General features: G+C 37.4%; 4 protein-coding genes and 2 pseudogenes across 9 annotated transcripts; 3 read left to right on the top strand and 3 right to left on the bottom strand.

Moving 5' to 3' along the window:
• Positions 1–10,895: 10,895 nt before the first annotated feature.
• On the top strand, positions 10,896–18,865 carry LOC114272479 (protein YLS7). The gene is made up of 4 exons (XM_028214202.2): positions 10,896–11,364; positions 11,528–12,534; positions 16,184–16,458; positions 17,760–18,865. Exons 2-4 carry the CDS (start codon positions 11,841–11,843, stop codon positions 18,567–18,569), a joined length of 1,779 nt encoding a protein of 592 aa, XP_028070003.2. The 5' UTR covers positions 10,896–11,364; positions 11,528–11,840; the 3' UTR covers positions 18,570–18,865.
• Positions 18,866–25,341: 6,476 nt separating this feature from the next.
• Positions 25,342–27,715, bottom strand: LOC145797675 (uncharacterized). The gene is made up of 3 exons (XM_082885077.1): positions 26,635–27,715; positions 26,304–26,435; positions 25,342–25,853 (listed from the first exon to the last, which is right to left on the bottom strand). The coding sequence occupies exons 1-3, from the start codon at positions 27,713–27,715 to the stop codon at positions 25,342–25,344; spliced, it is 1,725 nt and encodes a 574-aa protein (XP_082741203.1).
• Positions 27,716–42,637: 14,922 nt separating this feature from the next.
• Positions 42,638–48,242, top strand: LOC114272480 (65-kDa microtubule-associated protein 3). Of its 4 annotated transcripts, none has more exons than XM_028214204.2 (14): positions 42,642–42,887; positions 43,122–43,182; positions 43,711–43,797; positions 43,920–44,129; positions 44,436–44,687; positions 44,785–44,997; positions 45,078–45,233; positions 45,366–45,525; positions 45,990–46,141; positions 46,230–46,317; positions 46,466–46,539; positions 46,678–46,752; positions 46,857–47,154; positions 47,561–48,242. In XM_028214204.2, the coding sequence occupies exons 3-14, from the start codon at positions 43,726–43,728 to the stop codon at positions 48,052–48,054; spliced, it is 2,244 nt and encodes a 747-aa protein (XP_028070005.2). In that variant the 5' UTR covers positions 42,642–42,887; positions 43,122–43,182; positions 43,711–43,725; the 3' UTR covers positions 48,055–48,242. The 4 variants fall into 4 exon arrangements, with proteins under 4 accessions (XP_028070006.2, XP_028070005.2, XP_028070004.2 ...); XM_082882420.1 differs by having other exon boundaries at positions 42,707–42,887; positions 47,618–48,242; XM_028214205.2 differs by lacking the exon at positions 43,122–43,182 and having other exon boundaries at positions 42,638–42,887; positions 47,618–48,242.
• Positions 48,243–49,380: 1,138 nt separating this feature from the next.
• On the top strand, positions 49,381–56,654 carry LOC114272481 (AT-hook motif nuclear-localized protein 3). Of its 2 annotated transcripts, XM_028214206.2 has the most exons (6): positions 49,381–49,909; positions 50,003–50,389; positions 52,493–52,560; positions 53,691–53,822; positions 54,981–55,142; positions 55,976–56,654. In XM_028214206.2, exons 2-6 carry the CDS (start codon positions 50,035–50,037, stop codon positions 56,276–56,278), a joined length of 1,020 nt encoding a protein of 339 aa, XP_028070007.2. In that variant the 5' UTR covers positions 49,381–49,909; positions 50,003–50,034; the 3' UTR covers positions 56,279–56,654. The 2 variants fall into 2 exon arrangements, with proteins under 2 accessions (XP_028070007.2, XP_082738547.1); XM_082882421.1 differs by having other exon boundaries at positions 49,385–50,389.
• Positions 56,655–59,626: 2,972 nt separating this feature from the next.
• LOC114272498 (putative rRNA-processing protein EBP2 homolog pseudogene) lies at positions 59,627–61,283 on the bottom strand (annotated as a pseudogene). The gene has a single exon (XR_014337529.1). The product of XR_014337529.1 is annotated as a putative rRNA-processing protein EBP2 homolog pseudogene (transcript).
• On the bottom strand, positions 59,860–60,249 carry LOC145797674 (putative rRNA-processing protein EBP2 homolog pseudogene; annotated as a pseudogene).
• Positions 61,284–71,346: the final 10,063 nt, after the last annotated feature.

The raw sequence follows: 71,346 nt of genomic DNA, 5'->3' as shown, positions 1-71,346 counted from the left end.
TTTTAGGCTTGTATTTGAGTCTGATAAATTTGTATTAACAAAGAGTGGTATGTATGTTGGTAAGGGATACATGAGTGATGGTCTCTTTAAGTTGAATGTAATGACAGTTGTACCGAAAGTTGCTATGAATAAGAATAACACATCTTTTGTTTATATTCTTGAGTCAAATTTATGACATGGTAGATTAGGACATGTGAATTTTGATGCTTTGCGTAGATTAATTGGTTTAGATTATATACCAAATTAATCCTAATCATAAATGTGAAATTTGTGTAGAAGCGAAACTAACTAAGGCTCCATTTAAATCGGTTGAAAGAAAAACCGAACCTCTAGAATTAATTCATACTGATGTATGTGATTTAAAATTTATTCAAACTAGAGGTGGCAAAAAGTATTTCATAACATTTATCGATGATTGCACAAGATATTGTTATGTTTATTTACTTAGAAGTAAAGATGAAGCCTTAGAAATGTTTAAACTCTACAAAACAGAAGTTGAAAATCAACTTGGTAAAACCATTAAAATGGTTAGAAGTGATAGGGGTGGTGAATATGATGCACCATTAAATGAATTTTGTGCACAACATGGCATTATTCACCAAACTACAGCCCCTTATTCTCCACAGCACAATGGAATTGCTGAAAGGAAGAATAGAACCCTAAAAGAAATGATGAATGCCATGTTACTAAGTTCAGGTTTACCACAGAACTTGTGGGGGGAAGCAATATTGTCTGCTAATTATGTTCTTAATAGAATACCCCACAAGAAAACCAAAAGCATTCCTTATGAATTGTGGAAAGGTCGACCACCTTCCTACAAATACTTAAAAGTGTGGGGGTGTTTGGCAAAAGTTGAAGTACCTGTTCCTAAAAAGACTAAAATTGGACCAAAAACAGTAGATTGTGTGTTTATTGGTTATGCTCAGAATAGTAGTGCATATCGGTTTCTGACTTATAAATCAGATATACCTGATATAAATGTGAACACTATTATAGAGTCAAGGAATGCTGTGTTTTTTGAACATGTCTTTCCTTACAAGAAAGGACAGGAATTAAGTTCACAGAAAAGAACTTATGATTGTACACAAAGTCAAGAGACTAATGACAATCAAACACAAGAGACTAGTAATAGTCTCGACCAACAGGATTTAACTAATGATGAACCAAGACGGGGTAAAAGAGCGAGAACATCAAAATCCTTTGGTCCAGATTTTCTGACATACTTGTTAGAAAATGAACCTCAAAGCTTTAAGGCAGCAATGACAGGTCCTGAAGCACCTTTGTGGAAAGAGGCTGTTAATAATGAAATTGAATCCATTATGCAAAATCATACTTGGGAATTGGTGGATCTTCCACCAGGTTCTAAACCTCTTGGATATAAATGGATATTCAAGAGAAAAATGAAAGCAGATGGTTCAATTGACAAGTATAAAGCAAGACTTGTTGTTAAAGGATACAGACAAAAGGAAGGTCTGGACTATTTTGACACATATTCCCCTGTGACAAGAATAACATCCATTCGCATGCTTATTTCTATAGCAGCGTTGTTTAAATTAGAAATACATCAAATGGATGTTAAAACAGCTTTCTTAAACGGTGATCTAAATGAAGAGATCTATATGGAACAACCCGAAGGGTTTGTAGTATCAGGGCAAGAAAAGAAAGTTTGTCGACTTGTAAAATCCCTTTATGGATTAAAACAAGCACCTAAGCAATGGCATGAAAAATTTGATCATGCAATGTTTACTAATGGGTTTAAGATAAACGAATGTGACAAATGCGTCTATGTTAAAAACACTGACCAAGGATATGTCATAGTTTGTCTTTATGTGGATGACATGCTTATCATTGGAAGCAGTCAAAACATGATCAAATCAACTAAGCAGATGCTTAACAAAAGATTTGATATGAAAGATATGGGGGTCGCAGATGTTATATTAGGAATGAAAATTACTAAAACATCTGACGGATATGCATTATCTCAATCTCATTATATTGAGAAAATCCTTGATAAATTTATCAAGGATGATTTGAATTTAGCTAGAACACCTGTAGACATCAGTCTTTATTTATCGAAAAATAAAGGTGATGCAGTGTCTCAGTTAAAATACTCCCAAATCATTGGAAGCCTAATGTACCTAATGAATTGTACTCGTCCTGATATAGCTTATGCTATAAGTAAATTGAGTAGGTACACTAGTAACCCTGGAGAAGACCATTGGAAAGCGATCATTCGAGTTCTTAGATATCTAAGATTTACTCGTGATCATGGTTTGAACTTTACTCGATATCCAGCAGTACTCGACGGTTATTGTGATGCCAATTGGATATCGGATACTAAAGATTCAAAATCCACTAGTGGATATGTCTTTACTCTAGGAGGCGCTGCTGTTTCTTGGAAGTCCACGAAACAAACGTGCATCGCACGATCCACAATGGAATCCGAGTTCATTGTTTTAGACAAAGCAGGTGAAGAAGCAGAATGGCTTCGTCACTTCTTAGAAGACATTCCAATGTGGCCAAAACCTGTGCCAGCTATTTGCATTCATTGTGATAGTCAATCTGCAATAGGCAGGGCACAGAATCATATGTATAATGGTAAGTCACGACATATTCGTCGTCGACATAATACCGTAAGGCAATTGTTGTCAAACGGAATAATCTCAATAGATTATATAAAATCTAAAGAGAATATTGCGGATCCGTTAACCAAAGGTTTGACAAAAAAACTAGTGTATAGTTCATCGAAGGGGATGGGATTAAAGCCTATTACATAAGAGTCGTCATAATGGTAACCCTACTTATATGACTGGAGATCCCAAGAACTAAGTTCAAAGGGACAACTAAGTTATGTATGGCTCACCAGAAATCACCAAGGGATTAAAATTCCTACCCATTCCTATGGTGAGAGTGATATCTGCAACATATGTTGTCTGCAGGGGTATAAGGATAAGCTTTGCTTTTAATGATTGCTTATATCTTGATTAAGGCATAAAATCAAGACGAGTATAAAGAGATACTCACAATAAGAATCACCTATATGAGTGTTGAACTGGGGCCGGTTCTATGAGAATGCAAAGGCTAAATTCTCTAGAAACACTTATGAAAACCAGGCGCGTTCAAGGCCAAAATGAACACAACAGTGAGAACCACGATGTGTTAGAAGATATTTTGTGTGAAATCTATTGTCTTGGCTTACACAAACGGCTGAACAATTCAAGGCATCGCGTCCATTGGTTAGCCAGTAAGTCCGATAGGTTATCACTAGGGAAGGTTCAAAGCCGAAAACTACCTATCCTAATGCAAGATATTTTCGACTTATACTCTTTCGTTAAAGTCTGCATATTGTTGCATTTCCGTTGTCATCAAATTCCATTCATGTGGGGGATTGTTGGAAATGGTTAATTTTTCCTCAAGTTTGGTCTATTTTTTAGGTGGGCCCCGAGTGTCGATTTACTCGGGTCAAAGTGGTAACGCGTTCTGTGCCGCGTTGTGATTCACGTGGTATATTTGGTTGCTCAAAACCATTACCGAGTGAATGGGAAATTGAAGCCAAAGTGTGCTCCATGGAAATGATGTTTTGGTGGAAATTCCTTAAGGTTGTAAATTGGCTTGTCCCACATTGATTTGGTGGGAGGTTTTGAAAGGGTTTATAAGGCTTAGGGTGAGATACTTGGGGTGTGCCCCAAGGGGTACCCAAGTGTTTTAGAAGGAGAGGTTATGGGCAAAATGGGCTAGACCCATTGGACCCAAAAATCACCATACGCGCGCACACGCCGCAGCCGCCGTCCGTCCGGTCGGGCGGGCTGGGCTGGGCTTGGGCGCGGGTGCGTGGTGTGTGGTGTGTGGTTGGGTTGGGCTTCTAATCTTTTTGGGCCAAAAACATTTGAATTTAATTTTATTTTTTATTAAAATAAAATCCATAATTCAAATTAAATTGATTTGAATTTTTTGTTCATCCAAACAGGGCCCTTCCCGGTTTCAAACAGAAATAAACTGTTTTGGAATTAATGCACACCCAAACAGGGCCCTTCCCGTTTTACTATCTGTTTGAATTGATTCAAATCTGTTTGAATTCAAAACCCAACAGGTATGATACCTGTTCAATTCAAAACCAAGAGCTACATACATGTTTAATTCAAATCCAAGAGCCACCTTCACATCTATAAATAGGACCATCCTCATTTGATATTTTGCATTAAGAAATTTCGTATTTCACCTCTGTTATTTCTATTCTTCATCTTGCTGCATTTTATTTCCGAAAGAAAGAGTGTAAACACTTAGTGTGTTCGTAAGGCAAACAATTAGTAGTGCTGCTATTGTTTGTGGTAGATCATTTCATCCTGGGAGATAGACGTCCGAATTCTGAAAGCACCGTGGAGAGGACGAATCTGTCTTAAGGACACAGTGTTAAACACTGGACTTGATCAGAAAAATAATTCGAAGAAATTAAATCAAGTAAGTTATTTAATTACTTTCAGTGTTGTTTTTATTTGTTTATTTATTCAGATTTTAATTTTGTTTTTGTAACAAAACAAAATCTGTTTTTATTTATTTATTTTTATTTCGAGTTTGATTTTTGTAATCAAACATATTCTCTCCTTTTCTCTATTTCTTTTATTCTTGTTGTTGTTTTGTACACAACAGAATTAAATCCTTTTAAATACAGTGAAGATTGTCCTACACCTTTCTCCGAGTGTCCCCTTCCACTGAGATTTACCCTAAGCTTCAAATTGAGTTTTAAATATATTCATTCTGTTTGGTTTATAATTTTTAAAATAGTTTTTTTTTTAATTTTATTTGTAGTAACTTTTTAATATTTTAATTATTATTTTTTTTACTTTTTAAATTCACTTAATTTAGATACACTTAAAAATTATACATTTTGTACCAATTTTTTTTTTAAATTCATTAAATACAATAAAATACGGAAAAAAAAAATTTAAATATTTTTTGTATTCAATGAATTTTGAATTTTTTTTTTTACACAAAGTTTATACTTTCTAAGTATATATAGATTAAGTGAATCTAAAAACTAAAACAATTAATTATTTTTTTTTAAAAAAAATCACTAAAATATATATATATATATATATATATGAATTGAAATTTCAGAAAATTGTTTTTGAAAATTTCAAACCAATATTGTCCTAAGGAAATTAGTTAATCAAACTTAAAATGATTTTATAAAACAACACACACTTTTATATCTAAAAAAATGTACTTGAGGCTAAATACTCTATTTTATTATCATTTTTGTTATTACCATTTATTTATTTTTCATCATTTTAAAAAACTTATAGGGTGATTTTTAATCTACGAAAACTAAAACTAAAATTAGTTATATATGTATATACAGGAATTGGATTGTTTCAACTCTACAAATTATTATGTTATCGGTTGTATAGTATTCGGATTCCTATTGAAAAATGATCAATCCAAACCTACTAAAGGTGTGACTAACTTTGTGTACTATTCTTATCGTGTAAAAAATTGTCCCCCTTATTCCCAATTAATTTGAACATTTTAAGCTAAAATAAAACAGAAAATAAAAATCCAATTCAATTAATCATAGTTCACATGATAAATAATGTTTAAAAATCTTTTTGTTAGATATATAGTTTCATGCAGAAGGTACAATTTTTGTAAATTTGTGGTAATGTGTTTAAAGCACATAATTTTTTTTTGAAAGACGGTGTACATTTTTATTACATGGAGTAATCTCATGTAAGATAAATAATCTTTTTTCAACTTTTTAGATTGCAGATCGCAGATCATTCTCCATCACAAACCAAGATCGCTAATCAAGTCCTCTTCGCAGATGAACGACATTGAAACCCTCTAATGAGTGATGAACCAGGTCGAAATCAAAATTTTAAATTCTCGTCTGAAATCGAAACTAGGTCGAAATCCAAGTATTTTTTTTTTATTTAAAATTCATTTGAAATTGTTTCGTTGCTCTTAAAATTTGTTGGAAATTGTCTGATTACGTTGAAATTGCTTGCTTGCTTGCTTGTTTCTTCTTCTTGTTGTATGAAATTGTTTGTGAATTTTTTTTTGAAGGGTTTGATTTTGAAATTGCTTGATTTTGTTTTAAAGCCTGTTAGCACTATAAATATGTAATTTTATTATTATTTATTTTTTATATAATTGCAGGACATGCGGCATCCTCCTACTCATTTGGAAGTTATGAGAAATTATGAAATGTGAAAAGATGATGGAGAATAAAGTGGAGAACATAGAACATGAATTGGAAGTTAAAAGAAGTTATGAAGACATGGAGGAATATGTGGCATTGTGAGAATGGAGATGGAAGAGTAGATAGTTTTAGGTAATTATTAGGTAGTTATTGCTGAAAGTTTTTTTTCTATAAATATTTGCCTATAAATAGCCATTCATGGCTACATTGTAAAGGATTCAGAATTCAAATCAAAGACAATTGATTTCAATATTTATTGTCATTTTCCTTATCTTAGGAGTAGTTTAACATAAATTTATATTTCGAAACATTTATTTTTAGCATTTTCTTTTCAAAGCATTTTATGCACTTCCTTTTCGAAGCATAGGAGTAGAGGTAAGTAATTATTACTTTGATTGTTCACTCAATCATCTTTCTCTGTCCCTCATTCTTCTTTTAATTTTTCTTTTTTCTACACTTGACAATTTTGAAGTCCTCTTTGTTGAGGCAAAAGAACCGTCAACGCAGTCGCTTAATAATTGGCTTGAATTTAATCTGTAAGAGTTTTTCAATCCTTACTGGCACGCTCGCATTTATGATATTTTCCTTCGTAGAAAAAATAAACCAACAAAGTCATACTGAAATTGTTTGATTCTATTTTTTTTTTTAAATTATGTTTTAATAATTTCTGTTTTTAAAAAAAAAATTAAATGTTGGTGAATCTGGTTTTACAAAAAATTAACTCTGTTTTGCTAGCTGCGAAGGAAGGTGAGAGGGAATGAAGGAAACGATCGATTTTGAGTGAATTAGGAGATTTGACAAATATCAAAGCTTATGTCAAAAGCACAAGCTTTGGTATTTGTCAAATTTGATAGTTGCAATATGGAACTATTAGAGAATCACTTTTTAACCACAGCTGCTATATTATAGCTTTAGCAGCTCCACTAACAAACCATTGGAGATGCTCATGTGCCGTAAGGACACATATCCTTCCCATCTAAAAAAAATAAAAATAAATAAATATTAAGAAGAAGACATATTGTTAGCACACATATTAATAAAATTGATAAATTATAAATACGTTTTTTTTAGATTTATTAGAAATACAAAAAATTTCCCTTCACATTTGCATGGAAAATGTTTGGTAACTCAAAATTTTGTGGCTCAAATGGCTCAAATCTGTTAAAACGACATCGTTTTACACTCATTTACACTCAAAACGACGTCGTTTTGAGTGATTTGAGCCATTTGAGCCACAAAATTTTGAGCTATCTAGCATTGTTGCATTTGCATTTTTGAGGTTTTTGATCACATCACAAATGACATCCTCCTATTAATAGATGTATGAAATAAGTAACCGTTTTCTTTCCCGATAAATACCTATATTAAGGTCTCGTTTGGGAACTTTCATTTTTAGTCTAAAAGTAAAAAAATTATTAAATTAGTCAAAAAGGCAACAACCTATACCAAAAAATCAAAGATTCTCTTTTCTCTCTATTTTTTTCACATCTTTTAGTAAAAAGTCAAAAAATATCCCAAACATACTAATTTTTTTTAGCTCATATTTTAGCCAAATAGTCAAAAAGTTACTAAATTAACATGTTCTCAAACGAGACCTAACTTATTCGATAAAAAATTTAATTTTTTCTTATCTTACCTTCTTTATTCTCTAAGTTGTCCCAATTGGTAACACTACTTTACCTAATTATCACATCGTCATCTGTCACTCTTGATCAATATTACCGCTATTATCTAAACATATTTAGTGTATCAGTAAAGATAGTTAGAGAATATTGTAGTAAGATAGAAAAGTGAATTCGATGTTGGATAGATGAAAAAGTGGAAAAAAATAAATTTTAAAGGTCAAAGTGGGAGAGTGATCCAACGTAAAAGGGCTATAGTGTAATTTATCTTAGATTTTGCGTTGGCTTCTGACCTGGTGGTGGCCAATACTATGTATAAGAAGAGGGAGGAGCATTTGATAACCTTTAAGAGTGGATTAGTTAAGAGCCAAATAGATTATTTCTTAGTGAGAAAAGTAGACTGCCTAAAATGCAATGATTGTAAGGTGATTCCTGGAGAGAGCCTGGTCTCTCAACATAGGATTTTGATACTAGATTTATGTTTTAGAGGGCAATACCAAGCTAGGAAGGATGGTGGGCGTCGTAGGACGAGATGGTGGGACTTAAAAGGGGATAAACTAGAAATATTTAAGAATCGAATGGATAAGGAAGGTACTTGGGATTTAGAAGGTAATGCTAACACTATGTGGAATTCGATGGCCAATTGTATGAGGAGAATCTCAAGGGAAGTGCTTGGAGAGTCGAAAGGAACGGGACCCAGCTCTAGGGAAACTTGGTGGTGGAGGGAAGAGGTCCAAACGGTAGTTAAGGCAAAAAAAGAGTGCTTTAAAAAGTGGCAGAAGGATAGAACTGAGGAAAACCTTAAGAGCTATAGATTGGCTAATAAGGAGGTCAAGAAAGTAGTGAGAGAGATTAAGTTGAAAGTTTATGATGACCTATACACTAGACTAGATAGTAAGGAGGGAGAGAAGAGGGTATACCAACTTGCTAAGATACGGGAGAAGAAAACAAGAGATTTTAATCAAGTAAAGTGCATCAAGAGTGAGGATTCTAAGGTATTGGTGAAGGACGATGAGATTAAGGAAAGATGGAAGAATTATTTTGAGAAACTGTTAAATGAGGAACATGGAAGTACGACAATAAGGGAAGAAATAATCAGTAATACGATAAACCAAAACTATAGGTTCTATCGCAGGATTAGAAATTTTGAAGTGGAGATTGCACTTAAGAAGATGAAATCAAATAAGGCTTTAGGACCTGATGATATCCCTATTGAAGCTTGGAAGTGTTTGGGTAAAAAGGGAGTTGCTTGGTTGACTAGGTTGTTTAGCAAAATTTTGTTGACTAGGAACATGCCAGATGAGTGGAGGAAGAGTATTTTAGTACCAATCTATAAGAATAAAGGTGATGTCCAGAATTGTAACAACTATAGAGGAATTAAGCTAATGTGTCATATAATGAAAGTGTGGGAGAGGGTGATGGAACGTCGATTGCGAGACATAACAGAGGTGTCAGAGAATCAATTTGGGTTTATGCCTGGTAGGTCAACAATGGAAGCGATCTATCTTTTGAGGAGAGTAATAGAAAAGTATAAAGAAAAGAAAAGAGACATTCATATGGTGTTTATCGACCTTGAGAAAGCATATGACAGAGTGCCCCGAGATATAATATGGTGGGCGTTAGAGAAGAAAGGGGTGACAAAAGGCTACATTGACGTGATTAGGGACATGTATGAAGGGGTGGTGACCACTATTAGATCGCCAGCTGGAGAAACAAATGAATTTCCTATCACTGTAGGGTTACACCAAGGATCTACCTTAAGTCCTTATCTTTTTGCTTTAGTTATGGACGAGTTGACGATAAATATTCAGGATGACGTGCCATGGTGTATGCTTTTTGCAGACGATATTGTGTTAGTGGATGAGACTAGAGAAGGAGTTAACACAAAGTTGGAGATCTGGAGAAAAGCTCTTGAATCTAAAGGGTTTCGAATAAGCAGAACTAAGACAGAGTACATGGAGTGTAAATTTAGTAACAGTAACAATGAAAGCAGAGGAGAAGTGAAGATTGAGAACCAAGAACTGCCTAAGAGTGAACATTTTCGTTATTTAGGGTCGATTATCACAACAGCGGGAGAGATTGATGCAGATGTGGCCCATAGGATTAAGGCGGGATGGTGTAAGTGGAGAAGTGCGTCTGGGGTATTGTGCGATAAACGAATACCCACTAGACTAAAAGGTTAGTTTTATAGAACGGCTATTAGACCAGCTATGTTGTATGGGACGGAGTGTTGGGCAACTAAGAAACAACATGTAGATAAGATGAGTGTGGCTGAGATGAGGATGCTAAGGTGGATGTGTGGTAAGACTAGACAGGACAGGATTAAGAATGAGTGTATTCGGGAATGGGTAGGAGTAGCACCGATAGAAGATAAGTTGAGAGAGAATCGTTTGAAATGGTTTGGTCATATTCAACGGAGACCAACAGAGGCAGTAGTGAAGAGATGCGATGCTGTAACGGTAGATGGAAGTGTTAGGGGACGGGGTAGGCCTAGATTAACGTTGACTAGCGTTATAAATAGAGATATGAATCTACTTAATTTGACTAATGAAATGGCCTTTGATAGGGCCGCGTGGAGAAGAAGGATTCATGTAGCCGACCCCATTTGATGGGACTTAAGGCTTCGTTTGGTTTGGTTTGGTTTGGTTTATTAGAGAGGACAAAAAATTTCTGATAATAAAATATTCGTAATTTTCAAAACGCAAGGAGAAATTCATATTTTTTGACGAGGGTAAATTACAAATATATTTGTTGAGATTTGCTTCAAGTACATATTACCTTATATGGTTTGGAAAATTATAAATACATTTTTGTTAGAATTTTTTATTTAATAGAATTAATTAAAAAAATAAAATTCATAATTATTCTCCTATACAATAATAAAATTATATAAATTATTAATTGAAAGATATTTCTAATATCATTAAAAAGAGTTAATTAAATTGATAATTTATCAATAAAAAAAATAATTTATTATAAAATTAGAAATCTCAAAAAATAAGATATAATTTTTAAAATCATAAAAAATATTCGTAAACCCTTTTGACAAATATCACAAAACTGTGTGTAATTTACAATAATAAAATTCATAAACATGATAAATAATAAAAAATGTAATAAATTTACGGATCTGGATTGAACCTGTGCGCGCGGTACACTGTCCGTTTTCACACTTGACTTGCCTTTCGGAGAAAAGATATAAATCTGTGCTAGAGAAAAAAAAGAAGTTTGTGTTTGACAGTGATTAAAAACCCTAATAATTCGGAGACTCGAAAAACATTGGATTGTACATTTTTACAATCATCATCCTCAATTCAATTAAAAATTTTATAAAAGAAAAAGAAAAAAGAATAATTCCTCTCTTCAATAATTTAATCATCAAGTAATTATCTCTGGATCCGAGAGATTTACCTATTTATCAGTGATTGGAGACGAAGAACTTGAGATTTCAGATTCCAAGTGGTTTTCTTTTTCAGACATTGAAGTTTGATGCGAAATTTGAAGGCAATTTGATGCTTATTGAGCTTGGTTTCTTTGTAGAAGGTACTGTTTTTTAGATCTCTCTGTGTTTGAAACTTCTTTGATGTTTTTATGTTGGTGTATAACTCGTGACGTTTTTCTTATTTGTTTCTCATTATTATTTTTGGAAATTTTGTTCGATTTGTGTTCCTATATTGATAACACACTGGATTTGATGCATCTGTAGGAGATTCAGAGGATTTATACAATTTTTTTTGATGATATATGGTGAATTAATCACTGAAATTCAATAATGGGTTCTTGTTAGAAGCGATTATGGAAAATATTGTTTCTTGAAGGTCTCCTTAGCTGTTTTGGGAAAGGAATACAAACAAGTTCATGGAAGGAACTTGAAGATCAAACTTGGGCCAATTAAGCTTTTGAGTTATTTGTGGAAGCATGAACCAAGAATTTAATAAATCATATATTTGAGCGACTTGTGATTTGGAAAAAGATATTTGGAAGTTAAGGTAGTTAATCATTTGGAGGGTTTGTGCTTTATGGCTTGGACAACCCTGACTTCAGGTTCAGCTAAAGGAGCTTCAACAATGGTTGCCTATCCAAGGGCTCTTTTATCGATTGCAGTTTCAGTGTGTGGACTAGCTTTCTTTTTAATCCTTGCTTCATTGCTTCTGGTGACACAACCAATTGGGTCTACTGTTCGTGGGTACTTCTATGGTGTTGATAATTTGCGGCAATTTGATTCAATGTCTTGGAGCAATAAAACAATTCATGATTCTTTCAACGATGGTACCCAAGATTTGAGAAAATGGGTGTCGGGCTTAAATGAAACTGCAAGTAATTCCCGACACAATGATGACAGAATTGATGATGCTTCTACAAAGTCAGACTCATCAATGTCAGGGAACGGTCAATCTCCAACTGTTGTTGGCAGCGGAAGTGCGATGGATAAGAATCGGACTTCGAAGTCTGATGGTACAAATGACGTGTCTAATTTACAACAAGGGTCTTCTGGTCCTTCAATTGTATCAGAAACAGAGAAGTCAGTGGATCAACAAGGGCAAGAGGCCACTGAAAATCCTACCTCTTCCAATGTTGCAAAGGGTGTTGAAAATGCTAAACCTGCTTCCCTGGGTTTAGTAAATAGTTCCAATATTATACAGCCAGGATTGGCTGTGCCATCTTCATCTCCTGCATCTGATGACATAAGTAAGAGTGGTTTGGTTGATTCAGGTACCACAAAATATTCTCTTTCCTTTATGTGATCTTTATTTACTATCATCTTCGTTAGAAATATGCCCTGCTTACCTTCTCAACTATTCATGTTCATTAGTACTTTGATGTGTAATTATGTCTTATTATATAGACACTTTGAATATCCCAGAAACTTCACTTCAATTAGATGTATAACTCTGAATAATAACTTGTTATTGCTATACTTTCTTCTGTATTTGACCATTGATTGTCCTTGCTTCTTTTTTTCCCATTTGGCTACATTTTGTTTGTCTATATTTGTGGTTTTAATATGTTCTTTTCCTTTTCGAACTTGTTGTCTTGTTTAGGGCTGAGCAAGTGATCCGTAAAATCCGTAATCCGATCCAGTCCAGTCCAATCCGATAGGTTTGAATTGGTTTTTTGAATCCGCGGTTCGGTTCCGGATTGAAGAATTAAAAATCCGTAGTTTACGGATTGGTTCCGGATTGAACCCCACGGTTCCGGATTGGAACCGATCCGAACCGTATACAAATAGTCTATATTTTTATTATACATCCTCCCCCATAGTATCTTCTCTTAATTCTATATAAAATCTAAACTCAAACTGAAAACCGTATAATATCTTTTTTTATTACTCTTGTTTGTTGGTTTTTAGTTTTAAGTTGTAATGGTTTAAACACTTATAGTGAAACCAATTTTCTTATGGTTGTTTAAATTTTAGAACAGTATGTCGCTATTATAGAAAAATATGTTGCTATTGTGGAACTAATATAGCGCTATGTTTATATTTTTATAAAATTAAAGTGTTATAAATATATTTTTATTATTTAATTATGTGAATCCGTGGTTCTAAACCGATCCAATCCGTATTTAAATGGATTGGTTCGGATTGGTTCCATGATTTAAACGGATTGGATTGGTTCCAATTTTTTAGGAACCGTAGATAACGGATTGGTCCTGGTTTTATCCCAATCCGATCCAATCCGGACCATGCTCACCCCTAGTCTTGTTTGTTTGTTATTTATTTATTTATTTATTTATTTATCAATACGTGTTTCATTTTGGGAAAATTACAGAAAATTGGTAACAACAAATTATTGCCAAATAGGGGGAATAAAAAATATTTGCACTTGACATGGAAACTTTAAAAAAATTAAAAAACATTGTGCCATTCAATCAATTGCCTTCCAGCCCATTTCCCTCTTCCCTCTCTCTTCCCTTCCATTCCCCACCTCTATAAACCCTAATCCAGAGCCAGCCAACCCTTTCTGGTTTCGATATCCCCTTCTCCTCCTCTCCCCCCCACCACCGCCGACCACTCCCCCACCTTCATCTGCCTCTTTCCAACCACTATTGCTTAATAAAGTTCTTTCTCTTTAAAGCAAACACTGCACTATTTAGATAGAAAAGGTCAGATTCGAGCGTTGGCAGAGTGTTTTTTTTTTTTTTTTTGGGTCTAGAATGGGAACTGTAGTTCTAGTTTGAAATATGAAAGAAGTTTTCAAGAGTCGAGCCAACCAAGAGTGCCCTTACTTTATCTTTTTTAAAAGAGCTCAATATGTATGGTATTTACTTTGCAAAATGCCATGTATGGTATTTTCTTGTCGACCCAAATTGGGAAATGTGATCAATAATGTTTTGGCTGTCTACTGACTTTAATCCCTTAAATGTTTGAATATACGTAGGTTGGATCAGAAACCATATTTCACAATGAGTGGTAGATGAAAGTGTTATTACATATATCTTTGTTATTGTAATAATTGTATGGATGATGAGTAAAATTTGGTTCAACCGCTTCCTTTATCCATGCTAATATGAGAGGTTCTAATCATCTGAATTGTTTAAATTGATTCATTGGCCTGCCACTTTGCACATCAATTGTGAAGTCCCTCATATAATGATGTGACACCATTTTCATAAAATCAGGTTGGATGCTGCTGAGCAAGATTCTTGTGAAAGTTATCTCTTGCATTTTTCATTCATTATCTTCTCAAAACCTTAAAATTTTCATTTGCTTAGCTTGCCTTTGCCTTTGAAGAAAACACTCCTTGTTATTCACATGTTTGTATGAAATTCCCTTTACCTTATGGAAAAAGGTCATTTGTTTCTCACTTGGGCATCCAATGTGATTGGTGACTTCGTTGTTTTAAGTTTTTGCTCAAGTCTTAGATGGCTCCCAAATAATTGAAAGCCTTCAGTGCCACTTTTGCCCAGGGTTTCCATTATCAAGTGTGGGATATTTGGGAACAATTAATTTGAAGATTAACGTGTTTTCTTCCATTCAGGTTATAGTTTTCAGTATATGTTGCAACTTGTAGGGACTAAAGATGATCTAATTTTACATCTAACTACTCAGCAATGTTGCTTTTTTTTTTCGGTAGTCCTAGTGCTTGTCCATCTTAGCAAATTCATCTCTGCACTCATCTTTTGGAGATGTTTTTCTTGATTCCTCAAAACTTTGCATATGATGTGTGCCAAACATAGATATCACAAAGGGAGTACCTCATGTTTGAACTTTAAAGAATCACCTTATGCCACCTGCACTCTTTTGTGGTGGGCTTCGATGGAATTCTTCGATTGTATGTTATTGCATGCCAGAGAATCATCCACATTTTTTTCCAAATGCTGATATTACAACAAATGTTTTCTGAAAGTAACCTTTCATGGTCTCTAGGCACATGTGATTATCTTCTGGTGCTTATGCTATCTGCTTAATAATAGTTGAATGAACAATGCTGTTAGTTCCCTTTAATGAAAATACCTTAACTCATGTCATGTTGGTTTTTAATCTTGTATTGCACTACTGTTATGCGTGGAAAATCATAATGCAGCAGCTCCTCGAATCCTTGGTTTGCTTAACATTCTTTGAGGGAAGAATGGTGGACAATAAGCCACTGTGAAGATTCTAATTGTTCTTCTCTGTGAATACGGAAGCATTTTTACATAACTCTAGCTGATGATGCTAAAATATATTCACAGTGGTTAATACTTCCTACAGTTCCTAGAGAAGAATCTTCCTTCTTATTACGTCTCTGCTTTCCTACTTGTGATGAATTTTATCTTCCTGCTTACTCGCTACAAAAAAATGATGATTTCTTATGTAGATATTTCAGCAATGATGGTGATCGGAAGAAGTTTTGTTGTGAACTAAATGCTGAGTAAATTTTGGGTCTCATGTTTGGCTAGAAGTGGTTTTCCATAAAAATGCATTTGTCCAGAGGTGTGCTTACCAGCACATGTTGATGTCTCAAGGATTTGTGACTTTACCAGCACCAATAAGTATATGGCCATATCATTTTGATGGCAGGCTGAAACACATGTTTACTGATTTTTGTGAATAAATATGGTCACCCTGTCTGCTGAGATGATGAATTTCATGCAAACTTAGCTTCTCTCTCCCTTATGATGTTCTTTTTGGATTTTTTTTGTTGTCATTTTTTGGGCATCTTATTGTGAGTCATTGAAGAGTAAAATTTTCTCACCTGAGCATCTCTCTTTACAAGTCTGATGTATATTACCAGGTCCAGAGCTGAAGACTACTTTTTTTCTTTACGAGTTTGATTCTTTCCATAGGAATAATTTTAAAAAAAAGTATGGTACTTTTTACTTAATATGTATATTTCTTGTTTAAACTCATACATTTGGTTTGTCCTTGGTTTCTATTTAGGCTGTAATCTGTACCATGGAAAATGGGTACATGATTCAATTGGACCATTATACAGAAATGATTCATGCCCAGTGCTGAGCCAGATGCAGAACTGCCAGGGAAATGGGAGGCCTGACAAAGACTATGAAAATTGGCGATGGCAACCTAACAAGTGTGACCTCCCAAGATTTGATGCTAAAAAATTTCTAGAGTTGATGAGAGGGAAGACATTAGCTTTCATCGGTGACTCAGTTGCTCGGAACCAGATGGAATCACTATTGTGCATCCTTTGGCAGGCAAGTATAAAAAACTTTATATAGTGATATGACTGTACGAAAGGAATGCTGCTCCAAACTGGTGTTTGCTAGTATGATGAGGTGGCCAATGGCCCAACCATATCCTGATAGGATTTTTCTCCCTAAATTCCACAAGTTTCCCTATGTGAATTACAAATTTTTCTTTCAGTTTGCTAGCAAGGCTGAAAGAAAATTGGTTATTTGAGAAATTTTGCCTCATATCAGCTACCAACAGTTTGGTTGTGCTTATTTAATTTTTTGATTGGTTACTTTGAAGTAGTCCAATTTTTTATTTGAGTAATTTTTTGTGGTTCCAATTTTGATAAAATTCTCTTAATTAGTCTTGTCATCTTAAGAACACTAAATTTCTATACTCTTCCAATAATCTGGGTAATCTTTTCATTAGATTTCTTGAAGTAGGTGGTTTTTTCATAGGCAAGAGTTTTACATATAGCTTACTCGTTTTGGATTTATAAGTGGGACAATGTTGGAAAAGATTTGCAGGGTTGCTTAGTCCAGGCTTAATTATTGGACTGCAAAAGATCCTCTCAATTTTGAAAATGGGTATCGGCATATGGTTAGGTGGTTCACTAAAATATTAGTTAATATTTAAGTTGTGATGTTAATAAAACATGTGTTGCAGAAATAAGAAAAACTAAAATACATGCAACTACTTACATTGTATATTTTTCTAGGTCATGTCAACATTTAAGGTTGTAAGTTAGGCCTGTCCACCTAGCTTGGTTGAAACATGTGCCAGCGTAGAATCTCTACTGAGGGCTTTCTTGCCAAATTGCATGGCTTGGCTTGTATTTATTCTGCTTGGGCTTATAAATATTTTTTCACTTGCATGTATACATATATATTTGCTTCTGGCTGTCAAATACAAAGAAAGCAAGTTCTATTCCTATGGCAATGAAGTTCACTTATCTGCGTTACCATACCACAGCCTGTTCATGGCATATATGTTGTATGTGATCAAAAGAAGCCGTCTTGTCTTCAGTTTGGCGGTTGGGGGTTGAACTTTCAAGAGAAAAGAATTTCTCTAAAAATAATTTTTTAGTGCTTGACCTGCCAAGATATAAAATATAAATTATGAGGACTCCTTTTCCTCTACCTTTTCTATTGCTTTACTTAGTTGTTGATGTTTAAAAAAAAAATACATACATAATTCACTAGGCTAGGGGCACACTGGATAATTAAATTTATCTCTTATCAAATTTTCCGACTTCTGTGGAATGTTCTTATTGTATTACACTTGCATCTGATTATTTTATTTAATAATTCTGGGATTCTTTCAGGCTGAAGTTCCAAAAAACCGTGGGAACAAAAGAATGCAACGTTACTATTTCAGGTCAACGTCTACAATGATTGTCCGAATATGGTCCTCATGGCTTGTCCATCAAACACCTGAGCCGTTTGATTTTATTCCGAAGGGTGTGGTGAAGCTCCACCTTGATGCTCCTGATGAGGGCTTCATGGAATTTGTCCCAAATTTCGATGTGATTGTTCTTTCATCTGGCCACTGGTTTGCGAAGCAATCGGTCTATATGTCGAACAATGAGATTGTGGGAGGACAGTTATGGTGGCCAGACAAGAAACGCCCAATGAAAGTTAACAACATTGAGGCTTTTGGAATATCTGTTGAAACAATTCTCAGTGCCCTTGCTACACATCCAAATTACACTGGTCTGACCATCGTACGTTCTTTTTCACCCGATCATTATGAGGGTGGGGCATGGAATACAGGAGGATCGTGCACAGGAAAGGTAAATCCTGCCTTGGATGGTGAATTAGTGGAAAATGGATTTACAAATATAATGCACGAGAAACAGGTGGCGGGTTTTGAACGTGCAATCAAAAAGATGACAAACAAATCAAAATTGAAGTTTATGGACATCACAGGAGTCTTTGCATACCGCCATGATGGGCATCCAGGCCCATATAGGAGCACTGACCCAAACAAGATCACCAAACGTGGGCCCAATGGGAAGCCCCCACCACAAGATTGCTTACACTGGTGTATGCCAGGTCCGGTTGATACGTGGAATGAACTGGTGCTTGAAATAATTAGCAGAGAATTTGAGGGAAACCAGAGCCTTCATTCCTGAGTCATGCACTGTATGTTGCAAACTAATCATCATTCTTGGAAGTTTGATATGTTACGGATAGGTGTGGAAAAACTAGTAAGTTATGGCTAGGTGAGTGTTTACCTAGTCCTATTCTTTAAAGATACCTTGTAGAGAGAAATGTCATTTGTAACACGCAGACAGTTTGTGAATAACAAGCTTATTTTGTTGTTAAATTATAAAAATGTATTTGCAGACATCTTTACTTCTATTCCATTTTCAGCTCCATCATTGTACGTCAATGGAAAAAAATTGAGAAGGTTTGGAATTACCATTAATTACTTTTGTCAAAATCTTTTTCCGTACAGTGCATTTAACTTTTCATTCAGTTATGTAAAGTTATGAAGGTAATTTACCAGCCCTGGATGAACATTCCCCGAGGCAATGTATGAACAAAATAAACACAAAATGTTAGTGACTACAAGAAGGTAATTTGATGCTTCTTCTTGTACTTGAAATGCTTCTTATCCTTCTCACGTCTCTCTTTATGCTTTTATTTATGCTGTGTAAGGGTGCATTACTTCTTTGAAATGTTTCTCCTCTCTCTCTCTCTGCTTTATGTCTTTTTCCTTTTCCTTTATCTTTTGTGTGCGCTGTGTAAGGGGTGGAGTTGGGGTGACTGTTGTTTGTTCTTTCATTTATTTTTTAAATTTTTTTATTTTAATTTAAAGTCTTTGTTCTTCTTCCCTTGGTTGCCTGGAAAACTTTAGATTGTTTTAACTAATTTTGTCTTTTCCCATGAAGGAATGGCAATGGGGCCAGGCTAGGTTTATGGCATTCCGTTGCCATCCCAACAAATAACGGGTCGGGGAGGTGTTAGAATAATTTTTTTACTCTGAGGGGGGGGGGGTTGATACTAATGAGAGATGGTATGGTATATGAATAAAAACAATTGATGAGTAATAGTTAAAAAGATTCAAGATGAGAGATAGAGATGTGAAAAATGAGAGATGTGTGAATATTTTAGTATTTTATTCTGATCATATTTAAAGTAAATCTCATCCCCAAGGACACGGGAAAAATAGCCCATTATGCCTTAAAATGGTATAGTTTTAGTTATCCCTAAAACCAAAATGATGTAAACTCCCTCAAAATTGAAATGGTACATGAGGAAAAACATTTGATCCATCTAGGCCTAAATGGAGTTGAAATGACATTGAAAGGTCTGTTTGTTTTTGTTTTTGTTTTTGTTTTTGTTTTGTGCTTGTGTGGTTTTCTTTTTTTGTTTTTCTGTCTTTTTTTCATCTTTCCTAGACAGGTTGAGATTTGGTTTCATAAAATGCTTCAAATATGCATACCAATTATCTTGAAAATCACTTGAAATACTAAGCAGCTAGTAAAGAATCCCCTGGTTCTCAAAAAAAAAATAATAAAATAGTAAGAATCCCCATGTACACTACCTTCTAAACCTTTATAACTAATTTTTTAGGCTGACATATATCACCAGCCTCATGATTTTCTTGATATAGTGAATTTTATACAAATACAGTATTTATTATGAAATCTATATAACAACATATATATATATATATATATAATCTTTTCATTGCTCTCTTCTAATGACACCCTCTCTCTGTCCACTCCATTAAATTCAGTGAAAGTCCAAGAACAAAATGGACCATGTGTGTTGGAGAAAAAGCATCAGTTTCACAGGTGAAATACATTCAGAAAATTTTGAGACCTCACAATATTAAAATAAGATATTATTTTATTTGGTCTTTACAAAATTGGGCTTTTGGTAATATATATATATATATATATATTTTGAAAATTATTGCGTTTGGTAACGTTTACGTTTTTTGTTTATGTTTACAAAAATTTTATAAACTGATTTTTGTTTATTTTTAGAAAAATATAAATTATAAACGTGTTTGGTTTGAACAAAATATTTAAAAAAGTTTAAAAACATAAACTAAAAAATATGTTTGTTCCGAACTAAAATATTTATATTTATTTTTATTATTTATGACAATGGGATCACACACATTATAATTGAAAACAATTAATTAAAAAAATATTTGAAAAAAAAATTAATTGAAAAAAAAATAATTGAAAAAATTAATTGAAAAAAAAATTTTGAAAAAAAAAATTATTTAAAAAAAAATTGAAAATAAATTATTTGAAAAAAAAAATTAATTGAAAATAAATTGAAAATTGAAAAAGTAAACTCATTTTTTGAGTTTGCATTTTTTTCTCAAATTTATAAACTGAGACAACCATTTATAAACCAACAAAATTATCAAATAAGTTTTTATAACAGTTTTTAAAATTTTTGTAAATATAAACTGAAAATTAAAAACTGAATAGTTACTAAACATGTCCTTAGAGATCCCAATTAATATACTAAGCAGTATTTTGAAAAGATAGTTAAAAACTAACTTTTAACTTTTTTATAAGAGAAAAAAATAAATTAAAAATTAAAAATTAACTTTTAATCCACTTCCTAAAATAACTCTAATAACCTAATGGTTTAGTTATTTTCAAATAGTATCATATGAATTTAAGCTATGTACATTCCTTGTCTCATCACATGTATGAAATGTGCAACCTCTGCTGAGGGAACCTTCCTCTGCCTAGCTGGTCCTGGCTCCAATTTCGAAGACAACCATGAATACTGTTATTTGTTTAACTTTTGATAGTAATGATAGATATTTTCACAAAATATAATTTTTATAATCTTTAAAATAATTTAAATTATTCATGTTACGGTTAGATATAACTTTTTAAAAATAATTTAAATACATCAATAATCAATACATCAATAAAAATCATGGAAGAGTTTTCCTCTGTGAGAGTCCCAAACATTTTCTAACTTTTGGTTCAACAGTGAAAAGTGGGAGGGAGGGTTTAGCATCATATTTTTCAAACTCCTTTAGTAATTGGGTAAAATTTATTATTGAAAATCAATTTATAGTACAACGTATTGATTTATTTATTTTTAATTGGATTGACTTTTTTTTTTAAACTTAACATATTAAATCCTAAATATGTATTTTTTATTAAAAATTTATGACATCGTATATTCTATTCAGTTCTTTGATAGATGCCTAGAGGGTCTCTGATGTTAAAATTATTTATTAAAGTGTGTGTTAATTTTTACAAATAAAAATAATATAAAATTTAATTTAATTAATGTGTTAAGGGTTTACTATTTTACAGAGTAAATGAGTATTTCGATAAAATAAAATATAAAAAAATGTCGTCCAATATTATTAATTTGTCACTTTCGGTCCTCTCCCTTCCCTTTCCTTTCAACTCACTGTCCTCTTTCTTTATTAATTTGTCTATGGAAATTTCAAAACAAACACTAAATGACACAATTTCTAACACACTACTTAGCACATGCGTTGGAGATACCTTAATAACAAGTAGTTCAATGAATGTGATCCCAATAAGAAGGGAGGTTAGTACAATTTCTTTTTGTGAGTTGAATTTTTTTACCTTGAATTTTCACACGAGAGAATTTGAGGTGTTCATAGGATTCATTATGAGTCTCATTTTAATTATTTAAATTGTTTATTTTGTAAAGTTTTTAATGTATATTATTCATGAAAAAATTTAAGGTGATTCGGTAATCATATCATTTTTATTTTATAGTATTTGTCTCTAAAAATATGAATGATCTATTTCAACTATATATTTGGCGTTCATTTTTTCATAGACACGTGTAATAAAATGAAAAGATTGTGATTCTTGAATCGAATTAATTTTTTTCCATGGATAATATGCATTGAGAACCCTGCACAATAAATAGTTTGGATTATCAAAACGAGACCCGTAGTAGGGCCTATAAGCCCCTCAAGTTCTTTCATGTTGAGCCCAACCAATTTTTTTCTCATACTAATAAAATCAACATTAATTTATGTTAGAAAACTAATTTATAAATAAAAAATTTATTTAGAAAATATATTCAAATTATGTGTCAATTGTAAATTTGAAATTATAAAGACACTGATGAGTATTTTTATTAAAAATGAACAGACCACAAGAAATTGTTTAGTTTTGATTGGTTTTTTAAAATTTGAGTTTTTTTTATTTTTTGTTTTTTATTTTTTTGTATTTTTAGTGAATTTTTTTAACAAAAATGAGTGAGACCCACATTGGGGTGACCCCCACTACCTCCAGTGAATGTTGATTGGTCCAATTTTTATTATTATTATTTTTTTGTCCTCCTCTCATTGACCCCCACGTGTATCTGTATCACTTTTGTTTTTTTAATATTTTAATTAATTTTTTTTTAAAACTTTTTAAATATACTTAACCTAGATGCACCTAAATAGTGAAATATTTGTAAAAACAAATTTTAAAAAATCAATAAATACACAAGAATATGAAAATGCATTGAATTTTTGTATTTTTAATATTTAGTGAATTTTTAAATATTTTTGTACAAATATTATTATACTTTTTTAGTATATTTATATTAGGTATATTTACAAATTAAAAAATTACTTAAAATATTTTTAAAAATTCAGAAAAAATAAAAAAATGCATAAAACAAAAGCGCAATTTTCAAAAAAAGAAGAATAAACCAAACAACATTTATTTATTTATTTATTTTTTTGGGTACATCGGAAGATAAAAGAAACACACAGGGACTACACCCTAGATCCCTCCATAGAGAGGTGAACAATGTCCTCGACTAACAGCGGCCGAAGTTCCGCAGGTGGGTCTTGAACAATAAGCAACTCCGCTGGCTGATATTCACCTAGCTTTGCCATTGCATCTGCACAAATGTTGGCGTCCCTTCGAATATGCTGGATGGTGCAGTCACAACCGCGCATGGTAATACGAGCATCTTCCACAATGCCCCGAAAAGGGCATCTCTCTCCTATGTCTTTACTCAATAGTTGAACCACTTGCTCCGCATCCGTTTCTATAATCATTTGATTGAATCCTCTTTGGAGAATGATGGTAAGCCCTTTGTAGACAGCCCAAAGTTCGGCTTCAAGCCTAGTGCATATCTCAGGATTGCCGTAATACCCACTGATCCATGACCCTTTTTCATCACGAAATACTCACCACCTCCAGACCTGCGAGTGCTACCGCCTGTGTTCAGCTTGATTTTTCCTGCATTTGGACAAGACCACTTAGTTAGACTTTTAGTTTTAATATGCGCTGTGACATCAAGCTTAAAAGCATGAAAAATCTCTTTTCTATAATTTAAAATGGATTTCACACTCTCATAAATGTTCATAACTTTATGTTCAAAAACCCTTTTGTTACGATTTTTCCAAATAGTCCACAATGAAATAAGGAATAAGTTAGGATTTTTGTGCTTTCCTTTCATATTTTGAATGATCCAATCTTTCCAAGGTAGAGATAGCATGTTGGAATGCCATTCCCTGCCAAAGATTTGATACCATATCTGAAGAGCTTGAGGACAAAGCCTAAGCAAGTGTTCAATGGTTTCTATATTCACACAGTACGGGCATTTGGGATCATTTGTGATCCCCCTCGTGGCTCTCTTATGATTAGTGAGAAGCTTGTCGTGGAGAACAAGCCACAAAAAACTCTTAAGTTTCAAAGGAACCTTGAGTTTCCAAATCCAACCCCAATCCCCCATATGGTTTTGTTGATCAACAATTAAATCATACGCACTTGCTGTAGAGAACTCTCCATCAGAGGATTTAATCCATCTGGGAGTGTCTTCTCCATCATTGGTTTGGGGGGGTTGTAATTGTAAAATGTCAGCAACCATATTCAAAGGTAAGGAGGTATGCATAGAATGTAAATCCCATTCACCATTATCATCTAACAGCAAATCCACAGTGATAGCCTCAAAACTTGGAATTTGATTGGTGGGTAATTGCAAAACTTTTTCAAGTGCCCCAACACCACACCACCAATCCTTCAAAACTCTCACTTTAGATCTGTTCCCCAACTTCCATCTAATCCCCTTGATTAGGAGATCCCTGGTACTCAAAATACCTTTCTAGATATGTGATATTTTCTTGCCTTTCCTCTTGGAGAGAAAAGACTGTTGTCCCAAATATTTGTTTTTAAGCACTTCCACCCAAAGAGTATTATCCTCCTTTACCATTTTCCACCCCAATTTAGATAGAAGGGCTAGATTTTGATCTCTAGCCTTCCGGAGCCCAAGCCCCCCATCTTTTTTCATCTTACAAACTTGTTCCCAATTCACAAGATGTACTTTCCTTTTCGCAAGGGTATCACCCCAAAGGAAGTTTCTATTAATCTTATCAATCTCATCACAAACATTCCTCGGGATTGCCATAGTGTGCATGGTATATGCTGGTATAGCACTAGTAACAGATTGAATCAAGGTTGCCCTCCCAGCCAGGGATAGCATTCCAGATTTCCACCCTATTAGTTTATTCTTAAGCTTTTCCAATATATTCAGAAAATGGCTTTTGCTGACTCTATCATGGAGTAAAGGAACCCCAAGATACTTCCCCAAATTTTGAGTTAAAGGAATAGTACTCAAATTGCTCAGCTGCATAGCTCTCCTCCTATCAATATTAGGAAACACAAATAAATGAGATTTGTGTAAATTAACCTTCAATCCAGAAATGGCACTAAATTCAGTCAGGACTTGTAAAATGGTGTGACAATTACAATCATTTGCCTTGGCAAATAAGATCAAATCATCCGCAAAGAATAAGTGTGATATAGTAGAACCACTCTTAGCCAAACAAAGCCCTGTCCAATCTTTATCTTGCACTTTTTGTGTAATCATGGCAGAAAATCTCTCCATGCATAACACAAAGAGATACGGGGAAAGAGGGTCCCCTTAACGAAGGCCTTTTGCAGGTTTGAACTCATCAAGGGGTTCTCCATTCCATAAGATAGCCGTATTCACACTAGTAACACAATTCATAATCATAGCCACTAAATTCTCATCAAAGTGGAATTCCAACAAAGTTTGCCTCAAGAAATTCCAAGAAATTTTGTCATAGGCCTTTTCAAGATCAACTTTAAAAATCATGAATCCCATCTTCCATTTTTTCTTATTCAAAGTATGGATTGCTTCTTGAGTTATGATGATATTATCATGCGTAGACCGACCCGGAATAAAGCTACTTTGGTTAGGGCTAATGATATCATTCAAGATAGGACGAATTCGATCGACAAGGATTTTGGCTATGATTTTATAAGTCACATTACAAAGACTGATTGGGCGAAATTGCTTCACAGTTTCAGGGTTAGTAACTTTAGGGATAAGACCGACAAGAGTTCTATTAATCTTAGGGGGAATAGTAGAGGAGGAAAAATAGTTTTGAACAAACTCAATCATAGATTTGCCTACAATTAGGGCTGCAAATAAACCGAGCTGTTCATGAATAAGCTCGGCTCGGCTCGGCTCGTCAAGGGCTCGGCTTGGCTCAGCTCGTTTAGTAAACGAGCCGAGCTCGAGCTCGAATATTAGGCTCGTTTAGTAAACGAGCCGAGCTCGAGCTCGCATAAGCTCGGCTCGTTAAGCTCGGCTCGTTTATCTTTATTTAAATTATATAATAAATATATTATTTATATATTAAATAATATAAATAATATTTTTTATTTAAAATATTTATATTTAAATAATATAAATAATATTAAAAAAAATTATCGAGCCAAGCCGAGCCGAGCCGAGCTCGAGCCCAGTTCCTTATCGAGTCGAGCTCGAGCTCAATAAACGAGCTCGATAAGTAAACGAGCCGAGCTCGAGCTCAGCAAAGCTCGGCTTGGCTCGGCTCGGTTCGTTTGCAGCCCTACCTACAATTCCCCAGAAAGTATGGTAGAAGATAGCTTGATACCCATCACGACCTGGGGCCTTAAAAGCTTTAATGTTTTTGACTGCCCTCCAAATTTCAGTGGCAGAGACCTCCCTAACCATTTCTAATTGATCTTCAACATTAATGTGCTTGGTCAAGTTATTCCAATGATGCAGATTACTAGTGGGAGTATGAGCAAAAATATTTTGAAAATAATCCTGCACTAATTTTTTTAGCTCAATAGGGTTATCAATCCACACCCCCTATTCGGATTTTAGTTTTCCGTCTTTTGATAATGGTAGACATGTGGAAAAATTTTGTGTTTCACTCACCCTGAGTAATCCAATTAGCCCGGGATTTTTGAAACCAATATAGTTCTTCTTGGTACAAAATTCTATTATACTCAGTCGTGAGCTCACTTTCCAGTTGATGAAGATTGTGAGAATAATGGTTAGCTTGAGAAATTTGGATCCCACTAATTCTGCCAAGCAGCCACCGTTTACGTCTAAAAATATTGCCAAAAACATTTTTATTCCAATCCTGCACAGCAGATGTTAAGTGATCCAAATTTCCTAGTAGGTTATTAAGAGGTCTAGGCCAATTCTTCTCAACAATATCACTAAAGCCCTCATGAGTTAGCCAAGCAGCTTGAAATTTAAAGGACTTAAATAAAGGAGTAGTAGTGTTATTACCTTGAGTATGTAGAAGAAGAGGAGAGTGATCCGAGTAAGTGTGAGGCAGGTTTCTAACATACCCTTCTGGGAAAAGTGTTCTCCATTCAGTGTTACATAGGGCACGATCCAATCTAACCATGGTATTTGCCCAGCCTTTTCTATTGTTGATCCAAGTGAGCCTAGGACCAACACATCCTAAGTCCATAAGATTACAGCTGTTAATTCTATCCATGAATTTCTGGCTCCTGTGTTGGCTCTGACTTGTACTTTGATTTATATTAACTTGGAAGCTCCTTTTCTCCTCAGAACTGGAATAATCATTAAAGTCCCCAGCTATGAGCCACGGTTCCTGAATATTTTGATCAATGTCTTCCAATCCATTCCATAATTCCTCTCTCATTCTGATATTTGGGCTTGCATAAATTGCAGATAGGACCCAATCAGGATATTCTTGCCTTGATATAGTAGTCGTTATCATCTGGGAAGTTGCATCATGTACTCGAACATTAGCTTGACAGGGATTCCATAGTAGCCAGATTCCTCCACTTCTGTCAATCGGATCAACATGAGTGGAAGCCGTGTACCCCAAATTGTTGAAGAACATGCCCATTGTGTGTAATTCCACTTTTGTCTCCATGAGTATTAACATATCAGGTTTGTGCAGACTTACCAAATCCCGCAGTGTTCTCTGGAATCGAGCATTACCCGCACCTCTACAATTCCATATTATCATATCCATAACTGACATCTTAAGGTTAACCAAACAACATTTGGGTCATAAATTCAAAGTTAAACTTTTGAGTAAATTACATTTACCTCCTCTGAGGTTTCTGATAAATACAGGGACCTCCCATGTTGTTTGAATAATTACAGTAATCTCCCCTACTTTACCTGACAATATCAAGATTCCCCCCTGCTAGAAAAAATCACTAAACGGTGTCACTTTTTCCTTTAGAAATTACTTTATTGCCCTTCCCTTTAAAAATATTAAAAAATATTTTTGGATTGGAGGATAGGTTTAGAGTGTTTGGAACAGTATTTTTGGATTTATTTTTTTAAAATATTAAAAATTATTTTTAAAAAATTGTTTTTTATTTTAAATATATAATTTTTATTTAAATATTTTATTTTATTTTGTAAATATTTTAATTTTTTAATTTTAATATTTTAAACTCAAAACACAATTTCACACTCAAATCGTAACCAAACACGTAACTCAAAACTCAATTCAAAAATTATTTTCAAACCTCATAACCAAACACGTAACTCAACACTCCACACTACTTTCAAAACTCTACATTTAAATCGTAACCAAGCGCATAACAAGAAAATAAAATACTTAAAAATATATTTATAAAATAAAATAAAATATTTAAAATAAAAACTATATATTTAAAATAAAAATAATTTTTTTTAATTTTTTAATATTTAAAAAATATATTTAAAATATTAAAAAAAATACAGCACATAAATGTATGAAATATAATGCACATTAAAATAAATAAATAAATATTTAAAATATAAAATATTTACCCTAAAAAAATAATTTCAAAAAATTTCAAAATTTATAACCAAACAAATTTTTTTTTTTCAAAACTCATAACTCAAAATACGACTCTACACTCAAATCATGATTCTAAAAATAATTTTAAAAAATAAAATAAACTTTTTTTGAAATTTTTTTTTCTTTTAAAATAGAGTTTTTGAAAACGTTTGGTTTTGAGTTTTGGAAAGAGTTTTGAGTTTTGAAAAAAGTTTTGAATTGAGTTTTAAGTTTGTGTTTGGTTATGAGTTTTGAAAATAACTTTTGAATTGGGTCTTGAGCAATAAAAACATGTTTCGAAATTTTTTTTTTTTAGAAACATGTTTGGTTCTTTTTTAGAATCACAATTCCAATTACAAATTTTCAAAAAAAATTTCAAATATTAAAGTAACCTAATATAATTATATTAAAACTGTAGAATTTGTTGTACGGTAGTGCTACGTAGCTCGAAACCCGTGGCTCGAGTTTGGCTCGACACCAAAACGACTTGGTGTCGATTTTTTTTTTCTTTTTGGGTCTTTGTTGCAGAACGAAGAAGAAGAAGAAGAAGAAGAAAAAGAAGGGAGAAGAAGAGAAGGGAGGAGGAGGAAGGAGGGGAGGGGAGGGGGCCATAAAAATCGGCTGGAGGAGGAGGCGGGGCTGCTACTGCGACTGCGACTGCGACGATCGGCGAGGCGGTGGCGGTGGTGTGACGATCGGCGAGGCGACGGTCTGAAACTGCAATGATCGGCGACGAGGCGACGACGGTGGTGCTGAGCGACGATCTCCTCCCTCCCTTCTTCCTCTCCCTCCCTTCTCTTTCTCCTCTCCCTCTTTCGAGCCAATTTGAGCCCTTGGTGTCGAGCTACGGCTCATTTTCGTTTGTCGTATTAGTAGAAGTCAATGCAAGTTACTCGCTTTCATTTGAATGTACATATATATATATATCTAATTATATACTCCTTCTTCATTTCAAATTATTGAAAAATTAAAATTTAAAAATAATATTTTTAATTAAATTTTTTAGTTTTCTTAGATTGAAAAGATTTTAAAAGGTTTTTTTTTTTTTTTTGTGTGTGTGTGGGGGGGGGGGGTGGAATAAATAATTTGGGACATAGAGTATTATCTAGGATTATTTATAAGGAGACTCCTTAAATTATTAAAAACTATCACTTTGACCCTCTAAATTATAAAAACTTATAAATAAACTCTTTAAACTATTAAAAAATATCATTTTATCCTCCTAAATTATAAACACGTACAAATTGATCTCTAAATTATTGACGTGTTTCTCTTTGATCATTCCCATTAAGAGGTTCAATTTATTGGCTTTTATAATTTAAAGCGCAAAGTGATACTTTTCAATAATTTAAGAGGCCTATTTATATGCTTTTATAATTTAAAAGATTAAAATAAGGGTCTTGCTAGCAAGTATCTATAGGTACAAGTAAAAGAATTTTTTTTGAAGAATACAAGATACTTTTCGCTAAATTCAATGCATTTTTTTTAAAATTAATACACTTTGATGATTCCGTTTGAACCAGGTGGAACGGGTCGGATTGATCCATGCTCCTCAAGCCTGTGTCCGAATGACCAAGCCTACCAGAAGACCTGCACAGGAGTTCAACGGGGAATGGGGAGTTCTCCAGCGAACCCTCCAATGAGCAAGTTAGAGAGAGAAGTAGAATGTAGAGCTGGATTAGAGATAGAAAGCTTAACCTTTTTCCCGTCTTCGACGTCTGCTTATATCCTCGGGTAATCATTTCGTTGTCCCTTCCGACCTGTCACCTTTGCCGAAAGTTTATGCTCTAACTTACCTTATTCATAGTGAAGCCGTTCTGTTCCGACGGAGAGGGGTTATCGCAATAAATGCTGTAAGGGGCTTCATTAATGGCAATGTGCAATGGCCATAACTTTGCAGATCTTTGTCTGCTTATGTGGCTTGCCCTTCTCTTACCATGTGTCTTGATGTCATTGGTTCTTGTTGCTACGTGGGGCTTTAGCCATGCTGGGCTTTAGTATTTGAGTTATGTATTGGGCCCTAAATGGTGGGCTATAATCTTTATGGGCTTACCCATGTCAGTAGTCCCTCATTCCCAAGTGCAGCTTTAGTCCAACGAAGGGAATAATGACGAGGGTGAAGGCTGACCGAGAGGAGTGACCGACCATAAAGAGGGCCAACCGTGAAGGATGGCCGAGCGAAGGGACCGACCATGAGGAGGGCCGACCGCGAAGGGTGGCCGAATGAAGGGACCGACCATGAGGAGGGCCGACAATGAGGAAGGAGTGGCGGTGCACGGGGCTCGAGGGACGGCGGGGCACGTGGTGATTTGAAGTGGAAAAGATAGGGTAGGGAAAAAAGGCAGTGAATCGTGGTCGTACACGTAACAGAATCCTGTAGTGGGGAAGGTTGGGCATTGGGCAAGAAGTGAAACGATAGGTCAATTTTGGCGGATTATTGAAAATTTTCAAACTGGCGAAAATTAATTGTGACCCTTGGAATATAGGCAAACCTTGGGCTTTTGGTATTATCCGTTTTACATATCTCTTTGCAAACAACCAAAATATTCCAAGTGTAAACTCCTTTATGTCGAGTGATACCCCTTTGCAACATTTTGTGAACTATCTCACACCAGTATCTGAAGCTATTCGCAGACACACAAAAGGGATGGCCCAAAAGGAAGCAACAACCGCGAGGGTTGATCTATTGAGGGATGACGATGCGGTGGATTTGGCGAAACAATATTGCACAGAGCGTAGGGAGGGGGAGGGAGCGAGTCAGGCTGTGCGGGCTCGCCCCAGGACAATAATTTTGGCCGTGAGACCTATTAGTCAGGTGGAACCAGACCATTGGCACATCAAACCGGATAGATTCGTGCTGACAGCAAAGGAGTTGGAGGGAATAAGGAAGAAGTATCAAATTCCCTCGGAGATAGGCTAAGAATGCCCATAACCAAGGAGAGGGCATCAGACGTGCTGCCGGGCGAATTTAGCCTGTACGAGGAGGTGTTGCGAGGGGGTTTGAGGCTTCCTCTCCCCTAAGTAGTGGTGGAAGTACTGAACAAGCTAGAAGCGGCGCCAGGGTATCTGATGCTGAACACTTGGAAGATAGCAATGGCATGTGCGAGTGCCTGGTCGTAGGCGACCGGAGGGATGACGATGACAGTAGAGGAGTTCTTCTCTTGCTACAAGGCGTCCGATCAACAGGAGACCTGGGTGACGCTGCAAGCGGTGGCAGGGCGAGGTCTGGTGGCGGGTCTTCCATCATCGGTGAAGGGGTGGGACCGAGATGGTTCTTTGTAATGGAGAACGGTGGGGCTGGAGTGCGCACAACGTAGAAGGTCTCCACCAAATCAGTCGAGCCTAAGTTGGGTGTTAAAGCCGAAGCCCGAGTGAAGAAGGTGGGAGAATAGAGGGAAGAGAAAGAGGTGAGATGGGATGAGCTGGTCCTGCCTTCAACATTGTTCGCCCTGAAATTGGGATCGCAACCGTTGGGGGAGGACCCAGCAAGGGAAGAGTTGGAGGCAGAGGAGGAGGAGGAGGAGGAGAGGAGACTGTTCGTTTAAGTGGACAAGTACAAGGAGACACTGCTGGGGCTCGCTCCAAAGCCGATCGCGAGAGAGCGAATCTGACCTCACCCGAAGCCACTGGGGGGGAAAGATCTGGGAGGCTTCGAGCCGCAACCGCCCCCAGTGGATCCTCTGAATGAGAGCAATAAAAAGGAGATGAAGACTTTGAAGAAGAAGAAGAGAGTGACGGAGAGTGACAGAGAGCCTACCTTGAAAAGGAGAAAGGAGGTGACAGCGGAGGAGACCCCCGAAGTGGGGTTAGGAGAAGCAGCAAAGGGGGTGGAGAGTGAGGCGACTGGCCCTGAAAAACAAATGGAAAGTAGGGCGATCGGCGCTGAGTAGAGGGCAGAGCCACAGCCTAAGGAGGGTCTTGCGCCCCAAGGAGAAGGAGAGAGGGCTGGATTGAAGATCGCCTTCTACCACATCCCAGCGGTGTCCGGACGAGTGGAAGGAGAAGGGAGAGAAGCTAGGATGGCTACAGATTGCCTCTCTGGGGGTAGTGGAAGACGCAGCCGTGTGCTCGGTGGCTGGTTTTACTGAGGCAGAGCTGCTAAAGGGACTATGCTCTGCCCAGATGGAGGCGACTACCTTAGCAGGAGCCCTGTTGAACAAGGCAGCGGCGGTGAAGGGCGAAGTAAGGAAGGAGAAGGAAAAGTTGGGGCAGGTGAAGGCCCAGCTTGAAAATTTCAAAAAGGAGAGTGCAGGCTGGAGAAAGACTGCGCGAAGTGCGTGTGCCAGGGGGTTGAAGGAGACTTAGAAGGCAAAGAAATGGGGGTGTTGGCGATGGTGCAGAGCAATGTTGTCAATCGTGCCCATACTAAGCTGCTCGCAGCCAAGGTGGTGTCGTTCGAGTTCCAGCTGGTTGGTGAACAGAAGAAGCTGGAAGAGGCCCAGAAAGCCTGCACCGTCGCCAACGAACGGTGGGATGAGGTGATGACTTGTAACGAGGATCTGCGCGCCCAGTCGATCAAAGAAAAGAAAGAAGTAGATCTGAAGATCGCAGGGTTGGAGAAGGATCTGGTAGACGAGCGCGCCAAGGTAACGGTAGAGAAGGCAGGGTTAGAGAAGGAGTTGGAGAAAGAAAAGACCAAGGCGGCCTTTGAAAGGGCAGCATACCCCGACTTATGCGTCACAGCAGTAGAGCAGTTCAAGGGGTTTGCTGACTTTCAGATGGTTGTCGATGCCGCAATCGCTAATAACTTGGCGAGAGAGGGGTCTGGAGGGGCTGGCTCGTCGGAGGCGATCACTGGGAGTAGGAGTGAAGAAGAAGTGATCCAAAACTTTCAGCGGTCGGACTTCTACAAACACGAGATGGCTAAGTTCTGGGACAGCGGTTGGAAGATGTTTAAACGCAAAGCAGAAGAGCTGTTCCCAGACTTGGACTTCAGTAGTGTAAAGATTGACAAAGACGACGTGGCCGAGACCCCCTTAGATGAGGGTGTTGAAGAAGAAGACCTCGTTTCAAATGAAGAGGAATGATTGGTGTGAACAAAATTTGTACTCAGAGTTTTGGTTATTTTTTTTTTTTTTTTTTGGAATTTCTGTAATAAACTTATGTATAAGTTTGTGAATGAATAAAATTATGAGTTGTGTTTGTGTTTTTGTGCTATTGTCTGTATTGTTTGAGGATCTGCAAAGAATGAAAGTGGTGACTTACATAGGGCTTGTGTATAAATTATTGTGAAGTTTAAAATGTAAGAAAATCTCAACACAGAGTGAAGTTTAAAATGTAAGAAAACCTCAATGCAGAGTGAAGTTTAAAATGTAGGAAAACCTCAACGTAGAGTGAAGGTTAAAATGTAAGAGAACCTCAACGCAGAGTGAAGGTTAAAATGTAAGAGAAACTCAACGCAGAGTGAAGTTTAAAATGTGAGAATGTTAAAAACGTGAAGTTGTGAATCATGACCCAGCAAGGAGCTAGTCTGACTTGGAAAACGTTGAACTGGAATTTGACTAAGTATGTCAACTATGCCACAATCATGAAGTCGTAATAGTGGCCTTGGCCGATCTTTTCATTCGTGCTCAATTTGGGTTGAGCCATGATTAACGCGGTCTAGTTGAGTCCTCAAGCAACTCAGTCTGGCTGAGCTCTTCATGCTCAGTCTAGCTGAGGCTTTAAGTAACTCAGTTTGGCTGAGCTCTTCATGCTCAGCCTGGCTGAGGCTTTAAGTAACTCAGTTTGGCTGAGCTCTCTATGCTCAGTCTGGCTGAGGCTTTGAGTAACTCAGTCTGGCTGAGCTCTTCATGCTCAGTCTGGCTGAGGCTTTGAGTAACTCAGTCTGGCTAAGCTCTTCATGCACAGTTTGGTTGAGGCTTTGAGTAACTCAGTCTAGACTGAGGCTTTGAGTAACTCAGTCTGGCTGAGCTCTTTATGCTCAGTTTGGCTAAGGCTTTGAGTAACTCAGTCTGGCTGAGCTCTTCATGCTCAGTCTGGCTGAGGCTTGTAGCTGAGTGCTGCAATTAGGACGTTATTGAGATACCACACAAATGATTGAGATTTAAGTAACTTAGTCTGACTGAGCTCTTCATGCTCAGTCTGGCTGAGGCTTGTAGCTGAGTGCTACAATCATAACGTTATTGAGATACCACACAAATGATTGAGATATAAAATTGTTGTCATGTAAAGTGCAGCCCATTTGATCAGAAATTTACATCATGTGAGAGAAGAACAAGGACATTCAAGTGTGTAGAGTACCAAAAAGAAAATACAATAACTGGTCAATACAAAAATAGGGATTTATTGGAAATAACGCTTAAAGTGTTCGGCGTTCCACGGATGGGGAAGGTCTCGACCAGTTTGCTATCAGCCAAATTTTTGGTGGCAAGAGTTACTTCGCGCAAAACGAGGTCCCCCATGGCGAACTCCCTCAGTCGGACTTTGCGGTTGTAGTGTGTTCTCATTTTCTATTGGTATGAGGCCCGTCTAACAGCAATGTTTTCTCGGAGCTCTTCGATTAGGTCTAGGTCTGCCCGACGTAGCTCTTCAGTTAGTTCTGGATTCAGATGTAGAACCCTTGGAGTAGGCAAACCGATTTCCACTGGGATGACCGCCTCAGCACCGTATGTTAAGCGAAAGGGGGTCTCCCCAGTGGGAGTTCGAGTGGTAGTCCGGTAGGCCCAGAGTATATTCGGTAATTCCTTAGCCCAGATTCCCTTAGCAGCTTCCAGCTTAGTTTTGATGATCTTCAAAAGAGAACGGTTGGTGACCTCAACTTGGCCAGTGGCTTGGGGATGACTTGGGGAAGAGAAACACGGCTAGATTTAAAGTTCTGCACAGAATTTCTTGAACTTGGCATTATCGAACTGTTTGCCATCGTCGAAGACGATGGCTTGAGGAATGCTAAATCTGCATACGATCGACTGCCAGATGAATCTGGTTGTGTTCCGCTCAGAAATTGTGGCAAGGGGTTCTGCCTCTACCTATTTAGTGAAGTAATCAATGGCGACAATTACGAATTTGGTTTGGCCTCGGCCAGTGGGCAATGGGCCAACTAGATCGATCCCCCATTTGGCGAATGGGTAGGGACTGCAAAGTGTGATTAATTCTGTTGGAGGAGCATGGGGGACGTTGGCAAAACGTTGGCACTTATCACATTTGAACACGAAGTCAATTACATCTTGATTGAGAGTAGGCCAGAAATAACCAGTGTAAAGTATTTTGTGGGCTAGGGACTAGGTGCCCGAATGATTACCACAGATACCCTCATGGATGTCCCTCATCACGTAGGTTGCTTGAGAAGGATTGAGGCATCTGAGGTATGGGTGTGAAAAATCACATTTGTACAAGAGGCCGCTGACAAGAATGTAATTGGACGACCGGGCCCTGACTTTGGCGGCCTGCTGTTTGTCAGCTGGCAGTTCCCCCGTTGTCAGAAATAGAGAGATGTCGGCCTCCTAAGGAATAGGTTCGTTTTGGAGGAAGTATACTTGCTGCTGGTTTAGGGAAATGGCAGGGTAGGCCAAGTACTCGAGGCGAACACCATGGCTGAGGTCTGACTAGTCTGCCGAAGCCAACTGAGCCATTTCATCTGCCTTGGAGTTTTCTATCCAAGGGATGTGCTTGATGGGGAAATTATTGAAGAGACGAGCAAGAGGGAGTGCAATATCCCTATAAGCCCGCATTGTGTCTTCCTTGGCATCGAATTCCCCCGTGATTTGACCGACAATGAGCTGAGAATCGCTGAACACTTGGATATGGCTGACACCAATGTCTCTGGCGAGGTGAAGACCTGCAATCAATGCCTCACATTCAGCCTCATTATTGCTTGCGTCGAACAAGAAGCAGAGAGCACATTTGAAATAACCCCCCTCTGGGGCGGTGAGGATGAGACCAGCCCCACTGCCTTCTTTGTGGGATGATCCGTCGACGTTGAGGGTCCAAGAGTGGGGGTCTTCTAGCTCGGTAGGGGGTTGCAGGGGCAGAGGAGCTGCGGTTTGAGTGGGATTAGTGAATTCCAGGATGAAATTGGCAACAGCCTGCCCTTTAATCGTCGTTCGAGGCCGGTAGGAGATGTCAAATTGGCTGAGATCGACCGACCATTGCATAAGTCTGCCAGAAAGTTCTGGTTGTTGCATTATCTTCTTTAATGGTTGGTCAGTGAGGACCACTATGGAATGGGCTTGGAAGTAGGGACAGAGTCGTCTGGAGGTGGTGACCAAGGCCAAGGACATTTTTTCTAACAACGGGTAGTTCTGTTCCGCTCCCCTCAGAGCCCGACTGATATAGTAGACCAGTCGTTGGACAGAGCTGTCTTCCCTGATGAGTGTTGCACTGACTACGGTGTTTAACATGGCTAAATAAAGGAAAAGGGGTTTACCCGTGATTGCCTGAGAAAATAGGGGGGGTTGGCCATGCACTGTTTCAACTGCTGAAAGGCCTCTTCCGATTCTGTCGTCCACTCAAAAGTTTGTCGAAGAACTTTGAAGAAGGGGAGGCATTTGTCTGTTGCGTCGGAAATAAAGCGGTTGAGGGCGGCAACTTGGCCAGTAAGCCTCTGAAGCTCCTTAACCATTCTGGGTGACTGCATTTCAATTAAAGCCTTGATCTTTTCGGGGTTAGGTTCGATGCCTCGCTGACTGACCATGAAACCTAAGAACTTCCCAAATCTTACGCCGAATGCGCATTTCTCCGGATTGAGTTTTATTTGATATTTCGTAGGGTGCCGAATGTCTCTCGTAGGTCGGCCAGATGATCAGTGGAGAGCTTGCTCTTGACTAACATGTCGTCGACATATACCTTTATGTTCCAGCCTATCTAATGATGCAAGACGGCATTGACCAACCATTGGTAATTGGCTCCTGCATTTTTCAACCCAAACGGCATCACACGGTAATGGTAGGTTCCCCGGTCGGTGATGAAAGAGGTGTGTTCCCGGTTAGATGGGTGCATCAAAATTTGGTTGTACCTAGAGAAAGCATCCATGAAGCTAAGCATTTGATGACCGGCCGTGGCGTCAGTAAGCAGATCTATACGTGGAAGAAAATAGCTGTCCTTGGGGCAAGCTCGGTTGAGGTCAGAATAGTCGACGTAGAGTCGCCATTTACCGTTGTTCTTACGGACCATGACCACGTTTGACAACCATCTAGGGTAGTCCACGTTTTTGATGAATTGTGCCTCGAGGAGTTTATCTACTTCCGCAGCGATGAGAGTATTGCGCTCTGGGTGAAAGATGCGCTGTTTCTGGCGGAAAGGTCGAAAATGGGGTTTCATGCTGAGACGATGGGTGATGAAGGAGGGGTCAATACCCGGCATATCGGAGTGGGTCCAGGAAAATACATCTTTGTGCTCAATTAGGAAGGCGATAAGGTCGGCTTTGGCCTAGGCGGATAGTTGGCTGCCGATCTTGGCAGTTTTGGCTGGGTTGGTGGGATTGCTGAGGACCTCAAGAAGCTCTTCCACTGGTTCCCTCCTAACCAGCTCGTCTCTAACGTCGAGTCCTTCAATGATCATGGCCTCATTGAGCTTGACCTCTTTAAGTGAGGCAACATAACATTCCCTGGCCACAGTCTGCTCTCCCCTGACCGTGCCGACCCCAAGATCGGTGGGGAACTTGACGGCAAGATGGAAAGTGGATGTGATAGCTTGGAAGGCATTTAGGGCGGTGCGACCGAGGATGATGTTGTAAGCGGAGGGACAATAGATGACCAAGAAGGTAAGCAACTTGGTGGTATGCCGTGGGTATTCTTTAATGGTGATGGGAAGATCAATAGAGCTGATGGAGGTCACCCGATCTCCAGTAAAACAGACCAATGGAGTTTGGAGAGGAGACAGACTTTTATCCCCGATCTTGAGCTGGCGGAAGGCATTTAGGAAGATGATGTCTGAAAAGCTGCCGTTGTCGACGAGAACCCGTCTGACTTTATAATTGGAAAGGTGGGCAAAAATGACGAGGGGGTCGTCATGGGGGTAACGGATGCCTGTGCAATCGGCTTCTGTAAAGGTGACGGGTTCCATCCATTGCTTGGGCTGTTTGGAAGGGCGGTCCAATGTGGCAACTTTTTTGCCTGAGCCCTGTCTTATTTTTCTGAGTTTTGCCCGTTGAGCTGAGCGGGATGGTCCTCCACAAACAAGTCCGCCTACAATGCCTCTGATTTCTCCGACAGGGGGAGCGGGGTTACCTTGTGCTTGGGGTTGCTGTGGAGGGCGATCATGACCTTGGTTAGGTTGTGCTGGTTGCCGGGGGGGTGCGCCGGCGATTGTTTCTGATGGGTTCAGTCCTTTGCCTCTGCTGAGGGCGGGTTTCTGTGAATCGACTGAGACGTCCTTGACGTATTAAGCCCTCGACCTGATCTTTGAGGTTAAGACACTCCTCGGTATTATGACCATGGCCGTGGTCCTGGTGAAAACGGTAGTATTCGGACTGGTCCCGCCGATTGGAAGGAGACCGTGATGGTTGGGGCCATTTTAGGGGGTAGTCTCGTTGGATCTGATTGAGGACTTGTTCCATGGGAAAATTGAGGGGTGTGTGCCATTTGAATCGGCCAGGCGGTCGGGTTGGTGCCGACCGGTCGGTTCGGGGGTCGGTCGGTATACTGAGGTGCTTGGTTGTTGTATTGGGTGTTTCTGGTTTTTGAGTCATTTCTTTTCTCCCAGGGGGTCGGGTTTTTGGCTGTAGGGTCTTGGCGAGCGACTAGGGAGTCTTCAACGTTCATGTATTTTTGGGCTTTTGAAAGTAGGGTTGCCATGGAGGTCGGAGGGTTTTTGGAGAGGGAGAAAAGGAAATCAGATGATCGTAGGCCGGCCATGAACGCCGTGAGGATGACTTTATCATCGTTTTTTCGCCACCTGCAGGGCTTCGGTATTGAAACGGGTGACAAAGCTACGCAACGACTCCTCCTCAGTCTGATGGATGTTGAGGAACTAGGTTGCCGGACGCCTCTGGCGTTGGGCTCCAATGAAATGGCTGTGAAAGGAGTCACTGAGGTGTTAGAAAATGGAAACAGAGTCTGGTGACAGTTGACTAAACCAGAGTCGAGCCGACCCCTTGAGTGTTACGGGGAAAGCCTGACACATGATTTCATCGGGGAATGCATAGAGGATCATGAGGGTTCTGTAGGTCTCCAGGTGATCGACTGGGTCCGATGTACTGTCGAAAGAGTCGATTGTGGACATCTTGAACTTGGGGGTCAGAGGTTTATCCCTGATGGAGGCAACGAATGGGGAGTCGGCTGTGGTAGAAAGTTTATGCTGTATGTTCTGCATGACTCCTTGGAGCTGGAGCTTCATGGCTTGGAGTTCTGCATTCCAAAGAGGAATGTTGTTACCACCAGAAGGCAATGGGGGCTGGATGCTGCTGGCCTCTCCTTTAGGGGTTGGTGCCAGGGCCGACAGATGCGGGGCTCGAGGTGGTGGATTTATATTTGGGGAAGGGGGTCGTAGGCCCTCCAAGTTGGGTGGATAGGGCTGCTGGATAATATGGCTCGGTGCTCGTTCTTGGTTGGGTGGAATATCTGGAGGTGGTGGAGGGGGCATGAGAAGGTTTCTTTGGAGTAGGGCATTAATCAAAGCTTGGTTCTGCTCAGCCCACGCGGCTAATGCTGTTGGTGAGCTCGGTAAAGTACTGTGGTGGGTTGTTTGGATGGGGAGGGTCGACTTGGTGATCAGGAACATTGGGGTGGGACGCTATGGATCTAGTTGTGACCATCCACCTTCGCAGGTGGTAGGAAAGGGTTATTGGGAAAGGGCCTTCGGCGACAATGAGCACAATTGGTGCGCGGAGTAAGAGAGTTCCCATAGACGGTGCCAATTGATGATTCCGTTTGAACCAGGTGGAACGGGTCGGACTGATCCACGCTCCTCAAGCCTGTGTCCGAATGACCAAGCCCACCAGAAGACCTGCACAAGAGTTCAACTGGGAACGAGGAGTCCTCCAGCGAACCCTCCGACGAGCAAGTTAGAGAGAGAAGTATAATGTAGAGCTGGATTAGAGATAGAAAGCTTAACTTTCTTCCCGTCTTCGACGTCTGATTATATCCTTTGGTAATCATTTCGTTGTCCTTTCCGACTTGTCACATTGGCCGAAAGTCTATGCTCTAGCTTACCTTGTTCATGGTGAAGCTGTTCTGTCCCGACGGAGAGGGGTTATCACAATAAATGCTGTAAGGGGCTTCATTAATGGCGATGTGCAGTGGCCATAACTTTGCAGATCTTTATCTGCTTATGTGGCTTGCCCTTCTCTTGCCGTGTGTCTTGATGTCATTGGTTCTCGTTGCTACGTGGGGTTTCAGCCATGCTGGACTTTAGTATTTGAGTTGTTAGGTTTTTATTCTTGGCAATCCCGTTTGACAAAACTCCTTTCAGTTATAATTTTATTCGCTCTTTTATTTCAGTGAGGCTATGAGTTTCTTAGATGCGAATCCAACCCGAATTGTGCCGTACAGAGAAGTTTGTGATGTTAATACTTTCAAGATTGCCACTTCGCTAATTATGGCGGGGATCGAGCTGCCCGGTCAGCTCGCGGGGGTCCAGGGGGCAGCGTCCCTTGGCGGGTCCGGGGCAACGCCACGGCGGGGTCGAGGGGCAGCGCCCCGAAGCAAAATACAAAATTGTATTTGTAGTTGCATGTCCGCCCTTGCTCGCTCGAGCGAAGGAGTGCTTGCTGAAGCGAAGACTGCGTCTAGCAAAAAACCTGAAAGAAATGAATGTGCGCTCGAGCGAAGGGTGCGCGGCTCGAGCGAAGGCACTTATGGAAAACACGCGTTTTTGGCTCCTCGAGCTCGAGTGAGAGAGTCTTCGCTCGAGCGAGCATCGTGATTCAGATTTCTATAAGTACGTGTTTCTGTCAGATTTTAGGATTATTTCTCCAGATCTTCTTCTTGGATTCTAAGGTTTATATCTAGGGATATTTTGCTAGTTTTCTTTGATGTTTTGATTGAGTATTAAACTCATGGTTTAAAGAGTATACATCAAAGGATTATTTGTTTGTTCTACATAAAAGAGAGAGTTGTTCTTCGGTGGATTCTGAAGAATTCGAGCTTGAAACTTTGGTGGATTCTGGAGTGGCTCATCGTCAAGACAATTCCGAGGTGAAGATGGGGTTGGAAGAGACACATAAAGGTTGGTTCAATTCGGGCGTGGATTCGCTAGGTAATTGAGAGTATACCTGTGTAATTCCTTTATATCTTCTTAGTGGATTGTTTTGTGGCTGTTGCCCGTGATTTTTTCATCATAATTAGAGGTGTCTAATTGTGATTTTTTCATATAAAATCATTGTGTCGATTTGTCTTGATTGTTTGATTGGAATTGTTATATACTGCTTAAAATTGATACATAATCATAAATCAACATCTAGGAGATTTCTAGATTTTTCATGAGTTATGTGTTGGGTCCTAAATGGTGAGTTATAATCTTTATGAACTTACTTATGTCACACTTTCTAATATATTCATATATTTTGAAGATAGTTTATACATATTTTTTAATATTAAACAATGTATAAGAGATAATTATTAATAATTTATTTTAAAATAATGCTTCTCAAAATATTGGCGTAAATAATGCTACTTATGGTGACTTCAATTCGAAAGGGTCCAATCCCAAAAAATCCGAAACCCAAAAATTAACTTCTAGGGATCCACAATAGATGTTCTCACATTTTCCATTCCACTTGTGGAAAAATTTTTATGCGCTTTTGTTGAGAAGTTAGTAAAAAATTAAATTAATTTTAGATGACATCATATTTTATATAGATAAAATAAATTTAAAAAAGTTAAAATGTTAATTTTTTATCAATTTTTTAAAATATCTCATATTTCAAGAAGACATTACATAATATTATTTTTTATTAATTATAAATATATATATTATTTATTATCTTCAAACATTTAATTTAAATGTAATAAAATTTATTGTTAAAGTTAATAAAGTAGCACATGATATGTATGTTATTCGTATATAAAAATTATTTTCACCTATGACTCCTCTGCCACGTGGTAAATTTATGAATGCGCTCGTGACGAAACGAACATCACAGCGGGCGATGTTATCATTTTTCTACTGTTAACTACTCTTCACACTCACTCACACACACTCCACTTTTGAAATTCAAATCCTAGTCGTTCCCTCAAACTCCCCCAAATATCGTACTACATAAATTATTATTATTAAAACCCTAGCCCTAACCCAAACGCCCTCAACGGTCGAATTCCCAAACGGCTAATCCTTCTTCTTTTCTCTGTCTCCATTTTGTTCTCTCATCAAATCAAATTTCAAACCTTACTGATCTCTCAAACACCTTCCTCAGACAGCAAAAGATCGAAACAATTCTCGTATTCGATTCCTCTTCCACAATTCACTCATTTGTGGACATCGCTTTTCTCAGGTTTTCTTTTCCTGATCTCTGAATTGTTGTTCCATTTGATTTATTCTTCTCTTATGTGTTTGTGCGTGTGTTTGGTCTGAGAATTGATTAAATTAAACCAAACAGTGGTTTTTGTGTTTTTTATATGGTTTATTTATTGTACTTACTGGTAATGATTTGAATTAGACTTGTTGATTTTGATTCTGTTAAGCTAGACCCTCTTGATTTTGGAATTTATTTATTTATTTGCTTCAGATGTCAAGCTTTTTTAAGAGGATCCATGGTTTGTTTTGGGAAAAATTAGTTTGAGGAATGTGTAAGTGAAATTTACTTGATTAGCAGTTTTTAGTTCATATTTGACCCAAATATTGTTGAGTCTGCAAAATCATAAGTTTACAAGTAAATATTCTACTTCTTATATACCCTTTTGATGTAGGTATTCTTGGTGAAATATCTTTGACATGTCACTTAAGAAGCTGAACACACCTTCTTATTTTTCATATGTAAAACTAAGAATTAGAGTAATTGAGAAATTGAACTGCAATTGGTATCAGTATCAATGTAGCTTACTCTGTTTCCTGTAAATAACGGGCATGGACATTAATTTCAGATGCCTTTTCCACATCATGTTGATCATTTTTACATTAGGGTTTAGGGTTTAATTTCAGAAGCCTTTTTTCCACATCATGTTGATCACTTTTACGTTAGTTTTTTTTTTTTTTTTGGCATCCTTCACATTAGGGTAAATCTGGGTTTTTCTTTTTGTCAAATCAATTTAGTATAATGCAATTTATACGGTGCATATAGTTCATGATGGTTTATAAAGAAAAATTGTTATTGGCAGGATAATTGCTTCAACATGTCCAAGGTCCAGAACGACCCACTTTTGCAAGTGGAAACCACATGTGGATCTCTTTTATATGAACTCCAGGTTTTTCCACGGACCCTTAATATATAAATATCTTTCTAGTTCTTCTTTTCCCTGTAGTTGAAATGTCTTATCCTTAACTTGTCAGCAATCTTATTCTACTCCTGATTTATTGGTTAAATCAGATAATATGGGATGAAGTTGGGGAATCCGAAGCTGAAAGGGATAAAATGTTGCTTGAGCTTGAACAAGAATGTCTAGAAGTATACAGAAGAAAGGTAGATAGGGCTAACCGATGTAGAGCTCAGCTTAGACAAGCAATTGCAGATTCTGAAGCAGAGCTCGCGGCTATCTGCTCTGCAATGGGAGAGAGACCGGTACATATTAGGCAGCAGGTTAGTATTATCTCTGAATAGAGACTTGGACAGTTTTATTTTGTTGCAGTGTGCACTTGTAAACCTCAGTTTGGAATAGTTTAGGTCGTATGAAAGTTGACAATTTGGAGATGTTGAGGTACAGTTTTGAAAAACTATGCCATGGTGGTTTTTAATGTTTGATTGAAACAAGCATAATGATTATGGGCAATTGACAATCATTTATGACCAAAAAGACTTATAATCACTGCGGAGTACGAGACCTGAAACTAAAACTTGCCCTGGTCTGATAGTTGGTGCATAACAATTTAAACTGGTCTTTTTCAGTCTGATCAAAACCCTGGAAGCTTGAAGGAAGAGCTCAGCACTATTCTTCCACAACTAGAGGAGATGCAGAAGAGGAAATGTGATAGACGGAATCAATTTGTTGAAGTTCTGGAGCAAATTCAGAAGATATCAAATGAGATACATAGGTCCTCTGAATATACTCCGTCCAGCACAGTTGTGGATGAAACTGATTTGTCTTTAAGAAAACTTGAAGAGTTGCATAGAGAGCTTCAGGCACTTCAAAAAGAAAGGGTAATTATTTTTCATTTTGTTCTATTTTCTTTTTTCTTTTTCTACCAGTCTTTCAAACATTCTTCTCTTACTTCTCTTGATGTTTCTTTACATGCAGAGTGATCGAATGAACCATGTGTTGGACCTCCTGAATACTTTGAATTCACTGTGCTTGGTGCTTGGTATAGATTTCAAGCAAACAGTTAGTGAGGTTCACCCCAGTCTAGGTAACGATTCTGAAGGAATGACGAACATAAGTAATGAGACTATTGAGCGGTTGGGAATTGCAATAGAAAGATTGCGAGAGGTTAAAATACAGAGAATGCAGCGGGTAAATAATGGTTTAAATAAGTTCCTAGTAACTTCGAAATCATTTTTCTTGTTTAATTTGTTGACCCATTTACCTTTCAGCTCCAAGATCTTGCAACTTCAATGTTGGAGCTTTGGAATTTGATGGACACGCCAATTGAAGAGCAACAGATGTTTCAGAATGTTACCTGTAACATAGCTGCTTCAGAACACGAGATAACAGAACCCAACACGCTTTCTGTGGATTTCATCAATGATGTGGGTGTTACTGATTTTGAGCACAAGTCATCTGACTTTCTGTTTTGTTAGTTCTCATGGTGCTTTTGTTTGTGACAAGCAGTCTTTTTTCTTTTTCTAGGAACTGAAAGAAAAGTAAATTTATTATGGCAGGTTCAGGCAGAAGTTTCTAGGCTGGAAGAGTTGAAAGCAAGCAAAATGAAGGAGCTTGTTTTGAAGAAGAGGTCAGAGCTAGAGGAGATTTGTAGGAAGACACATTTGATTCCTGAATCAGATAGTGCGGTGGAAATTGCTATTGAAGCTATAGAGTCTGGTATTTTAACTTGTTTATAAGAGAAGACTGATAGTGATGCTAATATCTCTGTTATGTCTTCCAATTTTGGCGCTTTTTGGGAAGCCATAAATGAGGCTATTGTAGCCTATTTTGAGAAAAAAGCTCAAAAGCAACACTGTTGGAAGCTTTTTCAAAAAAAAAAAAAAAAAAAAAAATTATATATAGGCTGCACAGCTGGTAGTGTAGGCACAACCTACACTGTCAGCTACAGCACTTGTTCCATCAATAAATAAATTCCGATTTTACCCCTTGATATCAATTTAAAAAAACATATTTTTAGGGACAAATTTGTCATTTTAAATTTAAACATCATTTTAACACACTTTCCAATACAACAGCTCAACTAAAAATTCATCTCATCTTCCCAAACACAAAACTAAAATAGCCTACTAAAATAGCCACTTCCCAAACGAGGCCTTTATTTATCAAATTTTGGGATACAGGAGTTGTGGACCCTGCATCTGTCCTTGAACAAATTGAGCTTCAAATTGCTAAAGTCAAAGAGGAAGCTTTTAGCAGGAAGGAAATTCTTGAAAAAGTTGAGAAGTGGCTGGTTGCATGTGAGGAGGAGTGTTGGCTTGAGGAGTATAACAGGGTTGGTTGTTTTCTTTATCGTCATATTTTCTATTTTTTTAATTTTAAATGAATCTTGCTTAATTGTCACCCTGATTGCGCTTGTTTAGGATGATAACCGATACAATGCTGGAAGAGGTTCTCATCTTACTTTGAAGCGTGCTGAGAAAGCTCGTGCTTTGGTTAATAAACTTCCAGGTATGCTAGAAGCTTCAACTAGAGAAAATGGGATCTAGGTTTCAACAGTGGGTCAATGTTTTGTAGCTGCATTTGTCGAAGTTCAGTTTGACCTAATCATATACGTGCTGCTGTTTCAGCTAAATTTAACTGTGTTGTGTTGGGTCAGGAATGGTGGAAGCATTGGCTTCAAAAACTGCAGCATGGGAGGACGAGAGAAGCATTGAGTTCACTTATGATGGTGTAAGTGTTTCTCTCTATTGTTCTAAATATTTGAGTTTTATAACAAGTTGGTTTCAATTACTGTATATTCTGCATTCTTATTTACTTTTTTTAATGTACTCTTGTTTTTAAAAAATTCCTTTTTATGTGCCTGTCCAGATACGTCTTCTTTCTATGCTTGAAGAGTATACTATTTTACGGCAAGAGAAAGAGCAAGAGCGCAAGAGGCAGAGGGTAATATAGGCTTCCTATTAGACTCAATCATGGATTCAACTGGTTATTTCATATCCAAATTGTATGTAATTATGACCTTTAACAAGATGTTAAATCAATTTCAGGACCAGAAGAAACTTCAGGGGCAATTAATGGCAGAACAGGAGGCACTTTTTGGTTCAAAACCAAGTCCAATGAAGCTCCAGAGTGGGAAAAAGGGTCCTAGATTGTCATCTGGTGGAGTAGTGACGACTAATAGAAGACTTTCTGTTGGAGGAGCAATGCTACAAACTCCAAAACCTGATCCTCTTCACTCCATGAAAGCTACTCCTAATACACGTCAAGCCAAGAAGAGTGATCGTCTGCACCCAAATGACCAGTTACATCACCCCCAGGATAATGCATTTGCAGCTTTATCAGCTGGTAATTTTCTTCAAACTATAATTTTCGTTTCTTTTCTACTTTTGAAAAAGTTGATGTTTTTGATAGATTTCTTCAATTGCTTTTAAAGCTTTTTATCTGTTAAAAAAATCAACAAGTTTTGAAATGCACTAGAAGCTTTTTAACATAAGTTGCTTTTGGAAACATGACAGAAAGGAATACATGCATTGGATAAACAATGTGTCATTGAAGACATCCTAAAGTTTGTGTTGTTGAGGGGTTTTTTTATTTTATTTTAACAATAATCATATAATGGCTTGTGCAGTAGGCAGGAGAGACAGGGCAATAGAGCTATATTTTTAGTTTGTGCAAACCATGACGCAAATACCTTAACTATATATATTTATTCTGTGTATCATCAATATCGTTTTTCACTTTATCATCTTAGGTAGAAGAGGCTTGGATATTGCTGGTCTCCCTCTAAAGAAGCATTCTTTCAATGCAGTAAATGCTCGTGAAGTAGAGTCACCCCTAAAGAGGAAACCCTTCTCGCCCATCTCTTCCACAGAATCATCCAAGTCCAACGCAGCAAACTTAATCGAAGAAGTGAACAGAAAGCAGAATGAAATGACATCTCAGAAATTACTTCGAAGCAACAGTACCCAATTCACTACTCCTTCCAAGTTAATGTCTGCTGCTGCAGAGGAAGAGAATAGGACTCCTAAAGTAATGTCAATCCCTATGCCCCCTACACCTTCAACGGTGTCAATTCCAATGCAGACAGCGATGACACCAGCTGCTCGTCCTCTGGTTCCTTATTGTGGTGGTAAACCGGTTGTTGAAGAGATTATTCCTGAAGAGATTGAATACTCGTTTGAAGAAAGACGAGCGGGTTTCGTGCTTCCTAGAACACCACATCTCAAGACAGTAATACAAGTGTGATTTGTTGTTGACAGCTTAGGTGAACTTGACTCTCATATTATTGTTATTGAATGTTTTTTTGTATTCTTTTTGTTTCTCTGGATTTGTGGGGTTGATAAGTCAATTCTAATTGGCTTCTCTAATTGTGTACATTGTCTACGAGTTGTTCTAAACGTGGACCTATATTGATATTGTTCTTTTCTGATCAATGTGATCTTCTCTTTTAAGTTTTGGATGTTTTATGCCATTTATGTGACTGAATTTCAGGCAATCCGATTTTTCTTCTTATTTCTTCAGCAATTTTTTATTTTCTATTATTAACCCCTTTTTTGGGGCAAGGATTGCCTAGTTTTCAGGCTAGAGAGTTGCGCCACCAATCCCATAAAGCAGTAACCAGTTTCAACCATTCAAGCCCTGGAAGTTTCTTTTTCCATTTTCAACCCTTTCAATTGCTGGATAACAATAAGATGCATGCACTTGCAGTTGTCTGGTATTTGTTCATTTGCAGGTGCAAAACATCAACATTGCCTTTTTCTTTGTTCCACTTCAAATTATAGAAAAAATAAATTTTTTTTTTGCAAGTTAATTTATTGCCAAAATATATTATATTGCAAAACATCGGACTTGGAATCAACCACAGCGGAGAACTTAGAAAAGAGGCAATTCAAAAACAATTCTGGCTTAGAACGAAAATCATACAGATAAAAGAATATGAATTATACAAAATTAAAATGAGAAAACGGACATACAATTATAGACTCAGATACGACTATAACAAAAATTGTATAAAAAAAAGAACTTGTTATACAAAACCAAAATGAGAACCAATGAAATCAAAATCATAGAAAGACTACATATTGACTTGCTAAAACATACACACACACAATTTGGGATTCTGCATAATTAGGATTTTGAATTTGGCAGATTGTTAAAAAAACAAAATATAAAAACAAAATGGATTTGCAAGTTGGAGTGGCAATAACAGTAAATTAGTCAAAACAGTAGGCCACCTAAATTTTTTATGGTCAAACTTTAATTTTACCTGAAAAGACAAAGAACAGGTCAGAGGTTGGGAAAATTGGCGTTACCTTTACTTTACAGCTTTTAATAATTATTAAGGCCTCGTTTGGGGACTTACTTTTTTAGCCAATTAGCCAAAAAGTTACTAAATTAGCCAAAAAGCCAACAACTCATACCAAAAAGTCAAAGATTCTCTTTTCTCTCTACTTTTTGCACATCTTTTCGTAATTAGCCAAAAAGTCATACCAAACATACAAGTTTTTTTTACCTACCTTTTTAGCCAAATAGCCAAAAAGTTACTAAATTAGCCTGTTCCCAAACGAGGCCTAAGTTTCAATTTAAAAATTAAAAGCTATTTTCTTTTCCCATATGTTCTTAAATTTTTTATTCAAAATTTTACCAACTTTCCATTTATTAATTCCCATTTTATTAAATTTCCAAGACGGACTTCAAACCATTTCCTTAACCAAAATTAATACTTTAAATTTTACAAATTAAAATATTTGATTATTAATTAAATTCTCCAATATTAAATTAAAATCCCCCCTCCCCCCAATTTATTTTTTTATTTTATTTTCCATTTTTCTACTTTTTATTTTCCTTTGCTTTCCACCTTTTCCTGCAAAACCCTAATTTCTTCATCCTTTCAACAATTTCTGAAACCCAAGAAAATTTTTCATTCTTTTTTTAATTTTTAATTTTTGAAAAAAAAAATACATGCGTCACCATTGAAGCTCTGACCTTGCTCTTCAATGGCTGAAGCTTACTGGTTTTAACTGTAGAAGTAATTTCTCAGATTTTGATCTTTCTTCTTTGACTTCAGTCTCAACAATTTCTGGGTTTTGCGAATTTCGAAGTGGGTTTTCCATAATTTTTCTGGGTTTGATTCTCCTCAACTGTTTGAGCTCTTATGTGTAGAATTTGAGTTTTCGTTTTCTTTTTTTTTTAGGGTTTTGTGATTTTTTGCTTTGATTTCTATGAATGGAGAGACAAGAAGAGATTAATCATCACAGTTATGGGGTTACAAGGGGTGATGAGGCTCCGGAGAGCTACATACTGCCGGCGAGGACCGAAAACCCAAGCCAATTGAGCGGATCGCCGATTCCGCAACCGTCCACGGCGGTGATCACGACAGCGACACCAGTTTCAGCGGCGGCGCCGAGCACGGAGGCGTTGAAGAAGAAGAGGGGGAGGCCGAGGAAGTACGGCCCAGATGGGTCTCTCAGGCAAACTCTGTCGCCGATGCCGATATCGGCTTCGATTCCGCTGACCGGGGATTTCTCAGCTTGGAAACAACCATTGAAGAAGAAACAAAAGATGGAGTTTGAGAGTTTGGGTAAGAAATTGAATTGAATTCCTCTTTTATATAGATGTAAGTTTTTTGAATTTTTATTGTATATTATCTGTTAATTTATCCATTGATTTACTGTTTTCTAGGTTTCAGATCATGATCTGATCTCTTGCTAAAATTAGATTAGAATCTGTCACAGTTTTGGGAGATACTCTTTTACCAATTATTGATAGGTTTCCAAATTTTATTAGTTTATTGTTTTGTGTGAAAACTAGACCTACTCATCTGGTTTAGGGCCAGATCTTCTGTTTCAAAGTTTTGTCTTTTTGTCTTCAATGCATTCTCAGTCATATGATGTGATGAAAATTTGAACCTCTATCTGAGATATGGGATAGAAATCTCGTATTTAGTTTTATTTACGAGAGATTTAAGGATATTCATTAAATTTGAGAAGAGAGAGTGGGACCCTTACCTCTCTAGATCTTCAGAAATTGTCACATAAGTCCGGAACAGTATGTGACTATATGTTTGATCTATGGTGTTTCGGGAAGACTGGATAATTATTAGATCTAGAATAAATCTTGAGGGTAAGGTCAAAAAATATTAAACGCCAATAAAAAATTGTAAATGAGATTGGATCAACATCTCTTATCTGCCACTAACCCAATCGCGTAGTCTTTAATGATACCACCACCGCCACGTGATATCACGAGAGTTCGAAATTATGGCGGACATCCAATCGTATACCGTTACGTGATATCACGGTTATACCCAATAATTACTAGTAGATTTGGAAATTAGGGTAGACATGACATATTGACATGGAGGGAATCTTTTTCTGTTGAATATAGAAATTTTTTACCTTTGTGTGGTGGAAAAACAGAAAGATGCTACAAGTAAACACTTAAAAGTGAGTAAAAACTGTTGGGAAGTGCCAGCTTGTTTTATTGATGATGTCAACTAGTGTATTGATGTGACCAGACACAAAACTGTCTTCACACCCAATAATTGCATGAGACATAAAAGAGGCAGAAACAAGAATGAAGAGTACTAGTGGCTGATGATGATAAGGTAGAAAATGATTGAACATCTATTGAGCTTGACATGGGTACGCTTGGAAAAATATTCTTTGCCTTTGATGAGATAGATTTTAAATTGAAATTAATGCTTTTTTAGAATATATTTTCCTAGCTCAAGTAATTTTGAATTTATTTTCTAAACTTATGTTGTTTTGTGAAGTGATATTCGTGTTCTTTTATAACACAATTTTAATTAAGTTATCGTGAAATCTTTTAACATTTTTAAAACGTGAAGTTGTGTTTCGTAAAATAGCATGAATATGGTAAATAAATTCAAAACAATAATTTTTGTAAAGAGTGAGGATTTGGTAAATAACTCGGCAAAACATCTCTCGTTTCATTAAAGCTTACCATCTTCGATAATGGACTGTTTAGCTATGTACTTGTTTTCTAACCCCCAAAATGCTAGCATTGTACTTCAAAAAAAAAATTTACCTTTCAAAACTTTTTTTTTTTATTCTACTGCTGCCGCTTCTTCTTTTTCTTCTTCTTCTTCGTCAATAAATAAAACTTGTAAAATCAATTTCTGATGTCCTGAAAGTTTCTCTAATTTAAAATCAAGCTTATCATGAATTTCTGATTGTATATCAATTCTAAACAGCACGAAAAAGTAGAGAATGGCCTTAATTATTTCAGTAACGCTGAATATTTACCAAATTCACCTGAACATCAAAATTCTTAGTATATGTCATCAGCTCAAGTTCTGTTATTTTGGAATGATCATCTATAAAGGTGACAGAATCGTTGTAAGATTTTATGTCTCGCAGACTCTTAATCTATTGTATGCACAATTTAATTTGATTCACACAGTTGTGTATCTCAAAGAAAAAGATGACTGTGATGCTTGTGCATGCCCTTTTGTTTGATTGTTGTCTGGTTTTTTTTGTGAGATCTTGTGGATTTGGTTTGGGTTTCACAGCTTGAGATTGTAATTGTTAATGTTTTAGTTCAAGTGGACGACTTCAATGCAGAGTTGACTGCTTTCCTTTGAGCAAATATTTTCTTCATTTTTTTTTTTTAAAACTTATTTTATATTCCCCTTTTCTTTTTTTCATTTTTTTTTTGGTAGGTAATTGGGTAGCGTACTCTGTTGGTGCAAATTTCACACCTCATGTGATCACTGTTAATGCTGGCGAGGTATTTTTGTTGATCTGTAAAAATATAATTGTGTTTTTATGTGATTTTTATTAGTGCCTTATCTTAATTCGGCTACATATTTAGTAAATTACTTGTATTATTGTTTGTGATATGTTGACTCTAATAAATGCTGTCATTATATGAACTGGATCCTTCTCTAGGTCAGAGATTTTGCTGGATGAATGAAAAGTTCCTTTCGTTTTGTTGAAATATAAAAAGATTTATTATGTAAATAAGCGTTAAGAGTGAAATTTCTGAGCATGGGAAAACAGTTTCCTCAACACCCCCCCCCCCCCCCCCCCCCCGAACTGTTTGTTATTTATTTTGTTTGAGGTAGTACAGAATAATCTCGACAGAAAGGAATACTTAACAAGGATAATAAAAACAATTGCTTACATACTTGACGATATTAGTGTTTGCTTTTACTCTTTGCTTTTAGCCCTTGAATTTCTAAAATTTTAATTGACTTTTTTAAAAAAAAAAATTACCGGAGATAATAGAGGTTGTAAATGTTAGTCTTGATGTAAATTGTAACTTCACTTTTAATAAGTGAACTGTTGCTTAATGGTTCTTTTATTGATAACGTCAATAAAGATGAATAGTACACTTATGTTTTGTTTGGTTGGGGGATTTGAGGAGTGATTTGGAAAGGGAAATGGAAAAGGTAGGTGAAATGTGAATAAACATACCTATATTTCACCTAATTTTACACACCTTTTCCCTTTCCCTTTCTAAATCCCTCTCCAAATCTCCCAACCAAACACAGCGTTAAATTCTTAATTATTTAGGGGAGAAAATTAGAGGAAAATGAAAGGAATAATTTCGAGAAGTATCTGCTGCCTGTTGAGACATATGGGTGATCCATAATTTGTTTGTCATAGTTTAACTCACAATTAATACCTAAGATGGTAAAGATGATACAAGGGAATATATAATGAATGTATTCAAATAGGCAAACTTTATGTTAATTTTGAATTTTCGGAAGGCTTATTGATAATATCACAAGGATGATTGTGCACTAACTACTCATTATACTCGCTATTTTTAAGGATGATCTTAATGTACACTATTACAAAATTTGGTATCTATGTCCATGATAGCATTCTTGGTTTCTGTTCTACTTGTTTCAGGATGTTACGATGAAGGTCATATCATTTTCTCAACAAGGGTCTAGAGCTATTTGTGTTCTTTCAGCAAATGGTGCAATTTCAAATGTTACCCTTCGTCAGCCTACTTCTTCTGGGGGTACTTTAACATATGAGGTGCCAACCTTTTCTCTTCATTTTTTCCAATTTTTTTAAGCAGTTGGTTTGCAGGGATTTTTAGAAGGGTTATCTGCAATATAGTTACCCTTGCATGCATTTTTTAAGCTTCATGCTGTAATTCTGTGGGGGAAATTACAAATCAGTGTAGAAGACCAAAAATAATTACAAACACATAGAGGAGGTGCAACTTTTTCTGTGCAAAGAAACCATAACAAAAGTCGCAACCCCCAACTTTTGGTAAATAATTTCCCCACTGCCCACTGTCTTGCAATTTGCCTAATTCTGTGTAATATGGTCCATCGACTTTGTATGTCCTCTCATATTTTTTGCAAAAGGGTCTACTCAGCGTGGCACATCAAGATCTTGACATGCACTCTTTCTTCGCATTTTTTTTAAACAAATACTTCTTTTGCCAATGGAATCTGCTCAGTGTAATATGTCCATCGATTTGTTTGTCCTCATATTTTTTTGCTGATGGGTCTACTCTGTTATATGAGTGAGTCACATCAAGATCTTGAAATGTACTCTCTCTTTCTTCGCACAACATTTTCTTATTAGCATTGTTGTCTTCTTTTCTTTCCTTTTTGTTTGAAAAAAAAAAAACAAAAAAACAAAAACAAAATTGTACTTCTTCTGGAAATGGAACTAAAAACACCACTAGGCATACATTAAAGCTGCGGGATTGAAGGAAGTTTTCTTTTCTTTTTATTTTATTTCGTCTCTCTTGAATACTTTTTCCTGCAGTCTGCATTGAGACAATATATATTGCATACATGCATCCATCGTGAGTCCTGTTTTTTTTTTTTTTTTTTTTTTTTTTTGTGGCACCTCGCTCTACGAGTTTTTGCCTGATAACAAAATATTTGACACCTTTGGTATGGAATTGCAATCCGAGACTTAAATAATATGAGAACTCTTGTTTATGTCCTTGTAGTTGGGAATTGGTTTGGGAGAATTAAGATAATGCAGGGATGATCATTCCTTCACCCTTGAGTTTCCTAAGAAATTATAAAGAATGTATTGATCCATCATTATGCTCGTATTGTGGTTCTCATTGTCAATATAGGTTGAGTTGATACTTGAATTATTACTCTCATCCATATGGCTTTATCACCTGAGAGGCTGGCTATCAAATTTGGCGTCTTGTGTTTGCAGGGTCGTTTTGAGATACTTTCCTTGACCGGGTCATTTATGCCTAGTGATATTGGAGGAGCAAAAAGCAGATCTGGTGGGATGAGTGTTTCTTTGGCAGGCCCAGATGGTCGTGTTTTGGGGGGAGGAATCGCTGGCCTTTTAGTAGCTGCTAGCCCTGTTCAGGTTAGATTATATTACAAAATCAGAAAAAGAAACTAAAAAGAAAAGAAGATATTCCAAATATCCAATTGGCCATTAATTTGTGATTCTTTAATTTTCACTGTTAACAATGTCTACAAACATTAACCTTTTAACAAATATTTCTTTTTTTAATCATGTATATAGTATGTGAGATGTTATGTGATGGTTTTAACCCCCTATAAGGGCAAGTGGCAGCCTATGTCACGTGATCTTGGGTATGGGTGTGGGTGTGTGCGTATCTTGAGGTCAGACCTTGTCAAACTTAAAATTTAAGAGTACGCGGACTTTACAAAAAAAGGTCATATTTTTAGTCTATTGGCTTGTTTTGGGAAGTAGGTTAAAAGCTGGTTTTTTGGCCTTTTTTTTTTTTTTGCTTTTTTTGAAAAAAGGTGTAAAAAAATAGAGAGACGATGTGACTCAAAAAACCTAAAAAGCCAAGAAGCTGACTTTTAGCTAAGTTCCCAAAACAGATAAAATGGTGTTATATGTAACATAGTCAAGAAGATATTTTACTCTTTTTATAAAAGTTCTGTAACAATATATACATGTAATGATAGTGTTAGATACAAACATATAGAAAGTGTATGATGGAAAGTCTCGTACAAATATCCTGCACCCTTGTCTAAGTGTCAGGTGTCCGATATGGGTATTTAATTTATTTGAAAAGTTCATGTAACATACGTGGCCTGCTTTGTTTTCTGTGACAGATGCACGATAAACCTTGACTAACAAATAAATGGACTCGTTTTTTGCATTTGCTGCTCATGTTCAGAGTGATGACTTGCATTACTTTCTAACGTTTTTTACTGCATCAGGTTGTGGTTGGGAGCTTTTTACCAGGCCATCAGATGGAGCAGAAGCCCAAGAAGCAGAAATCTGAGCACAGAGCAAACTTTTCCCCAACCCCTTCTAATCACAACTCCGGAAAAGGAACAGAGGGAGTGTATGGAGGACCAAAGCCGATCCTCTCACCTCCCACTTCCTTCCACGGAGATAGGATGGCTACTACTCCAAACTCCATTTACGTTCCGAAGAATTTAGGCACTGAAAATGAAATACCCATGCCCGGAGCCGAATCTAAAGACCCTGGCCTACAGAAGTTGGAGGTTTCTTGCTGATCATGCATGCACTTTGTACCTTGCTTGTATCTCGACTTCCTTATCTGACCTTCTCATAAACTCATTGACTCGTCATAGGACAAAGTAGGGCTTAACATGAGGCCAGTTTTATAAGCTGGAGTTGTATTTGTAGGAACTAGGGTTAGGATGACGGTACCACGATCTAGTAGGGCTTATTCTACAGTAGTCGTTGTTGCCGTCATATGTTGTGTTGTTTCATTTGTTGATGTAGAATTTTTAGATGTATTATGACACCTTGTTTGTCAATCTTTCTGACTTCACTGTAGCTGAAAGATTGAAATATTTAATTGGATTCTGTTTTATTAAGAATTGACTTTGTATGTTGTGAAATATATGGAGCTATGTTCTTTGTTTAGCTTTGAGCAAATCCAATTTAGCTATGATTAAACACTGTTCACACCATCTATAGACAATTTAGAAAACAAATTTATCATCTATGAGGCAATCGTAAATTCAAGATTATTTCTTCTAATTTATGAATTGTAAATGGCTTGAAATAAAGGGAAAAAAAATTTAAATGGCCTTGAAGATATTGCATATTCTCTCTAAAAACCTAATGTTGTGTTTGTTTGAGGGATTTAGGGAGGGATTTAGAAAGGGAAAGGGAAAATATGTGTGAAACTATGTGAAATATAAGTATATTTTATTTACATTTCGCATTATTTTTTCCTTTTCCTTTCCAAATTTCTCTTCAAATCCCCCAAATCTCCCAACCAAACACAGCGTAAATGGTTCATCCTAACATATGGGTCTTTTTCAATGTATTATTATTGTTACTTTTCTTCTCCTCATTGGAAACAAATCTCATTGCATGTGAGAAATAAGATTATCGACAATGCTACGTAACTCAAATTTTGTGGCTCAAAAGTAGCTCAAATGGCCAAAACGACGTCGTTTTGAGTACAGAACAACATAAAAATGGCCAAAACGACGCCGTTTTGGCCATTTGAGTCACTTTTGAGTCACAAAATTTGAGTTACGAGACATTTTCTTAAGATTATCCTCTTTTCAATTCTTATAGTGATGAGAGTCTTGTGCATAGGATTGTCCGCCATTCCTTTTATTTTTTCTCAAGCAAAACTTCCCCAAATGCAAGTGGATGACTGCTCAGTGCTCTTTGATTTATGTGCTAAATTATAAATAGCGTCACTCTCCAAAAAAAAAGATGAAAATGAAAAAGGTGGAAAAAGAAGTTCAAAGTAGAATGAAGAAGTTGATCTTGTTTCCTTCCAATTCTCGGGGGGAAAAAAAAAGCCATTTTGTAAGTTGACTTTGTGGTGTTTTAGAAAGTTGATTTTTTGACTTTTTTTAGTGACTTTTTTAGCAAAAAATTGAGTTATTTTGAGTAAAAAAACTGACTTTTTTTGACTAAAAAAAGCTGAAAAACCAAAAAAGTGACTTTTTTAGCAACTTCCAAAAGTATTTGTGTTTTATTTTTTCTCTTCTTTTTGTTCCCTTCCTTGGCAGACTCCTTGTCCCCCTTCTTGTACTACATGTTTTTATTAGTATTTTTTTATTGTTGCTGAAAAAATAAAAATAATCACTTAACCCATATAATTTATGGGCTAAATGCATCGTTACATTTTTCATTCAAATTAACAAGAAATACGTTACATGCACCTATAATTCTAAATGGTAGGGGTTTAAGTGCACATGGCCTATACCTCATAAAGTGAAGGTTTATTTCATAAAAACTATAAATAAAAAAAATAATAATAAACAAAAAAAATATGAAGGTATTTAGGTTAATTTACAAGTGTTATTATTAATGAAAATTGATGGTGCACTTTTAGTCGACAAACTACAAGAGTCAAGTGATTATTTCTAATTGATAGGAAATTAAGTGCACAGAGCCAATTTGCCCAAATTTCTTTGCATACAATGCCAATCATTGTTACAAAAATATATCACCCATGACTTGGGCATTAAACAAGAAGTAACCTCATTCACATCATGTTGCTGCAAACTCTTTTATCTTTAGACTATTATTAAAGAAGATGGTCCTCAACTTCTCTGCCTTCCGGCCTCTGTTGATCTTCTGATCAATGAATTCTTTTCTTCTACTCTTCTCCTCAGTTCATCATCTTCTTCATCTTCAACTACTGCATTTATTTCATACAACACACTAACTTCTGTTGATGCTCTGTTCTTGTCCAAAGATCATTTATGGTTTGCTTCTTTTTTGTGTCATTCATGTGATTTCTATGGGAAACAGTTGGGGTATGAATGAGACTGACTTGGTCAAACTCTCAGATGGGTTTCGAGCCACCGACGAGTAAAATTACTATGATGAAATTGCAGAAACTGAAGATGAGCAGAGAATTACAAGCAGACAGATTGATCAACAAAATTGTGGAATTAAACATTGTTGTGGAGAGATGGAAAAATTACAGAAATCCAATGAAGAATAACAAGGGAAGAAGAACAGGGGATTGAGCTTGTCAGGAGAGAGATGACAACAGTTTCTGCAGAGTGCGAGTGTTAAGCTTTAGGGAGCTTCTATTGGCACCCCACTAAAATTTTAGTTCACATCATTTTTCCATTCAAATATCAATTATCAACCTAATGTATTCTATACATAGAAATAAGGATAATAAGGATAAAATATAATTTTAATGTAAAAGTGATATCATTTTCCATCCATATGACTAATACATAATCAACAATGCTTGGGATCCTAAGAGATTGACCAAGAAATCTACCAAATTATCATTTTTCATACACTATTGATGAAAATGGTGTCAAGTGCAGTATGAATTAAAATATTTGAAGAGCTCACTGTAATTATGCCAAACTTATGGATTATTAATTCTTATGCCAAACTTGCCAAACAAAAAAATATAGTATCAATAATAAATAAGTTCAAAATAAACTACAAAACTTTTTGAAACTGAGTTCGGGATACTTTTTTCAAGAAATAGTAATAATTCAGCTTAAGATGTAGGCAACTAATCTTCTTCTTGTTAAACAAATGAATAAAGATGAGACAAAACAAATAGCAACAATTGAAATACAACCCAACCCATCAACACCACAATGCCAAACAAATGAACAAAAAACAGCTAACTTTTTAACAATAAAGGTTGACAACATCAACAGCTAGCAGTTTCTGATTCAATAATATGAATAAGAATGATGATGATGACAACAATTGCAGCAACAACTGAACAAATCCAAGATTCTCAATCAACACTGTTCAGCTCCTTGATGTAGCAAAATAATTTTAAAGCCAAGAGAACATATCAACTCACCAATAAAATGGTCATACACCAGACAGAAGTACTTGAAGATCAGTAAGGTCTGTGCCAGTTTCACGTGTCACTCGGATTGGAAAACCGAAATATTTATAGAAATTCAATGCAATGTTGAATGTCACTAGAAAAATATCTCAATAGTTTCAAGCTTACATAACTAATAAATAAGTGTGTGCATGTGCAGTGAGAGGCTTTCTCAGTAACATAGATTTCTTAGTTAGCATTTCTATTAAATCACAGAACCAAAAAAAAAAAAGAAAAAAAAAGATAGTAAATCACTTCTTCCTTTTTTTATTTCTGGAGAACTTAGATTTGTCGAACCCCTCTTGCATCATTTGTAGTCTCAGCCGTATTCTGTTTCTTCATCCCTTTTCGTCCTCCAAACCCAAACTTGGAATCCTTAAAACCCCTACTCTTCCCCTTTCCACCGGCCCCTTTCATCACCTTCCCACCGCCTTGTCTCGCCTTACCTCCAGAGCAGTCTCCAGGACCCACCTCTGGCCCCTTCTTATTCGACCTTTCAAACGACTTTCCATCTTCAAAACTCAAACCTATCTCGCCATCTTTGTCATCCCCGGCAAACCCACTCTGCTGCCTCTGTTTCCTCCATTTCTTAACCGATTCTATCTCCTCCTTTTTCTGCTTAGCCGTCTCTTTGAGCTTCTGAGCTTGAACTTCCTTAGCTATTTTATTCATATTTCACCTAACTTTTCCATTTCCCTTTCCAAATCCCTCCCCAAATCCCCTAACCAAACACAACAAAACTGTCACCATGTGGGTATCACTTTTCACCATATCGGCATAACAGTCAGAAGGCCTTAAGAAAGGAAGCTGCATTGACTGAAACTTCACAAAGGCCTGTCTTGTACCTTCCAATGCTTGTGTGTAGAAAGCAAGCTCACGTGCCAGATCATCATTCACGTCCACCTCTTGTTGCTGATCAATGTCGAGGGAAAGTGTGTGTAACCATTCCACATTCTTGGGCCAGCCAATATCTCCAAGTTTATCGAGAAGACCATCCCTCTTGTATATGGAGTTCTTTGAAGGTTCTGTCAATTTCACATCTTCGTCTTCTGATTCTGATTCAGAAACCTCCTCATCAAGATTCTCCACCGCATCATCATCCATTGCGTCTTTGTTTAACAAAACCGGTTCTTTTATGAGTACATCCATTAAATATCTCTATCAACATAAAAAAAAAAAAGAAAAAAAAGTGCACCATTATACTTGGAGCTCAAAAAAAGCAAATATATAAATGTAAAAAAGGGATGAGAGAGGGAAGGGGGTGGGGATTCCTGCTTATCAGACATCTCTTAAATATTACTTCAAGATACAAAATGACCCCAAACATGTCATACTTTCTTCTTTCACAAAATTAAACCAGATTGAACAGTTATAAATATGAGAAATGACATAATTGTAACAATATCTTGGTCCAATCTTGAGAGACAACAGTATACCCATGCAAGTTTATCTTCCAGAAGACATGTAATCGACCTCGTAAAAATTAGGTAATCTGATTTTAGAGTTTGATGTAGGCTGTGTTCCTAGCCTTAGAGGACACCCATGAGAGCATTTCCAGGCAGAGAAGATGCGCAAAACAAAAATAGGAAACTAAGTCCAAAAGCATAAATCAGGCGTGATGCAGATCGGAATCATATGGTAAACCAAAAGAAAATATGAATGAGATACTTGTGCCTAGAGTGGAAAGAAAATTTGACAAAGTCGGATAATGCACAAATTATACTAGATTATAACAAGAACTATACATTTCAGAACATACAAATCGCATTCACCAGCAACATCATTAATACTGTTAGAAACTTCCATAAGCATTGGTGGAAATTTTGAAGCAATGCCCTAAAATTGTCCCATTAAAACTTACGAATTTTTGGATCATGTTTCTAAAAGGACTTGTGTCTTTCAAAGAAAAAAACAGTTTCTAAGGTGCCGTTTGGTAACACTTACGTTTTCAGTTTTCTCTTTATATTTACAAAAATTTAAAAAATTCAAATAAAAACTTGTTTGGTAAAATTTTTGATTTATAAATCAGTGGTCTCAGTTTATAAATTTGGCCAAAAAATGAAAACACAAAAAATGTGTTTCCATTTTGAGTTTTCAGTTTTTTTTTTTTATCACCCAACATTAGCCACCACCCCGCCACCATTTTCTACCACCGTCATCCGCCGCCACCACCCACCACCCATCCTCCACCACCACCTGCCGCCACCACTCACCACCCACCTACTACCACCAGCCACCACCCGCCACCACCACCCACCTGCCACCCACTCGCCATCACCACCCACCCCTCGCCACCACCACCACCACCCACCTGTCATCCACCCGCTACCACCCACCACCTGCCACTACCATTCACCGCCCGCCACCACCACCCGCCACTTACTTGCCACCGCACCACCCACCTGCCATCCACTCGCCACCACCACCCACCACCCACTCACCACCCACCTGCCACCACCACCCACCACCACCACCACCCACTTGCTACCACCTACCACCCGCCACCGTCACCCACCACCCACCACCACCACCACCCGCCACCCACCTGCTACCACCACCCACCACCACCACCACCACCCATTCGCTACCACTTACCACCCGCCACCGTCACCCACCCACCACCACCACCCGCCATCCGTCACCCACCTGCTACCACCACCCGCCACCCGCCACCCGCCGCTGCCACCACCACCGCCACCACCCACTCGCTACCACTCATCATCCGCCACCGTCACCCACCCACCATCACCACCCACCACCCGCCCGCCATCACCCACTACCACCCACCATCCGTCACCCACCCGCCACCACTACCACCACTCACTTGCTACCACCCGCCACCGTCACCCACCCACCCGCCACCCACCACCTACCACCACCCGTTATCCACCATCCGCCTGTCACCACCACCCACCACCCGCGCATCACCACCACCCGCCACCGCCACCGTCACCGTCACCCACCCACCACCACCATCCACCCGCCACCACCCACCACCACCAGCTACCCACCACCCACCGTCACCACTTTCCACCACCGTCTTCCGCCGCCACTTGCCACCACTTGCCATTTCTCACTCTTTTTTATATTTTTTAATTTATTTAAACATTTTGTCAATTACCAAACGCGTTTGTAGTTTATTTTTTTCTAAAAATAAACAAAAAATAAACAAAAACCAGTTTATAAAATTTTTGTAAATATAAACTGAAAACGTAAATGTTACCAAACACACCCTAAGAGATTCTCAAGGAACATGATCCTATTATCTCAGTGATAATATATACTTCAATACTACTATAAAATGTCTCTCTAGATGTCTAAAACATTTTCAAGACATTTATATTGCTAAAATAATCAACAACAGGAACATCCTCAATAGCTCCTGTAGATTGCAACTGATGAAAATTAAACTTCTCCTAAAAAAGAAAGTACCAATTATAATATTGAACAATTAAGATAGGGAAATTTTCGCTAATGAGTCCTACTTTTCTCGTGAATTGCAATCAAGTCCTATTAACATATAAATCAACCCTCTCAACATAAAATTTATTTGATATTTTGCCTTTGACCTACGACATTATCATGAGGGCTATAATTTTATCACTTCTATTTCATCAACTTCAAACGCTTTTAATTTGGTGGGGAAATCCTCCTTTTAATGTTTAATTAAAACAAATCAGGCTGATGATGCCTTTATTTTTTATGGAGCAGAGGAGGCTCAGATTGGTTATTTGAGGTGTGTTCTTTTATGCTTTGAGGCTATTTCAGGGCTTCGGGTGAATTTGGGGAAATCCAAGATGATTCCGGTTGGTGCGTTTGACAACCCTCACCTCTGATGAGTGCTAATCTCTAATTAAACATGATAAATAACTGCTTAGGATGAAATCCTGAATTGATTATATTAGTGTGATGTTTGTAATTGCATTTCTATCTGTTAGCTATAGAATGATCTGTTCATGTTTTAAGTTTCGAACTGCGAATTGAAAGCCTTATCGACGATCGATTCAGAAATTAATTAGTGTTATATGCTAATTAGAATTTATGTGATTTTATGATAGGTTAAATTAAAATTTGATTCGGAAGGATTAAATTAGATTAAATATAGTTAAATCACATTAGTTTGAGGTTATTACCAAATTGCCATTGAGTGGTCATTTTCTACAAACTTTGTTTAGACTTAATTGTTGCATTTCATATCATCTCCTCAGCCTTTTCTAGACCCAAACCGTATGAGAGAGGAAGAGTAGAAGAAAAGGGTTGAATTCACCTAGATTTTGCTTGAACTTAGAAGATTTGAAGGTTAATTGCAGAATTGAGCTAGCACTTTTGGAATTCAAGACTTAAGGTAAAGAATTCACCTTCTTGGTTGTGAATTTAAGTTGTTCTTGCATGATTCATGGGAAAATTAGTGATCTAAGTCAAGATTTGATTTAAAGTGTTGAGTTGAGAGTGAATTCTTGCATGCATGTACATGTTCTTGAAATTTGAAGTTGTTCTTCATGAAATCCTCACATGCATGTCCATATTTTAGTTGTAACCCATGAATTCACCATGATTTTGGAGCTAAATCTTGCATTTGATCATGTGTTAGAAGCTTTGAATTCAAATGGACACATGCATGGTGCATTTACATCATGTTCTTGCTTGATTCATGGAGTTTCTTTGAAATTGTTTTCAATGGTCTCACCTTTGGGCTTGATTTTACAAATTGATCTTCAAAACATGTTATGTTGTTTGTTTCCAAGTGTTTTCTAGAAAATTAGCCCAAGGGGATCAAATTTGGAGCTTTTGAAGTTGAGTTTTGTGCTTGAGGATAAATCTGAAAATTCCATATTTTGGATCCATGCTCGAGCGGAGGACTTCACGCTCGAGCGTACACTCTGAGTACATGCACCTCCGCTCGAGCATAGAAAGTCACGCTCGAGCATGAAATGCATATGCCCAGAAGTTCATATGTTTTGCAGTCCGCTCGAGCGAGAGAATTCACGCTCGAGTGAGGACCTGAGTCTCACGCTCGAGTGGAGGTCGAGCGTCCGTCGAGCGTGAAAATCATGCATCCAGTACTTTCTCATGAGTTTACAGTCCGCTCGAGCGAGGGAAGTCACGCTCGAGCGGAGCTCCTTTGTCTGCATGTCCGCTCGAGCGTAGAAAGCCACGCTCGAGCGAGACCCCTGTTTCAGCAAAATTTTGAAAAGTGTTTTAATGTACATCTTTGCATCCTCATTCCATCCTAGGCATTCCTAGGCCTAGTTTAAGACATCTTGATGAGGATAATTGTATAGAACCACACCAAGTCAAGATAGGGACCAAGTTATTGATTTCCCAAGTGTGTAACTTAGTGTGTGTTCATTCTGTAACTGTGTAGAGTTGGCATCCGAGGGCGCTCATTAGCCTATCTGTAGCCCAGTACTCTATGAGTAACAATGTTGTAAAGATATGTTCAATTATATGATTATTTTCTGAGTGATCAACTGTACTGCTTACTGAAATGCTATTGTTCAATGAATGAATGTTTGTCCTATTTGTAAACTGTATCCGTGGCATCCATAGCAATTTACTGTTACTGTACTGTTACCACTACTGTCACCGAGATCTCTGTCGGTTCCCATGTTTGGAACCACTGCTGTTACTGTTATGATGGCCATCAACTAACTGTTCGGTCTGTTAAGACCTACTGTACTGTTTTGTTATTGGATGTACCACATATGACTGCTTTGGTTTCTAAATGACTGTTATGACTGTTTAATTACTGAAAGGACATTCATTCTTAACCTCTTTACATAGCTATTATTCACTGGGCTTTAGTTCACTGTTTATATTTATATGTAGGTGTCAAGGCACCAGACCGGAGCTAGGAGCGTCGAGTTAAGCTCCCGTTTTGTCAAGCCAACATTTGTGCCTCACTTTGAGGTTCCAAATCCGTCAAGCCAAGGCTGCTTTTGGGGTGTTTTAGATTCACCCTTTTTGTCTCTGTTATGTATAGACTGATTAAGACTTTTGACTGTACAGTTGTGGTATAGGGATTCGGTCCCTAACCCGTTTATATCTGACATGTATATATTTTTGGTTATGAATGTTTTTTTCTCATTCAGTTTTTCCATAGCTCATTGGACATCGTTCTATTACTGTTTGGTTTCCGCCAGCCCCTTACTTTGTATTAATGTCATTACTGTTAAGCAGGCATTTGGTAATCACGGATTACTGGCTGGTTACGATGCTTAAACCCTTAGGGGCGGGTTTGGGTCGTGACAGAGTGGTATCAGAGCGATACCAAGCATGAGTTATACCGCACACACGTGTCCAAGTGAGCTATAGGATGTCCTAGAAAAGTAATTAGGGCATTGCGTGAGCACACGAGAAAGTGTGTGTAGCCATGACATGAATATATGTGCTAATGTGCTAATATGCTTAAGTAAGCAATTCCTATGTTTATGATTACTGTATTGTATATAGTGAAATGGAGAAATGGACAATGCGAGGAATGCCGATGAAACGGAATCATCTGATGCCAGAACGGCAAGATTAGAAAGAACAGTTGAATGGTTGACTGAAGCTTTAAGATAACAACATAACCAATAGCCTCTACCTCCTCCAGTACAACCCGAACAGAATGTTAATGATGATATCATTGCTCTGGCACAGAAGTTTAGCAAAATGAAACCACCATCCTTCCAAGGAGGCCTTGAACCATTAAAGGCTGAAGCATGGGTTCTTGAAATTGAGAAATTATTTGAAGTGTTTCCGTGTTCTGAAGCACATAAGGTGTTACTGGCTACCTTCACTCTACAAGAAGAGGCTAGACGGTGGTGGATGCTCGTCCATGACACCAACAATGTTATGACTTGGGCTCAGTTTAAGGAGTTCTTCTTTGAAAAATACTTTCCCCAGTGTGTCTGAGACCGCAAAGTGACTGAGTTTGAACAGTTGAAACAAGGTACCATGTTCGTAGCCGAATACGAATCAAAGTTCACCGAACTCGCCAGATATGCACCACACATGGTGGACACTGATTATAAAAAGGCCAGGAAGTTTGAAGGCGGACTCAATGTTGAGATACTTGATCGAATTAATGTCTTGAAATTGCTTAAATATGTGGATGTTCTCGACCAAGCAATAATAGCTGAGTCGAATATTGAGGCATTGAAACAGACTGAAACACCAGCGTCTGAGTGGCACGGTAAGAGACGGGGCTTCGAGTTTAAGAAAGGTCAGAATAGCTCATCGAATAAAAAACAAAATACTGGGTCAACGAATAGTTCTAGTCAGGGAAGTGGTTTCATACCACCCTGCTCTAAATGTGGGAAGAGGCATAAGGGAGTTTGTTACAAAATTTCGGGTGCTTGTTACAAGTGTGGCAAGGTAGGCCACATGGTCAAAGATTGCCTTTCCACTTCTCAAGGCACTGGTAAAGCTGCAGCTAGCGCCGCAGCATCAACTGCTCCACTGAAACCCAACCCCAAAGCTACTGGAAAAGAGCCTTTAAGGCAAGGCCGGGTGTTTGCACTCGTACCGGGAGATGTGCAGAATACCGAGACAGTTGTGTCAGGTATACTCTCAATTTGTGCTCAAAATGCTTATGTTCTGATTGATTCAGAGTCTACGCATTCATATGTCTCGCATGTTTTTTCACGGAAATTAAATAGACCACCGGAACCCATGAACTATTTGTTAGCTGTATCTTCACCCGTTGGGGGATCCATGACTTGTGCGTATATGTATCATGCATATGAGATTGTTGTGGGAGATGCACATTTATATATTGACTTACTGCCATTGAACATTGACTATTTTGATGTAATTTTGGGAATGGACTGGTTAACAAAATATCATGTTACCATAGACTGTGTAATGAAACAAGTTATTTTCCATCCACCTGGGTTACCTGAATTTGTGTTTAGCGGAGTTGGAGTAGTACCCCCCCATATCTAATTTCATCCATGAAAGCTTTTAAACTAATTAGAAAGGAGTGTAAAGGGTATCTATGTTACATATTGACTGTACCTACTGATGCTAAAGCTGATGTGGACAGTATTCTTATAGTCAGAGAATTCCCAGATGTTTTTCCAGATGATTTGCCAGGGGATTTGATTGATAGGGAGATTGAGTTCACCATTGAAGTATTACCGGGTACATAGCCAGTTTCTAAAGCTCCTTACAGAATGACACCTACTGAATTGAAGGAATTGAAAGTTCAACTACAAGAATTGTTGGATAAGAAGTTCATCAGGCCCAGTACTTCACCGTGGGGCGCACCCGTCTTATTTGTGAAAAAGAAAGACGGCTCACTGAGACTCTGCATTGACTACCGCGAACTGAACAAGGTAACTGTGAAAAACAAATATCCATTGCCTCGCATTGATGACTTATTTGATCAGTTACAGGGTGCTCAAGTGTTCTCTAAAATTGACCTTAGATCCGGATACCACCAGCTGAAAGTCAAGACAGTGGACATTGAAAGGACTGCTTTCCGAACGAGGTACGGACATTATAAATTTCTTGTTATGCCTTTCAAAATTACTAATGCACCTGCTGCATTTATGGACCTTATGAACAGAGTTTTCAAACCATTCCTCGATGAATTTGCAGTTGTTTTCATAGATGACATTTTGATTTATTCCAAAAGTAAAGAGGAACACGAACATCATTTGAGAATTGCCTTACAAACCTTAAGAGAACAGAAACTATATGCGAAACTAGCGAAATGTGAATTTTGGCTTGATAATGTTATGTTTTTGGGACATGTGATTAGTAGGGATAGCATTTTAGTTGACCCACAGAAAATTGAAGCAGTGGTGAACTGGCCTAGACCAACGAATGTTACTGAAGTTCGGAGTTTCTTGGGTTTAGCCGGATACTACAGAAGGTTTGTGAAAGACTTCTCCAAAATTGCCTTACCATTGACTCAGTTGACTTAGAAGGGAATATCATTTGACCAGACCGATCAGAGAGAATCAGCCTTCCAAGAGTTAAAAACTCGACTTGTAACTGCACCGTTTCTCACCCTACCCTCAGGTACGGATGGATTTACCATATTTAGTGATGCTTCTTATAAAGGTTTGGGATGTGTATTAATGCAGAATGATAAAGTTATTGCGTATGCTTCTCGACAACTGAGGCCGCATGAAAATAATTACCCGACTCATGACTTAGAACTTGCTGCAGTGGTATTTGCCTTGAAAATTTGGCATCATTACCTTTATGGAGCAACATGTGAGGTGTACACAGACCGCAAAATTTTAAAATACTTCTTTACAGTGTGAGAGAGTTGAACATGAGACAGCGGAGATGGTTAGAACTGATAAAAGACTATGACCTGCAAATTCTGTACCATCCGGGGAAAGCTAACACTGTTACTAATGCATTGAGCCGGAAATCAATTGGGAATTTAGCTTGTTTACTCACTGGATAGAAAGAACTACTGTGTGATCTTGAAAAATTTGAAGTTGAGATTGTTTTGCGTGAACAAGGTGGGACATTGGCTGCTATTTCTACTCAACCGACATTGATTGAGGAGATTAAAGAGAAACAACACCAAGATGACCTTCTGAGGAAGATCATTGATGAACGGGAATCCAAACCAAGGCCGGACTTTAGATTTGAAAATAATGTATTGAAGTTTCAGGGAAGATTATGTCTACCGAATGATTCTGAACTGAAAAGATGAATTTTGCAGGAAGGCCACAATTCAAAACTTTTCATCCATCCAGGAAATACAAAAATGTACCAAGACTTGAAACTTAATTTCTGGTGGCCGGAAATGAAGAAAGAGATTGCCGACTTTGTGTCGAAATGTCTACATTGCCAACAAGTCAAAGCCGAACATCAACGACCCGCAAGCTTACTGCAACCCTTACTAATACCGGAGTGGAAATGGGAACATATTACTATAGATTTCATTGTTGGTTTACCTCGCTCCAGCAAAGGTATGGATTCAATTTGGGTTATTGTTGATAGATTGACTAAATCTGCTCACTTCTTACCTGTCAAAACAATTTATAATGTGGACAAATTGGCTACAATTTATATTGACGAGATTATTAGATTGCATGGAGTGCCTGTGTCCATTGTTTCTGATAGGGATTTAAAGTTTACATCAAGATTTTGGCAAAGTCTTCAAACAGCATTGGGTACTGAATTGAGACTGAGTAGTGCATACCATCCTCAGACAGATGGCCAGTCAGAAAGAACCATACAGACTCTGGAGGATTTGCTACGGATGTGTGTTCTCGATTTCTGAGGGAATTGGAAAAGTCATCTACCTTTGGCTGAATTTGCCTACAACAACAGTTTTCACTCGAGCATTGGTATGGCGCCTTTCGAGGCTTTATATGGCAGGAAATGTCGATCTCCTATCTTTTGGGCAGAAGTTGGAGATGGGCCTTTACTTGGGCCTGAGATTGTACAAGAAACCACCGAAAAAGTGAAACTGATTCAATAAAGATTGAAAACCGCACAAAGCCGACAGAAAAGTTATGCAGATGTTCGAAGGTGGGACATGGAATATAAAGTGGGTGATCATGTTTTTGTTAAAGTGACACCAATGAAAGGCCAAACCCGTTTTGGGGTTAAGGGCAAGCTGGCACTGAGATATATTGGGCCGTATGAGATCATTGAAAAGATCAATCCGGTGGCGTATCAAGTAGCGCTTCCTCCTGAAATGGAGCATATGCACAATGTCTTCCATATTTCGATGTTGAGGGATTACCTTCGGGATCCCTTCCACGTTATTGAGCCTACCCGTGTAGTGCTAAGTGATGACTACACTTATGAATGGCCTATTCAGGTTGTAAACCGACGAATTAAGAAGTTGAGGAACAAAGAAATTCCGTTAGTGAAAATGGACTGGCAAAACCATGGTGGCGTTTATGCCACCTGGGAAAGGGAAGATGATATGATCAAAAGATATCCTGAACTATTTCTTCTGAATCCAGTGTTCTTCCAAAATGAAGGTAATTCGAGTTTGGAGGACCAAACTCTTTTTAAGGAGGGAAGACTGTGACAACCCTCACATCTGATGAGTGATAATCTTTGATTAAACATGATAAATAACTGCTTAGGATGAAATCCTGAATTGATTATATGAGTGTGATGTTTGTAATTGCATTTCTATCTGTTAGCTATAGAACGATCTGTTCATGTTTTAAGTTTCGAACTGCGAATTGAAAGCCTTATCGGCGACCGATTTAGAAATTAATTAGTGTTATATGCTAATTAGAATTTATGTGATTTTATGATAGGTTAAATTAAAATTTGATTCGGAAGGATTAAATTAGATTAAATATAGTTAAATCACATTAGTTTGAGGTTAGTACCAAATTGCCATTGAGTGGCCATTTCCTACAAACTTTGTTTGGACTTAATTGTTGCATTTCATATCATCTCCTCAGCCTTTTCTAGACCCAAACCGTATGAGAGAGGAAGAGTAGAAGAAAAGGGTTGAATTCATCTAGATTTTGCTTGAACTTAGAAGATTTGAAGGTTAATTGCAGAATTGAGCTAGCACTTTTGGAATTCAAGACTTAAGGTAAAGAATTCACCTTCATGGTTGTGAATTGAAGTTGTTCTTGCATGATTCATGGGAAAATTAGTGATCTAAGTCAAGATTTGATTTAAAGTGTTGAGTTGGGAGTGAATTCTTGCATGCATGTACATGCTCTTGAAATTTGAAGTTGTTCTTCATGAAATCCTCACATGCATGTCCATATTTTAGTTGTAACCCATGAATTCACCATGATTTTGGAGCTAAATCTTGCATTTGATCATGTATTA

Source organism: Camellia sinensis, chromosome 8, assembly GCF_055761805.1.
Source record: "Camellia sinensis isolate YWXY chromosome 8, ASM5576180v1, whole genome shotgun sequence".
Classification (NCBI taxonomy): Eukaryota; Viridiplantae; Streptophyta; class Magnoliopsida; order Ericales; family Theaceae; genus Camellia; species Camellia sinensis.
This window is presented reverse-complemented; position numbering and strand designations above follow the sequence as displayed.

Bases quoted from the DNA above. Each gene is read 5' to 3' on its own strand.
- LOC114272481 (XM_028214206.2), top strand. From the start codon at position 50,035: ATGGAGAGACAAGAAGAGATTAATCATCACAGTTATGGGGTTACAAGG. The intron at 50,390-52,492 runs GTAAGAAATTGA...TTTTTTTGGTAG, and splicing joins GATGGAGTTTGAGAGTTTGG to GTAATTGGGTAGCGTACTCT. The intron at 55,143-55,975 runs GTTAGATTATAT...TTACTGCATCAG, and splicing joins TAGCTGCTAGCCCTGTTCAG to GTTGTGGTTGGGAGCTTTTT.
- LOC114272480 (XM_028214203.2), top strand. From the start codon at position 43,726: ATGTCCAAGGTCCAGAACGACCCACTTTTGCAAGTGGAAACCACATGT. The intron at 46,142-46,229 runs GTTGGTTGTTTT...GCGCTTGTTTAG, and splicing joins GGCTTGAGGAGTATAACAGG to GATGATAACCGATACAATGC. The intron at 47,155-47,560 runs GTAATTTTCTTC...TTATCATCTTAG, and splicing joins ATTTGCAGCTTTATCAGCTG to GTAGAAGAGGCTTGGATATT.
- LOC145797675 (XM_082885077.1), bottom strand. From the start codon at position 27,715: ATGGATATGATAATATGGAATTGTAGAGGTGCGGGTAATGCTCGATTC. The intron at 26,436-26,634 runs GTGAGTGAAACA...TTAATGTTGAAG, and splicing joins GGCTAATTGGATTACTCAGG to ATCAATTAGAAATGGTTAGG. The intron at 25,854-26,303 runs GTAGGGCTGCAA...CCCTAATTGTAG, and splicing joins TACTTTCTGGGGAATTGTAG to GCAAATCTATGATTGAGTTT.
- LOC114272479 (XM_028214202.2), top strand. From the start codon at position 11,841: ATGGCTTGGACAACCCTGACTTCAGGTTCAGCTAAAGGAGCTTCAACA. The intron at 12,535-16,183 runs GTACCACAAAAT...GTTTCTATTTAG, and splicing joins GAGTGGTTTGGTTGATTCAG to GCTGTAATCTGTACCATGGA. The intron at 16,459-17,759 runs GCAAGTATAAAA...GGATTCTTTCAG, and splicing joins TATTGTGCATCCTTTGGCAG to GCTGAAGTTCCAAAAAACCG.